The 72,089-nt window shown below is 38.3% G+C and overlaps 1 long non-coding RNA gene and 13 pseudogenes across 1 annotated transcript; 1 reads left to right on the top strand and 13 right to left on the bottom strand.

Moving 5' to 3' along the window:
• Window positions 1-2,496: 2,496 nt before the first annotated feature.
• LOC107612892 (uncharacterized) lies at window positions 2,497-4,771 on the bottom strand (annotated as a pseudogene).
• A 1,673-nt stretch (window positions 4,772-6,444) lies between these two features.
• Window positions 6,445-8,721, bottom strand: LOC107612900 (uncharacterized; annotated as a pseudogene).
• Window positions 8,722-12,955: 4,234 nt separating this feature from the next.
• On the bottom strand, window positions 12,956-15,264 carry LOC107612907 (uncharacterized; annotated as a pseudogene).
• Window positions 15,265-16,936: 1,672 nt separating this feature from the next.
• LOC148578631 (uncharacterized) lies at window positions 16,937-19,213 on the bottom strand (annotated as a pseudogene).
• A 5,658-nt stretch (window positions 19,214-24,871) lies between these two features.
• Window positions 24,872-27,977, top strand: LOC107636371 (uncharacterized). Its single transcript, XR_001619336.3, has 4 exons — window positions 24,872-25,474; window positions 25,555-25,658; window positions 25,746-25,890; window positions 27,785-27,977. It is a non-coding gene; the product is annotated as an uncharacterized LOC107636371 (long non-coding RNA).
• Window positions 27,978-33,026: 5,049 nt separating this feature from the next.
• On the bottom strand, window positions 33,027-35,321 carry LOC107612915 (uncharacterized; annotated as a pseudogene).
• Window positions 35,322-36,084: 763 nt separating this feature from the next.
• Window positions 36,085-38,380, bottom strand: LOC107612923 (uncharacterized; annotated as a pseudogene).
• A 766-nt stretch (window positions 38,381-39,146) lies between these two features.
• On the bottom strand, window positions 39,147-49,715 carry LOC107612932 (uncharacterized; annotated as a pseudogene).
• A 767-nt stretch (window positions 49,716-50,482) lies between these two features.
• LOC148578630 (uncharacterized) lies at window positions 50,483-52,778 on the bottom strand (annotated as a pseudogene).
• Window positions 52,779-53,543: 765 nt separating this feature from the next.
• Window positions 53,544-55,826, bottom strand: LOC148578629 (uncharacterized; annotated as a pseudogene).
• A 765-nt stretch (window positions 55,827-56,591) lies between these two features.
• LOC110262407 (uncharacterized) lies at window positions 56,592-58,885 on the bottom strand (annotated as a pseudogene).
• Window positions 58,886-59,651: 766 nt separating this feature from the next.
• LOC107612939 (uncharacterized) lies at window positions 59,652-61,945 on the bottom strand (annotated as a pseudogene).
• Window positions 61,946-62,710: 765 nt separating this feature from the next.
• LOC107612947 (uncharacterized) lies at window positions 62,711-64,898 on the bottom strand (annotated as a pseudogene).
• A 766-nt stretch (window positions 64,899-65,664) lies between these two features.
• LOC148578628 (uncharacterized) lies at window positions 65,665-67,958 on the bottom strand (annotated as a pseudogene).
• Between the last annotated feature and the right edge of the window lie 4,131 nt (window positions 67,959-72,089).

Below are 72,089 nucleotides of genomic sequence, written 5' to 3'. Positions count from 1 at the left end.
ATAAGAGGCCCAAAAATACAATTATTATTTACTGAGGCATGGTCCTAAAGATCATAAAAAACAAAAGATATAACCCTTTTTTCCATATGAATGCTGACGGGATTGTCCTATAGTTTGGTCCATGCACTCAAATAGGTCCTTGTCCTAGTTTGGACTAGATCCTAATTCATTTATAAAATATGTTAGACACCAAGGTGACCACTTTTTACAAAGCGTCAAAGCCTTTTTTAGGCTTTTGCATGCCAACTTGTATAACTAAATAATGCATATTATATTAGTATTCTTATACTCATATATAATGTATTATTTATTTGATTTAGAAAGTTAAATATTGAAATTGTAAATTTGTTTGAAGGTCCTATATCTTTTAATAGACTTTTCGGTCAATACCTGATCATAAAAATGATTACTCTAGGCTTTAAAAAAGGCCCTATATTAAGCATATAGGCAAGGCCTAAGCCATCTATTTGAAATCAAGAGGCCTGTTTAAGACAACCTAGCTTATTTTCACCCCTTGGATAGAATTCTTTTTTTTTTTTGGATTCGGTAATAAAAAGTGAGGTGGAAACAAAAAAAGAGAGAAAACTATAAGAAAGATTGAAGATAAAAGGATGCAACTTTTTAACAACACATTTACTTTTGCAGGAGAGACCTTGATTTCATAAACACTGAAAAGAAAAAGCCATATGAAAGATGGAGAAAGACAATGCATCTCTTTAACCATACATAACACATTACTTTTGGAGGAAGGACCAAATTTTGATATCCTCGTATCAGAGACTCAGAGTATACTTGAAAAAAAAAACGAAAGTGATTGAGTATGACTTTTTTCACCTACCCCCAACCCCCCAGCCACTACTGAAGAAGGAAAAAAACACAAATGATGTCTGGTTCTAATGACCAAGCAATAAGCGGGAAAAAAAAATCATGAGAACTAACCCGACAGATGTTGATGGAGTTGTCTACAGTATTGCATAAAAGCCATGCAGATTCATTGTAGGCAACCCAAACCTGTTATCCTACGAATAAATGAAATAATTAGGATACTCGAATAAAAAATACACTTTAACATGCTTATTCCCTAATTAAGTAATGAAGAGGGTTTTTTTGAGTTTCTTTTCCCTTAAACATTTTGTCTTTAATTATCTTAAGATCACTTAATAGCATGAATCCAAACAGATCATTTTCAAAACTTCTGACACTAACAATGCTATAGTTCCTGGCATGGTTAAAACTTAGGAAGTCTATTAGCCAGAGATCCAATATGTAATTGTGAAGGCAAATTTATCTTATATTTTTATTTTTAGAAGCTTCACATTTTAATTTGGAGAGGAGGAAAAGGGGGAGGGGGGATATAATCTTCTTATTGTATTGAGAATCAGTGAGAAAGTCTCGAATAAGACACCCTTTTTCCTCCTAAATCTAATTCCACTATCACATTTCTCTCCAAAACTCTGAACTATCTTCCAATAAACAGTTCAGGGTATTAATACATTTGAACAAATCTCTCTCTTTTCTGTTCTGTTACAAATTCATACACAATCTGCCAATTAGAGTGCCACCATTAGTCCACAAAGAAGGAAGTTGGCCCTAATTTAGACATCTGGTAATTCCAGTTGTACTGGTGCAACCACAACATCGATGTAGGAATCAAGTAGTGTATCTTTTTCAGAGCTCATGACAATCACAGAGAAGACAAATAGGATGATATTCTAAGAATGAGAAAGTTCACGGTAAAATAATTACTTTTGCTCAAATTAGAGGCAACCTAAATCCTACCACAAGGAGAAGCAAGATTTAACGAAAAAACAAAAAGTAAAACTTTGACAGACGCGATGTTAAAAATAGGAAAATTAAGTCAACCACATAGAAGACAGCAAAAATAAAATGATCCAGTCAAACATGAAAAGCGGAATGCAGTATTTTTGTGGCTACACAAAATAAAATCAGACGGACTGACGATTATATTTATGAACAAATAAGGTGAAACTCAGTACACGGACCATGCTGGGTAGGCAACAGATTGGATAAGAACCAAGGACCTTCTGATCCTTCAAGAAATTTCACTAAAACAGAATGCACCTTATTCCAAATGGTAGTTTGCTCTTATTATCATTTAAAACAATAAAAAACAAGTGGACTCTGTTCAGATCCCCTAACATGTCTGTTGCACAATGGATTGCAGTGTGAGAATAGATCTATAATTTCTATTAAAGCAACACTCTGTTTGTGCAGATAATAAAGCATATAAAACATCTCTTGAGGACATGAATAACTTTTTCTAACCTTTAACTATGGATACCATCCATAATAATTACCAGGGAAGAAAATATTGATTACACAGTCACAGTTTACAAATGCCACAAAATCTAATATAATGTTGGAAAATTGGATACTTACATGAAATAATGGATCGTCATCACAGCAAAACCACCAATAAAATGGGTTTAACATGATGAACATCAGGAATCTAAATGCCAATTTGAATTTATTGTGTCAATCTGATAAGGAGGCCTTCGATATGCTTTTTCGCCTCTTCAATAGCCCATCCATTAACTTGAAATACACAGATTTATGCAAACTAACTCCTTTTTGCTCTAATTCCTGAAATAGTTTCATTGCCTCTTTGTACTTCCCTTGAGTACAAAAATTAGTTATCTGTTCTGAGTAATCCATGTCGCCTGATTTAAGTATTTGTGAAGTGTCTTCACTTATCATATTTGGACTTGTCTATAGGAGTTTTGACATGAATTTCTTTGCTTCCTCAGTTCTCCTAGTATGAGTGAGTGCACCAATGATAGAAGTATAAGTATATCGGTCCGGCCCCAATTTTTTCTTCTCCATCTCAGTCTTGAGGTCAAATGCTTAATCAAGTTTTCCTTCTTTGCAAAGGATGAAAATCAACGTGTTGTACGTAACTGCATCAACGGGCTTACCTTTAATGATCCATGTGTTAAATAAATTAAAGGCCTTCTCGAACATACCATGTTTGCAAAGCCCTCGAAGAAGAATGTTACATGTAATAACATCAGGCTTGAATGAGTTCTCAACCATTCTGTTATAGAACAAGAATGCTTTCTCCAATGCTCCCTCCCAACAAAAATCATTAATAATTATGTTACACGTAGCTTCATCGGGGGCCAAACCTTTATCTAAAAGCTCATTCAATTTATCTACAGCCTGATCAGTTTTTAAAGAATGGCACAACCCCCCAATTATAGTATTATAAGTGACAACACTAGGAATGATCCCCTTCTCCTTCATCTCATCCCAAAGCTTCAGAGCTTTGTTTGTTTGATCATTTTTAAAGTATCCTATGATTAGAGTTCCATAGGTTACCTCATCGAGAATATAACCTCGCTTTGCGGCCTTCACAGTTAACTCGTATGCCTCTTTGAGCAGCTTCTCCATGCACAATTTGTGCACTATAGTGTTCAGAGTAAAAGTATCCATCTTTAAACCTTTCCTCCCCATTTCATCAATCATCTTAAAAGCTTCTCCCAGATTTCCTGCTTTACAATAACCATTGATCATAGTATTATAAGTAAAACAGTCCAGTGAAAACCCAGTCTCTACCATCTTCACCACGACATAGCCAGCTTCATCCTTCTTACCTTCCTTACAGTACCACTTCACCATTATATTGTGAGTCACCGTGTTCGGCTTGACTCCCTTTCCCTTCATTTCCTCAACCAACTTGAATGCCTCCACACTCCCCCACCACTGAAAACACCCGTCAATCAGAGTATTGTAGGTAACCTCATCCGGCATTACCCTTAGGCTCTCCATATCATCCCTAAGGCTAATCGTCTCCTTGACCTTCCCCTTGTCGCACAAACCTGTCATGATTGTATTATAAGTCCAAATATCCGGTACCATGTCGTTTGCTCTCATCAACTCGACAACCTCGGCAGCCTCCTTCAACCACCTCAACTTACAAGAGCCATGAGCCAAGATATTATAGGTGTTCCTATTTAGGGAAATCCCGCTACCTTTCATCTCTAGCAAAACCTCCCTAACCTTACTCAATTGGCCCTTATGCATCAAGAATAGTATTGTAAGTGATATTATCAGGAGAACAAGTAAAATCAGTCATTTGGTTCATGAAGCTAAGAGCATTATTAGAATTATTATCAAGACAAAAATCATGGATCAAGATGTTGAAGGTGGTCGTGTTTGGGGTTATACCGAGCTTAAAAGAATCATTAAAGACTTGTTTGGAGAGGTGAATGGAGTGGGAGGAATGAAGGTGGCGGCAGACGAGGGAGGAGAGGAGGGAGTGGCAGGTGAGGAGGTTAGGTTTAATGCGGAGGCGCTTCATCTTGTTGAAGAGCTGAAAGGCGAGGTTGGGGTGGTCGGAGAGGGCGTAGGCAGAGAGGGAGGTGTCGAGGAGTGGCTGCGGGAGACGGAGGCGGCGGAGGAGGAGCTAGTGGAGGGAGTAGCGGGGGTGGTCGGAGGAGATGAAGTTGAGGAGGAGGGAGCGGGCGGAGGAGTAGTGGCGGTGGACGAGGAGGCCGGGGAGGAGGGGCTCAGGGGAGGAGGAGAGAGAAGGGTGGGGAGAGTGGCAGAAGATGTCGAAGAAGGAGAGGAGGGTGGCGGAGTGGGTGCGGTGGAGTTGGGTGGAGGAGAGGACGGCAAGCACCGTGGGGAGGGTAAGATTTTGGATTAAGAGTTTGAGCGCGGAGTGCGGGTCACGGTGGCTTGTGAGGATGGTGATCACCGTTTTCAGCAGCTGAACTTCCGATGAGGCTGCGTCGGTGGTGGTGGTCATTTTTATCGCATTAAGGTTTAGGGTGGTAATCAGCTAAATGGGGAAGGAAAAAAATACAAATGATGTCTGGTTCTAATAACCAAGCAATAAGCGGGAAAAAAAATCATGAGAACTAACCCGACAGATGTTGATGGAGTTGTCCACAGTATTGCATAAAAGCCATGCAGATTCATTGTAGGCAACCCAAACCTGTTATCCTACAAATAAATGAAATAATTAGGATACTCGAATAAGAAATACAGTTTGACATGCTTATTCCCTAATTAAGTAATGAAGAGGGTTTTTTTGAGTTTTTTTTTCCTTAAACATTTTGTCTTTAATCATCTTAAGATCACTTAATGGCATGAATCCAAACAGATCATTTTCAAAACTTCTGACACTAACAATGCTATAGTTCCTGACATGGTTAAAACTTAGGAAGTCTATTAGCCAGAGATCCAATATTAAATTGTGAAGGCAAATTTATTTTATTTTTTTATTTTTAGAAGCTTCACATTTTAATTTGGAGAGGAGGAAAAGGGGGAGGGAGATATAATCTTCTTATTGTATTGAGAATCAGTGAGAAAATCTCGAATAAGACACCCTTTTTCCTCCTAAATCTAATTCCACTCTCACATTTCTCTCCAAAACTCTGAACTATCTTCCAATAAACAGTTCAGGGTATTAATACATTTGAACAAATCTCTCTCTTTTCTGTTCTGTTACAAATTCATACACAATCTGCCGATTAGAGTGCCACCATTAGTCCACAAAGAAGGAAGTTGGCCCTAATTTAGACATCTGGTAAATCCAGTCGTACTGGTGCAACCACAACATCGATGTAGGAATCAGGTAATGTATTTTTTTCAGAGCTCATGACAATCACAGAGAAGACAAATAGGATGATATTCTAAGAATGAGAAAGTTCACGGTAAAATAATTACTTTCGCTCAAATTAGAGGCACCCTAAATCTTACCAAAAGGAGATGCAAGATTTAACGAAAAAATAAAAAATAAAACTTTGACAGACGCGATGTTAAAAATAGAAAAATTAAGTCAGCCATATAGAAGACAGTTAAAATAAAATGATCTGGTCAAACATGAAAAGCGGAATGCAGTATTTTTGTGGCTACACAAAATAAACTCAGACGGATTGACGATTGTATTTATGAACAAATAAGGTGAAATTCAGTACACGGACCATGCTGGGTAGGCAACAGATTGGATAAGAACCAAGGACCTTCTGATCCTTCAAGAAATCCCGCTAAAACAGAATGCACCTTATTCGAAATGGTAGTTTGCCCTTATTATCATTTAAAACAATAAAAAATAAGTGGACTCTGTTCAGATCCCCTAACATGTCTGTTGCACAATGGATTGCAGTGTGAGAATAGATCTATAATTTCTATTAAAGCAACACTCTGTTTGTGCAGATAATAAAGCATATAAAATATCTCTTGAGGACATGAATAACTTTCTCTAACCTTTAACTATGGATACCATCCATAAAAATTACCAGGGAAGAAAATATTGATTACACAGTCACACTTTACAAACGCCACAAAATCTAATATAATGTTGGAAAATTGGATACTTACATGAAATAATGGATCGCCATCACAGCAAAACTACCAATAAAATGGCTTCAACATGATGAACATCGGGAATCAAAATGCCAATTTGAATTTATTGTGTCAATCTGATAAGGAGGCCTTCGATATGCTTTTTTGCCTCTTCAATAGCCCATCCATTAACTTGAAATACGCGGATTTATGCAAACTAACTCCTTTCTGCTCTGATTCTTGAAATAGTTTCATTGCCTCTTTGTATTTCCCTTGAGTACAAAAATTAGTTATCTGTTCTGAGTAATCCATGTCGCCTGAACTAAGTATTTGTGAAGTGTCTTCACTTATCATATTTGGACTTGTCTCTAGGAGTTTTGACATGAATTTCTTTGCTTCCTCAGTTCTCCCAGCATGAGTAAGTGCACTAATGATGGCAGTATAAGTATATCGGTCCGGCCCCAATTTTTTCTTCTCCATCTCAGTCATGAGGTCAAATGCTTCATCAAGTTTCCCTTCTTTTCAAAGGACGGAAATCAACGTGTTGTACGTAACTACATCAACGGGCTTACCTTTAATGATCCATGTATTAAATAAATTAAAGGCCTTCTCGAACATACCATGTTTGCAAAGCCCTCAAAGAAGAATGTTACATGTAATAACATCAGGCTTGAATGAGTTCTCAACCATTCTGTTATAGAACAAGAATGCTTTCTCCAATGCTCCCTCCCAACAGAAACCATGAATAATTATGTTACACATAGCTTCATCGGGTGCCAAACCTTTATCTAAAAGCTCATTCAATTTATCTACAGCCTGATCAGTTTTTAAAGAATGGCACAACCTCCTAATTATAGTATTATAAGTAACAACACTAGGAATGATCCCCTTCTCCTTCATCTCATCCCAAAGCTTCATAGCTTTGTTTGTTTGATCATTTTTAAAGTATCCCATGATTAGAGTTCCGTAGGTTACCTCATCGATAATATAACCACGCTTTGTGGTCTTCACAGTCAACTCGTATGCCTCTTTGAGCAGCTTCTCCACGCACAATTTGTGCACTATAGTGTTCAGAGTAAAAGTATCCATCTTTAAACCTTTCCTCCCCATCTCATCCATCATCTTAAAAGCTTCTCCCAGATTTTCTGCTTTACAATAACCATTGATCATAGTATTATAAGTAAAACAGTCTGGTGAAAACCCACTCTCTACTATCTTTGCCACAATACAGTCGGCTTCTTCGATCTTACCTTCCTTATAGTACCACTTTACCATTATATTGTGAGTCACCGCGTTTGGCTTGACTCCCTTTCCCTTCATTTCCTCAACCAACTTGAATGCCTCCACACTCCCCCACCACTGAAAACACCCGTCAATCAGAGTATTGTAGGTAACCTCATCTGGCATCACCCTCAGACTCTCCAAATCATCCTTAAGGCTAATCGCCTCCTTGACCTTCCCTCGTCGCACAAACCCCTCATGATTGTATTATGAGTCCAAATATCCGGTACCATGTCGTTTGCTCTTATCAACTCGACAACCTCGGCAGCCTCCTTCAACTACCTCAACTTACAATAGCCATGAACCAAGATATTATAGGTGTTCCTATTTGGGAAAATCCTGCTACCTTTCATCTCTAGCAAAACCTCCCTAACCTTACTCAATTGGCCCTTATGCATCAAGAATAGTATTGTAAGTGATATTATCAGGAGAACAAGTAAAACCAATCATTTGGTTCATGAAGCTAAGAGCATTATTAAAATTATTATCAAGACAAGAACTATGGATCAAGATGTTGAAGGTGGTGGTGTTTGGGGTTATACCGAGCTTAAGGGAATCGTTAAAGACTTGTTTGGAGAGGTGAATGGAGTAGGGGGAATGAGGGTGGCGGCGGACGAGGGAGGAGAGGAGGGAGTGGCAGGTGAGGAGGTTGGGTTTAATGCGGAGGCGCTTCATCTTGTTGAAGAGCTGGAAGGCGAGGTCGGGGTGGTCGGAGAGGGCGTAGGCAGAGAGGGAGGTGTCGAGGAGTGGCTGCGGGAGATGGGGGCGGCGGAGAAGGAGATGGAGGAGGGAGTGACGGGGGTGGTCGGAGGAGATGAAGTTGAGGAGGAGGGAGCGGGCGGTGGACGAGGAGGCAGGGAAGGAAGGTGAGGAGGGGCTCAGGCGGGAAGAGAGAGAAGGGTGGGGAGAGTGGCAGAAGATGTGGAAGAAGGAGAAGAGGGTGGCAGAGTGGGTGCGGTGGAGTTGGGTGGAGGAGAGGACGGCAAGCACCGTGGGGAGGGTAAGATTTTGGATTAAAAGTTTGTGCGCGGATTGCGAGTTAGGGTGGCTGGTGAGGATGGTGGTCACCATTTTCAGCAGCTGAACTTCCGATGAGGCTGCGGCGGCTGCGTCGGTGGTGGTGGTCATTTTTATCGTATTAGGGTTTAGGGTGGTAATCAGCTAAACGGGGAAGGAAAAAAACACAAATGATGTCTGGTTCTAATGAGCAAGCAATAAGCGGGAAAAAAAATCATGAGAACTAACCCGACAGATGTTGATGGAGTTGTCCACAGTATTGCATAAAAGCCATGCAGATTCATTGTAGGCAACCCAAACCTGTTATCCTACAAATAAATGAAATAATTAGGATACTCGAATAAAAAATACACTTTAACATGCTTATTCCCTAATTAAGTAATGAAGGGGGTATTTTTGAGTTTTTTTTCCCTTAGACATTTTGTCTTTAATCATCTTAAGATCACTTAATGGCATGAATCCATACAGATCATTTTCAAAACTTCTGACACTAACAATGCTATAGTTCCTGACATGGTTAAAACTTAGGAAGTCTATTAGCCAGAGATCCAATATTAAATTGTGAAGGCAAATTTATTTTATTTTTTTATTTTTAGAAGCTTCACATTTTAATTTGGAGAGGAGGAAAAGGGGGAGGGGGATATAATCTTCTTATTGTATTGAGAATCAGTGAGAAAATCTCGAATAAGACACCCATTTTCCTCCTAAATCTAATTCCACTCTCACATTTCTCTCCAAAACTCTGAACTATCTTCCAATAAACAGTTCAGGGTATTAATACATTTGAACAAATCTCTCTCTTTTCTGTTCTGTTACAAATTCATACACAATCTGCCGATTAGAGTGCCACCATTAGTCCACAAAGAAGGAAGTTGGCCCTAATTTAGACATCTGGTAAATCCAGTCGTACTGGTGCAACCACAATATCGATGTAGGAATCAAGTAGTGTATTTTTTTCAGAGCTCATGACAATCACAGAGAAGACAAATAGGATGATATTCTAAGAATGAGAAATTTCATGGTAAAATAATTACTTTCGGTCAAATTAGAGGCACCTTAAATCTTACCACAAGGAGAAGCAAGATTTAACGAAAAAACAAAAAGTAAAACTTTGACAGACGCGATGTTAAAAATAGAAAAATTAAGTCAGCCATATATAAGACAGCTAAAATAAAATGATCCAGTCAAACATGAAAAGCGGAATGCAGTATTTTTATGGCTACACAAAATAAAATCAGACGGACTAACGATTGTATTTATGAAAAAACAAGGTGAATTTCAATACACGGACCATGCTGGGTAGGCAACAGATTGGATAAGAACCAAGGACCTTCTAATCCTTCAAGAAATCTCGCTAAAACAGAATGCACCTTATTCCAAATGGTTGTTTGCTCTTATTATCATTTAAAACAATAAAAAACAACTGGACTCTGTTCAGATCCCCTAACATGTCTGTTGCACAAAGGATTGCAGTGTGAGAATAGATCTATAATTTCTATTAAAGCAACACTCTATTTGTGCAGATAATAAAGCATATAAAACATCTCTTGAGGACATGAATAACTTTCTCTAACCTTTAACTATGGATACCATCCATAATAATTAACAGGGAAGAAAATATTGATTACACAGTCACAGTTTACAAACGCCACAAAATCTAATATAATGTTGGAAAAATGGATACTTACATGAAATAATGGATCGTCATCACAGCAAAACCACCAATAAAATGGGTTCAACATGATGAACATCAGGAATCTAAATGCTAGTTTGAATTTATTGTGTCAATCTATGCCAGGGCATCTTGGCTAGTTTTACTAGCCATTTTTTGTATGCTTTAGGTTGGTCTCATGCATTTTCTTAGGAAATAAGCCAGTATTTGGTTTAAAATGCATTCACTCCATGATTCAAGCAAACATTGTGAATTTTGAATGATTTCATGAGAATTATGGATGAATTGAATGATAAAATGGATGATGCATGATCCCATGATTAAGAGCAAGACTTTGATGCACTTTGTTTGATTAATTTCAGGTAACAAGAAGCAGAGAAGAGCCACGTTAGTGGCTACGTTAGTGCCACTAATGTGGCCATTAACGTTGAAGAAAAGAGAAGCCCCAATGTTAATGAGAACGTTAATGGCATTAACTTTGAAGAAGAAGAGCATGGAACGTTAGTGGTAAAAGTAAACACCACTAACGTTAGCGAAGGGCAAGAAGACCCACATTAGCTTCCACGTTAGTTACATTAACGTGGGAACTAACGTGGAAGGAAAGAAAAACGCCAACGTTAGTGGAAAAAGTGAACGCCAATAACGTTTGCGAAGCCAAGAAGACCCACGTTAGCTTCCACGTTAGTTACATTAACGTGGGAACTAACGTGGAAGGAAAGGGAAACGCCAACGTTAGTGAAAAAGGTGAACGCCACTAACGTTTGTGAAGCAAAGGAAGACCCACGTTAGTGGCCACGTTAGTTACACTAATGTGGACACTAACGTGGGCAAAAGTCCCATCTGGCAGCCCGACCATGCCATCTTCAAACAAGAATAACTTGAGCCACAAAGCTCCAAATGAGGTGATTCCAATGGCATTGGAAAGTAGAATTCCAGATCTTGCCAGGCATATATGGCACTACATGGTGGACACTAAATTTGAGGGAGAAATCCCGCCCCGAAAATGCAAAGATGAACATGGTATCAACCTGTAGTAAGGCCAGCTGACCTCTTCACCTTCCAAGAAGTGTAACTCGAGCTGTAAAGCTCGAAATGATGCGCTTTTAAAGGCGTTGGAAAGTAGACATCCAGGGCTTTCCAACAATATATAATAGTATGGGGTAAACATTAATTTTGAGCTCCAAAACCTGGCAATATTAAGCCCCTGATCGCTAACGTTATTGTGACTCGCTTTTTCTAGTAACGCTAGCGACTATGCCAACGACCCTGTCCCCTTCAAAGGAGCATAACTTGAGTTACAGAGATTCAATTAAGGTAATTCTAGTTGCTTTAGAAAGCTGACATTCAGAGCTTTCCAACGATATATAATACTTTATAGTGGGCATGAAATTGGAGTACAAACAAGAGGCATCTTTTAAGCCCCAAAAGCACCAACTGGGTAGCAAGTGTGACGTTAGCCACACTAACTTCAGCACTAACGCCACACTTGTAGCATTAGTGTGGCTAACGGAAGCAATAAAGCCAAGTCACCCTGGACCTCAATTTGATTCACTTCTCTTTCAAGGACCACCCAACCTCAAGGAAGCAAGCCCACAAGTGTTAACCAATTAAGGCCACAAGAAGCATCTAGAATAGAAATTTTCATTTAATTGTAATTTGCTTTTAATTTCATTTCATTTTGTACTTTAGGAGAGCCTATATAAAGGCCTTAGTTTTTACATTCAAGATTCACTGAATCCGGGGGGATTGAAGAAGGGTCTTCGGACTCCCTCCCCTCACACACTTTTCCTTCTCTTTCTTTTCTTTGTACTTTTCATTTATGAATTTTGAAGTTTTAATTTTAGTTTTAATCTTCATCTTTACTTTTCTGCACTTTTTTTCTTTTCTATTTTGGTAGAGCAATGATCAACTAACTCTTTTCATTGGGTTAGAGAGCTCTATTGTGATTCAATGGATCAATTGTAGTTCTTATTCTTCTTCTTCTTTCTTTTCTCTTGATTTTACTAGAGAGCTTTCGATCTTCATCCAATTGGGTAATTGTCTCGGAAGAGAAATTGCTCATACTTGGATTTCCTCTGAACCTTGGAAGAAGAATGAGGAAATCATGCTAGAAATGCTCTCTCACATTGGATTAGGTTCGGGGTTGGATGGATATTGTGACATTTAATCCTACCAATACTTTGATCTATGAATGTGTGTGGTATAATCAGTGACCAAACTTCATCTCTTCTCATGAGAAATTAAATCAAGGAATTGGGAAATTGTTCAAGCTTAGAGAGATTGGATTGCCAAGGAATTGGGATCCAATCACTTAAGATTGCCAAGGAGATCAATGAATGCAATGATTGAGGAAGAGATGAGAATAAACTTGATCCAGAGGATTGCAATATCTCTTGATCCCAATATTCATTTTCTTTTTAGTTCTTACATTTACTTTTCTTGCCATTTTACTTTTCTACACTTTATTGCTTTCTTTACTTTTATGCCATTTATATTTCCTTGTTACTTATCACTCCAATATGATCCGTCTAACTAGGATAATCAATTTACTATTGATTGCTTAATCCGTTAATCCCTGTGGATACGATCCCACTCCATTGTGGGTTATTACTTGACGACAATTCGGTATACTTGCCGAGGAAAATTTGTTGAGAGACAAGTTTCCGTGCATCATCAATCTGATAAGGAGGCCTTCGATATGCTTTTTCGCCTCTTCAATAGCCCATCCATTAACTTGAAACACGCAGATTTATGCAAACTAACTCCTTTCTGCTCTGATTCTTGAAATAGTTTCATTGCCTCTTTGTACTTCCCTTGAGTACAAAAATTAGTTACCTGTTCTGAGTAATCCATGTCGCCTGAAATAAGTATTTGTGAAGTGTCTTCACTTATCATATTTGGACTTGTCTCTAGGAGTTTTGACATGAATTTCTTTGCTTCCTCAGTTCTCCCAGCATGAGTAAGTGCACCAATGATGGCAATATAAGTATATCGGTCCGGCCCCAATTTTTTCTTCTCCATCTCAGTCATGAGGTCAAATGCTTCATCAAGTTTCCCTTCTTTGCAAAGGACAGGAATCAACGTGTTGTACGTAACTGCATCAACGGGCTTACCTTTGATGATCCATGTGTTAAATAAATTAAAGGCCTTCTCGAACATACCATGTTTGCAAAGCCGTCAAAGAAGAATGTTACATGTAATAACATCAGGCTTGAATGAGTTCTCAACCATTCTGTTATAGAACAAGAATGCTTTCTCCAATGCTCCCTCCCAACAGAAACCATGAATAATTATGTTACACGTAGCTTCATCGGGGCCAAACCTTTATCCAAAAGCTCATTCAATTTATCTACAGTCTGATCAGTTTTTAAAGAATGGCACAACCCCCCAATTATAGTATTGTAAGTGACAACACTAGAAATGATCCCCTTCTTCTTCATCTCATCCCAAAGCTTCAGAGCTTTGTTTGTTTGATCATTTTTAAAGTATCCCATGATTAGAGTTCCATAGGTTACCTCATCGAGAATATAACCTCACTTTGTGGTCTTCACAGTCAACTCGTATGCCTCTTTGAGCAGCTTCTCCACGCACAATTTGTGCACTATAGTGTTCAGAGTCAAAGTATCCATCTTTAAACCTTTCCTCCCCATTTCATCCATCATCTTAAAAGCTTCTCCCAGATTTCCTGCTTTACAATAACCATTGATCATAGTATTATAAGTAAAACAGTCCGGTGAAAACCCACTCTCTACCATCTTTGCCACGACACAGCTGACTTCATCGATCTTACCTTCCTTACAGTACCACTTCACCATTATATTGTGAGTCACCGCGTTTGGCTTGACTCCCTTTCCCTTCATTTCCTCAACCAACTTAAATGCCTCCACACTCCCCCCCCCCCGCCCCCCGCGCCCCCACTGAAAACACCCGTCAATCAGAGTATTGTAGGTAACCTCATCCGGCATCACCCTCAGGCTCTCCATATCATCCCTAAGCCTAATCGCCACCTTAACCTTTCCCTCGTTGCACAAACTCCTCATGATTGTATTATAAGTCCAAATATCTGGTACCATGTCGTTTGCTCTCATCAACTCGACAACCTCGGCAGCCTCCTTCAACCACCTCAACTTACAATAGCCATGAACCAAGATATTATAGGTGTTCCTATTTGGGGAAACCCCGCTACCTTTCATCTCTAGCAAAACCTCCCTAACCTTACTCAATTGGCCCTTATGCATCAAGAATAGTATTGTAAGTGATATTATTAGGAGAACAAGTAAAATCAGTCATTTGGTTCATGAAGCTAAGAGCATTATTAAAATTATTATCAAGACAAGAACCATGGATCAAGATGTTGAAGGCGGTGGTGTTTGGGGTTATACCGAGCTTAAGGGAATCGTTAAAGACTTGTTTGGAAAGGTGAATAGTGTGGGAGGAATGAGGGTGGCGGCGGACGAGGGAGGAGATGAGGGAGTGGCAGGTGAGGAGGTTGGGTTTAATGCGGAGGCGCTTCATCTTGTTGAAGAGCTGGAAGGCGAGGTCGGGGTGGTCGGAGAGGGCATAGGCAGAGAGGGAGGTGTCGAGGAGTGGTTGCGGGAGACGGGGGCGGCGGAGGAGGAGCTGGTGGAGGGAGTGGCGGGGGTGGTCGGAGGAGATGAAGTTGAGGAGGAGGGAGTGGGCGGAGGAGTAGCGGCGGTGGACGAGGAAGCTGGGGAGGAGGGCGAGGAGGGGCTCAGGGGGGAGGAGAGAGAAGGGTGGGGAGAGTGGCGGAAGATGTGGAAGAAGGAGAGGAGGGTGGCCGAGTGGGTGCGGTGGAGTTGGGTGGAGGAGAGGACGGAAAGCACCGTGGGGTGGGTGAGATTTTGTATTAAGAGTTTGAGCGCGGAGTGGGGGTCAGGGTGGCTGGTGAGGATGGTGGTCACCGTTTTCAGCAGCTGAGCTTCTGATGAGGCTGCGGCAGCTGCGTCGGTGGTGGTGGTCATTTTTATCGCATTAGGGTTTAGGGTGGTAATCAGCTAAATGGGGAAAGAAAAAAAACACAAATGATGTCTGGTTCTAATGACCAAGCAATAAGCGGGAAAAAAAATCATGAGAACTAACCCGACAGATGTTGATGGAGTTGTCCACAGTATTGCATAAAAGCCATGCAGATTCATTGTAGGCAACCCAAACCTGTTATCCTACAAATAAATGAAATAATTAGGATACTCGAATAAAAAATACACTTTAACATGCTTATTCCCTAATTAAGTAACGAAGGGGGTATTTTTGAGTTTTTTTCCCTTAGACATTTTGTCTTTAATCATCTTAAGATCACTTAATGGCATGAATGCAAACAGATTATTTTCAAAACTTCTGACACTAACAATGCTATAGTTTCTGACATGGTTAAAACTTAGGAAGTCTATTAGCTAGAGATCCAATATGTAATTGTGAAGGCAAATTTATCTTATATTTTTATTTTTAGAAGCTTCACATTTTAATTTGGAGCGGAGGAAAAGGGGAAGGGGGATATAATCTTCTTATTGTATTGAGAATCAGTGAAAAAGTCTCGAATAAGACACCCTTTTTCCTCCTAAATCTAAATCTACTATCACATTTCTCTCCAAAACTCTAAACTGTCTTCCAATAAACAGTTCAGGGTATTAATACATTTGAACAAATCTCTCTCTTTTCTATTCTGTTACAAATTTATACACAATCTGCCGATTAGAGTGCTACATTAGTCCACAAAGAAGGAAGTTGGCCCTAATTTAGACATCTAGTAAATCCTGTCGTACTGGTGCAACCACAACATTGATATAGGAATCAAATAGTGTATTTTTTTCAGAGCTCATGACAATCACAGAGAAGACAAATAGGATGATATTCTAAGAATGAGAAAGTTCACAGTAAAAGAATTAATTTCGCTCAAATTAGAGGCACCCTAAATCCTACCACAAGGAGAAGCAAGATTTAATGAAAAAACAAAAAGTAAAACTTTTGATAGACGCGATGTTAAAAATAGAAAAATTAATTCAACCATATAGAAGACAGCTAAAATAAAATGATCCAGTCAAACATGAAAAGCAGAATACAGTATTTTTGTGGCTACACAAAATAAAATCAGACAGAGTGACGATTGTATTTATGAACAAACAAGGTGAAATTCAGTACACAAACCATGCTGGGTAGGCAACAGATTGGATAAGAACCTAGGACCTTCTGATCCTTCAAGAAACCCTGCTAAAACAGAACGCACCTTATTCCCAATGGTAGTTTGCTATTATTATCATTTAAAACATTAAAAAACAAGTGGACTCTATTCAGACCCCTAACATGTCTGTTGCATAATGGATTGCAGTGTGAGAATAGATCTATAATTTCTATTAAAGCGACACACTGTTCGTGCAGATAATAAAGCATATAAAACATCTCTTGAGGACATGAATAACTTTCTCTAACCTTTAACTATGGATACCATCCATAATAATTACCAGGGAAAAAAATATTGATTACACAGTCACAGTTTACAAACGCCATAAAATCTAATATAATATTGGAAAATTGGATACATACATGAAATAATGGATCGTCATCACAGCAAAACCACCAATAAAATGGGTTCAACATCATGAATATCAGGAATCCAAATGCCAATTTGAATTTATTGTATCAATCTGATAAGGACTCCTTCGATATGCTTTTTCGTCTCTTCAATAGCACATCCATTAACATGAAATACGCAGATATATTCAAACTAACTCCTTTCTGCTCTGATTCTTGAAATAGTTTCATTGCCTCTTTGTACTTCCCTTGAGTACAAAAATTACTTATCTGTTCTGAGTAATCCATGTCGCCTGAACCAAGCATTTGTGAAGTGTCTTCACTTATCATATTTGGACATGACTCTAGGAGTTTTGACATGAATTTGTTTGCTTCCTCAGTTCTCCCAGCATGAGTAAGTGCACCAACGATGGCAGTATAAGTATATCGGTCCCGCTCCAATTTTTTCTTCTCCATCTCAATTATGAGGTCAAATGCTTCATCAAGTTTTCCTTCTTTGCAAAGGACGGAAATCAACGTGTTGTACGTAACTGCATCAACGGGCTTACATTTGATGATCCATGTGTTAAATAAATTAAAGGCCTTCTCGAACATACCATGTTTGCAAAGCCCTCGAAGAAGAATGTTACATGTAATAACATCAGACTTGAATGAGTTCTCAACCATTCTATTATAGAACAAGAATGAATTCTCCACTGCTCCCTCCCAGCAGAAACCATGAATAATTATGTTACACGTAGCTTCATCAGGGGCCAAACCTTTATCTAAAAGCTCATTCAATTTATCTACAGCCTGATCAGTTTTTAAAAAATGTAACAACCCCCCAATTATAGTATTATACGTGACAACACTAGGAATGATCCCCTTCTCCTTCATCTCATCCCAAAGCTTCAGAGCTTTGTTTGTTTGATCATTTTTAAAGTATCCCATGATTAGAGTTCCATAGGTTACCTCATCGAGAATATAACCTCGCTTTGCGGCCTTCACAGTCAACTCGTATGCCTCTTTGAGCAGCTTCTCCACGCACAATTTGTGCACTATAGTGTTCACAGTAAAAGTATCCATCTTTATACCTTTCCTCCCCATTTCATCCTTCATCATAAAAGCTTCTCCCAGATTTCCTGCTTTACAATAACCATTGATCATAGTATTATAAGTAAAACAGTCCGGTAAAAACCCACTCTCTACCATCTTTGCCACGACATAGCCGGCTTCATCCATCTTACCTTCCTTACAGTACCACTTCACCATTATATTGTGAGTCACCGCGTTCGGCTTGACTCTCTTTCCCTTCATTTTCTCAACCAACTTGAATGCCTCCACACTCCCCCGCCACTGAAAACACCCGTCAATCAGAGTATTGTAGGTAACCTCATCCGGCATCACCCTCAGGCTCTCCATATCATCCCTAAGGCTAATCGCCTCCTTGACCTTCCCCTCTTCGCACAAACCCCTCATGATTGTAGTATAAGTCCAAATATCCGGTACCATGTCGTTTGCTTTAATCAACTCGACAACCTCGGCAGCCTCCTTCAACCACCTCAACTTACAATAGCCATGAACCAAGATATTATAGGTGTTCCTATTTGGGGAAACCCCGTTATCTTTCATCTCTAGCAAAATCTCCCTAACCTTACTCAATTGGCCCTTATGCATCAAGAATAGTATTGTAAGTGATATTATCAGGAGAACAAGCAAAATCAGTCATTTGGTTTATGAAGCTAAGAGCATCATTAAAATTATTATCAAGACAAGAACCATGGATCAAGATGTTGAAGGTGGTGGTGTTTGGGGTTATACCGAGCTTAAGGGAATCGTTAAAGACTTGTTTGGAGAGGTGAATGGAGTGGGAGGAATGAGGGTGGCAGCAGACGAGGGAGGAGAGGAGGGAGTGGCAGGTGAGGAGGTTGGGTTTAATACGGAGGCGCTTCCTCCTGTTGAAGAGCCGGAAGGCGATATCGGGGTGGTCGGAGAGGGCATAGGCGGAGAGGGAGGTGTTGAGGAGTGGCTGCGGGAGACGGGGGCGGCGGAGGGAGTGGCAGAGGTGGTCGGAGGAGATGAAGTTGAGGAGGAGGGAGCGGGCGGAGGAGTAGCGGAGGTGGACGAGGAGGCCTGGGAGGAAGGCGAGGAGGGGCTCCGGGGAGGAAGAGAGAGAAGGGTGGGGAGAGTGGCGGAGGATGTGGAAGAAGGAGAGGGGGGTGGCGGAGTGGGTGCGGTGGAGTTGGGTGGAGGAGAGGACGGAAAGCACCGTGGGGAGGGCGAAATTTTGGATTAAGGGTTTGAGCGCGGAGTGGGGTCAGGGTGGCTGGTGAGGATGGTGGTCACCGTTTTCAGCAACTGAGCTTCCGATGAGGCTGCGGCGGCTGCTGCGTCGGTGGTGGTCATTTTTATCGCATTAGGATTTAGGGTGGTAATCAGCTAAACGGGGAAGGAGCTGCTTCCCTTATTTTATTTATTCAATTTAATTATTTTTTATTTTATTACTTTATATCTTAAATAAATATAGTGTAATTTACCATCTACATTTTATCAAGATTTAATTATTCAATCAATTGTTCACCCAAAAAAATTATTAAATTAATTTATAATTTCTATTTAATTAGGCATTAATTTTTTAGCTTAATTTTGATATAAAATTGTCTCGTCATGTTTGTTATTATTTCTTAAATAATCATGCCAGTAATATAATATAAAATATGATTATTTTTGTTAACGTAATATTACATAATTAAATATATCATATATATGTCAAACTATTTTATACTAATAATATATTAAAATTATTTTATTTTCATGTTAAATTTTAATAAAAGATTAGCAGTAATATTCCAACTCAAATTTCAAATATTATTTAGTTGGACAACCTAGTATTCTAACAAATTTTAGTTGTCAAATTAATTTTTAACATTTTATTTTGTTATATATATTAATTTCAAATCAAATTTTGATAAAATGATAAATAAATCCATCTTTATTATTATTCTTATTTAATAAACACATAAAATTCTAAAATTTTAAAATTTATTTTTAGAGTAAAATTTTATATAGATCTTTGAGATTCAAATCATTACTCAGTGTGGTCTTTGAGATTTTAAATTTATCATTATAGTTTTTCATATATAACTCCGGACAATATAATAATCTTTGAGCAACTTTTTGATAATGTTTCAATAACTCCAGACACTACAATTGTCTTTGAGCATTTTTTGGATAAGGTGTTTGCTACGGTACGATGATAAATTCATACGTACCGATACATTTAAAATATGAAAAAATAATAACAAGCCACGTGGAATTTATTTTTCACATCAAAATTTAATTTTTATTTTTTTAAATATATATTATATCACCATTTTTATTAATACACCCATTTAATTAAATAAAAATAAAAAATATTTTTTATTTAATTTTATAAAAAGTCTTAAACATCCTTTTTTTATTTGATTAGACAAAAATATTCTTTTAAATTAACGAAATTTTAGAATTCAATTAATCCTAATTTTATAGTTTCAAATAATTTAAATAACAAAACAAAAACATATTAAAAAAATAAAAAATCAAAATTTCTTCATCTTCTCCAATTTCTTTAATCATTTGTGTTCCTTCTAAGCAAAACATATCAAAGAAACAATAAATCGATGGTTCTTTATCTTCTCCAATTACTTTGGCCCTCTAAAACAAAGTAGTAAAAATCTCAAATCAAAACCTTAGGTTCTTCGCTACGTTAATGTCTTTATTGACTTCAAGACCATGAAGTGAAAAGGTTGGACTACTTGAGAGTTAATAATTGAGATTGCATGCATTGTATCATCTTTAATTAATTCGTTCTGTTTCTATTATTTTCTATTTCCTTGTTATTTTTAATATAGTTATATATATAAACTTTATAGGAAAATAATTCAAATTTTGAATTTTAAATTTTTTCTTTTACAAAAGTTTACAAAATAATAATTCAATAAATAAGGCAGAAACCAAACAAGGATTTTATTAGATGTTGATATATATACTTTGAGAAACGGACAAATCGATTCTTAATTTTTTAGTCTGCACTTCTGTGGACATTTAAGTCTCTAAGGTTTTAAGAATACATTTAAGTTTTTTATTTTTTCAAAATTTGGACACATCGATCCCTAAGGCTAATTTGTTTTATTTTAAAAATTCTCCTACATGTATATTCATATCGACCAGGTCAGTACAACGAGAATTACGTTTAATTTTTCTATTAGATCTGACAGATCCAAGTGAACATAAGAGATCGATATATCCAAATTTAAAAAAAGTCAGTAACTTAAATATATTTTCAAATTTTAATATATTTAAATGTCCATATATCAAAATATCAAGGATCTATTTCTCCTTTTCTCTTATTCTTTTGATGGTCATCGTGTATGTCAAACCATGTCATGATTCCATTCCTAGAATCAACACGATCTAATAAAGGGAGAAAAATTATAAAGTAATAAAATAAAAAGTTAATCACTTGTAATTTTTATTATGTATGAGTTTTATTATTTTAATTTAAAGGTAACTAAATTTTTATTTTTTTACTTTAAAAAAGAGTGTGATTTATATATTATTATATAGAGATATTTCAATTTAGTTTAATTTTCGTGCATATATAGTAGTTTTCAATTACAACTGTGATATGTTCCCAAAATGTCAACATATAATGACTTTTGAATCCTTCACAAGACAATATTAAAGACTCACGACCGCGTCCATGTCTAACACAATATATTCTAAATATCTAGCTAAAACCATATATAAACAAGGTATTTAATTTCTAGAATATCTCTAGATATTAATTATTAATTCATTTACATAATAATAATAATAATAATAATAATAATAATAATAATAATAATAATATGTATATATAAAAGATTAATAATTAAATCAGTTATTATATATTATTTAATTTATTTTTAATATATATTTTATATTTAAATATGTATTTTTATTTTTAGTGTATACGCAACATATATTTGTAATAATGGATTTATAGTTGATGAACATGTTGATTGTATAATTTAGGATGCTATTGATTGTTAATTACAAACCTAAATATAATTCACGAGTCATGCATACTTTAATGGGCCGGGTAATATACTAATATATATACCCCAAGCAAGTATATATAGATATATAGTGGAGATGTAACTAACTATACATACATAATAAATCTGAATGTTTTGGTGGCCATTGATAACATGCCACTAATACATACCAACTATAGGGTATAGGGGGAGTCACATTCTTCAGCATATAGAATCATTGCCATTCTGAAAACTATAACAAATTCAAGAAATTCACACAAAGATCCCATTATACATATGGATACATCTATCAAGACTAAGATTAACTGCTCCGCTAGGAAAATAATAAAAAATCTAAATAATGTAAATAATGGATTTTAAATTTAGTCCAACATAAAAAAAAATAAGAAATTTTTTAAAAAAAATTCATCAACACACCCTCTTTTTCTTCAAATCGTCTGCTATCCCACTCTCATTAATTATCCCATTTCTTTGGTGTTAGAAGCTCTCTCATCGGTCATCATCGTTTATCTCTGTAGCCCTTTTTCCCATCATCGTCGTGGAATCGTCATCAAACAACTATTCATATAGTTATTAAAATAATCATCCGACTACCTAGTAAAATGATTATCCAACATTTGTTAATTGTATATACTTAAACTGAATCGAATAAAATAACCATCCAATTAAGAATTAAAATACCATCTGCATACCTAGTAAATTGAACATCCAGCACATTTGCGGAGTGAAAAGAGTCGACAGCGATGCATAGAGGCAGGGGAGGAGATCCGGCGACGGAGCAGCCACGCAACGACAACTTCGGTTAGACGAGGTTGCGAATCTGCTCCGTGGACTTCGAACCCAAACGCGCAGCGGTCAGAGATGGAAGAGGAGGAGGAGTCGAATCAGTGGGAAGAAGAGTGGCGTCGATGAGGTGCAGCACAACAACAACAACGGCGCATTGGGGAGGACAGATGACGAGGATAATGTGCGTCTCGAATAGCGCAACAGGAGGCAGCGACCTGCGGTGGGACCTACACGGTCGGCGACATGTGGGCAGCGGTAATAAGGACGCACGGGCCTGCTGCGGCCCCGTTGCTACGGTGCGTAAGCGAAACGCGGAGAGGCTAGGCGTTGTCGGCTGGGCGGTGTCGGATCGGACAGCACAGAAGTGCAGCGGCGCCGAGGTGACTCTACGGACCAGAGATCGCAAATGGAGAATGAGAGGTTAGCATAATATTAGGAGTAACTGTGCCAATTATAATTTGGTTTAATTACAAATTCTTATTTTTAAAATTTTAAAATTTAAAATTTAAAATAATTAATTAATAATCTGATTTATGATTTTAAAATTAATTTCTTTTTTTATTCCATTATTCATATTTTTATTATTCTTCTATACTTTTTCTGAGACTAAAAAGTAAGTCATGTATGTGAGGCTGCAAATAACATAGAAAATTATAAGAAAGAAGCTAACAAGGCATTACTTTTTGTTGCACGCAGTCAATGTAAAAGTTCATTTTCAGTTTCAAGAGTACTACTATAATTATTCCATCAGGACTTAGAAATAATAATCAACTAATTAATTTCGAGTGACGTTAGGATTTCAACTAAAATGCCGTACTAAGGGGGAAGCATCACTTGACTAGTGTGTATATATATATATATATATATATATATATATATATATATAGCTTAGTGGATGAACTTGGAAAAAAATAAAATAAAATAAAATCAGGTAGTACGAGAATTGAATGATTAAAACAAGACAAAATATTTTTAGAAATGTTTAGCAAGAGTACATAGATTGCGTAAATGGATTGTGTCACGAAATTAGCTAAAAGTTAAGGAACACTTTAATTTGTCGAGTCTATCTGAGTTGATACAAGAAATATACCTATGTGAGAAATGTTTTGTTTTTGTATACTGATGCGAACTGAAATACAAACACTTCAATCCATGTAGATTTTAAAGTTTATTATTAATGAGTTAATTTGTTCATTTTGAACGAAAAAAAGAGAACTATTATTTGAATGTTTTAAAAGTTTCTAGACAAAAGAGCACATAACATAGTGTAAAATTGAAGGATGTAAATTAACTTAAAAAATATATTTATTTTATTCAAATATAATATTTAATCTTTTTATATTTTATAATATCAAATATTATTTATATATTATTAACAAATTGAATTTATATTTCAATGATACTAAATATTTGGGCGGATGTATATATATTATACGAATATTCATATTAAAAATTAAGAGTGTTAGTTGGACAGATAAAATTATCCTATCACTAAATTTGATGTTATTCTGTATGTAGGTTGAATTGCTAATCTATAGCGACTGAAATACAGCGAGTTGGATATCCACAGATGTAAATAGTGCTATCAGCTCCTTATCGATGCATTATTTTTTTTTTGTTGTAGGTGGTGAATGTATGTGTTTATTTTTAAGTGCTTTACTATTTACTTGAAATCATAAGCTTGGAGAATCTTTGAGATGGCTGGATTAATTTAATTTGCACATTGAAAAGTTAGCAGAGGATAGTGTAAGACTCCTAATTTTAAAAAGTTATTAATTAATTATTTATGATCTATTATATTTGTTTAAGATTATATTTTTAGAAATTTTTATACACAAATTGAATAAATTCTTATTTACTATTTAGAGTCTTTATAATTGAAAAAAAAAATAACGAATATTTTATATACTTTAATTTTAAATATTTAGATTTCTAACCTTACTTTATAAATAAAAAAAAATTAATTTACTTAACTCCAATTTTTGTTAAATTAACATTTAAATGAAAATAATTTAAAAATTGTATTTAGAAGGTATTTTTGAGATAAATACTCTATATTTAATTTGGTTTTCAATTATTATTCTATTTTTATTTATTTTATAAAATTACATTATTATCCCTATTTTTATTTAAATTTCCTAATCTACCCCCACACCACCCCAAACCCTAACACTACACTCACCTCACCCCACTCACCCCCACTCACCGTCACAGACTAACGCGCACACACACGCTTTGGAAAAGAAAGAAAGAAAGGAAAGAAAGAAAGAAAAGAAGAAAGAGAGAGGGAAACGAGGAACCGAGAGGGAGGGGGCGCCGAGGATGAAGGAACGCTAGGAGAGGTGGAGCTCGCCGCCACCATCGCATCAGCGCCTCGCCGCCGTCATACTCGCAGGCATGGAAGAAGCCCTTCACTGCCGCTGCTGCTCGTGAAGCCGACGCCGTCGCGGGTTAGAACTGGGGCGAGAGAGAAGGTCGCGAAGGAGGAGAGAACCGCGCCGTCCAGTCGCCGTCTGTGAAGCCTGGGTCGCCGTCCACGCTCGCCGCCGCCGTTTGTCCTCCCCACTGCCAGACGCCGTCGCCGTTTGTGAAGAAGAGAGGGAGCTCACCTTGCCTTCAGGTCCGCCACCAGATCCGCCGTTGGAGTCCCGAACAGAGGACGAGAGAGAGAACCGTCGCGGAGCTGCCGTCGCCGCCGTGTTGCTGGCTCCGCCATCATTATGCTCGCGCTCTGCTGTGTCGCCGGAGCTCCACGCCGCCGTTGCTGCCGCTAAGAACCGCCACTGAAGTCCTTTTTCCCTGGGTAAGCCTTATCGTCTCTGAACCTTCGAAATCAGTTTTCCGTCATAGCCTATTAGAGTAACTGAGATGATGGTAATGTAGGGCCGAGTTGTGGTTCTTGCATGCTGAGTTCAGTACCCGTGCATGCGACATCAAGTTGCTGCGTCGTCAACGGAGTCGCCGCCGTTCCGTTTTTCCGGATACTCGTAGGTTCAGTAAGCCTTTCCCTGTTCCGATTTTTAGTCACTATTCTGTGATATATGTTTAAGGTCCTTGCAACGTTAATGTTTTAGGTTGAGTTCGGTTCTTACGTGCCGTGGTTAAAGTTGCTGTGTTTGCTGTGAAAGAGATTAGGGCTGAGGTCTAAGTTGTCGTTGATTTTGGGCTGAGCAAAAAGAGTTCAGTTGACACGTGTGGGTTATGGTTTTGCTTATCGAGGTAGGGGCTTTTTTTCAAAGAACTTAATTTCATGATTTGGAGATGTTATAAATGGATATTAATGTGATAAATGTACTTTTAGTGGTTGTATAAGCCTTATGTATTGCTGGGCTGTTTTGGGATGAACGTGTTTGTGGTTTGATTGGATTGTGGTTTGATTTGGTTATATAGTTGGTTGCTGAAATATTTTCTTACAATTTTGGAAAAGGAGTTTGGTTCATTGAAAATGGATTGAGTCTGGATTTGATTTCTTGAATTATGAAAAGGATATGAATTTTCGAAATTAGTCTGGTTTTAAACTGATTTGGTTTTGAACCTGTGGAAGGGGTTGTATAATGGTTTGGTTGGGACCCGAAATGGGTGGCAAAGTCCAAGTTTTAGGGGAGATACTGCCGAATTTTTATAAAAAATTTAGATTCTGTTTTAAAATGTGATTTAGAAAAGGATTGGGATTTGAGAGGTTCTACGAATTGGTTCTTAATTTATTAAGAAATTGGTGTTTCGAGTTTAAGCTGTTTAATAAAAATTTATGTTTCCCGATTGATTTAAATATGAAGGGGCCTATGTTTTGAAGTTTGATTAAAGAAGTACTTTTGGAAGAGTTTTAGTGGATTTTAAAAGAAGTTGAACTTTGATTAATTATGTTTGTTTTGCTTTTGAAGTATTCTTTAAATTTTGACTTAACAAGACTAAACAACTCCGAGCTTTGGAAAGGTTTCCGATTTACAAACGAAATGAAACTGGCTTTGAAGCATAAATAAGTTGGTTTTGAAAGTGGCTCGGAACTTTTGGCCTACATGCCTTGGTTTTGGTTTTAAGTCTCCATTTTAAATGATTTCAATTTGAGTAATTATGATTCTGAGGATTTCTAAAGAGTTTGAGAAGTGAGGCAGGTTATTCTTCCCTAAAGTCTTGTGTCTTCTCAAAGAAAGTTCCATTTTAAGGTGATGATTGAAATTCTCTTGGAAGTTTTGTAAAATGTTATATTAAGCGATTACGATTTGAAAAGGAATTGATTTTGAGGGAAGTTGAATTATGAGTTTGAAGAGATTTGAGAAATAAAAAGTGACTTATGGCTTGAATAATGATTGGTTTGATATGAATTGCTAATGAAATGCGGAAATGATGATGGATGAATGATTATGAATAAACATATGTGGCTTTCGCACGTTTATCTGAGATACGAGTTCCCTGGGTAAAGAACCGTGGTTTGCCACCACGTGTTCCAGGTTGGGTCTCGATACTCTGTTGACCCTACGTCGTAAGGGTGACCGGGCACGTATAAATTCCCGGGTATGGATAGCTCCCAGTGAGTGATTTGAATGATATATGAATGTAAAATCTATGTATAGACTTATGGGGATGCGCGACAGGGGACGGTCTAAGGACAATTCAGACTTGTCGGGTTGGTTGGATAACTGACAGATGAGCCTCATTAGCCATAGGACAGGCATGCATCATATGCATTTGTATGCTTTGTTTGGGTTTGCACTTGTTTGGGTTTGCCTAATTGCTAAACTGTTCTTAACTGCTACTTGAACTATTTGCTGTAATTGCTACCTACTTGTGCTTTCCTTGTCTGTCTTGCCTGTGTTTGTCCTGATGTGCTACATTTGAGAATGAACTTTGGTGCTGAATTAATGATTGTGTTGTTGATTGCGTGATTGGTTTCTGATTGAGATTTTCTATTAAGAAAGGAACGGTTTCGGATTTCTGAAAGATTAAACGTTGTTTCTTTGAAGAAGTTTTGAACGTTTACTTATTGGTTTTTAAAAGATTCATAAGGCAATGATAATCACTGAGCTTGAAAATAGTTTTCTTATTAAATATCTTCTTATGACAACTTTGAAACTCTGTGGTGAGACCGTGTGGTTAGGTTCTCACCCCTCTACAGCTTTACCTTTTCAGGAACCGGAAGAAGAAGCATTAAGAGGAGTTATACTGCGTTTGGTTTATATGTTGTTGAATTAATTAGATTATTCTCTTCCCTCGTCTTTGTTATTACAATTTTGTAAGAGGGATAGGAGTTGTATGTTTTATGTATATTATATTATATGATATTATGTAAGAAGTCTTGTATTTGAATCTATGTGTTTGTTTTTTTAAGATAAATTTTTATTTTCGGTTTTAAAAGTAATCAGCGATACGGTTTGTAATATTTCTTGCTATTAGAGTGGCGCAGCCGGAAGCGTGACTTTCTGGTAGTGAGAGTGTTACAGATAGCATACGTTTCAATAATATTTTTTTTTGACAATGTAAAGAGGTAGCATTCGTTCATGAATAGGGCGCATAATATCTGAATAGGCCAAATTACATATAAACGGAAGTGCATCTTCCATCCACACTGTATTTGAATTAGTAAGAGTCATTTGAGTCAATTCATAATTTTTGCAAAAGAATTTAAGATGAGTTAATTTGTCTAGATAGCAAGAGAATTTAGTATAGTAAAAGAGAAAGGGGTTAAAGATGAGATGAGAAAAGAAGCAAAGATATACAAAAATCATTGAATGAGGGAGCAACTTGGAGGGAGAGTATAACAGAGACACTCCAAGAAAACTAACTTGTTGCATAATTTCTACTCACTCAATTAACTAGGTTTAGTTGCTCTAATCTCTATATACAAAGAAGTGAAGTCGTAATTAACTCAGTAATTAGCTTGCTAAGTTTGGCAACTTGGCTGATCAGTAACATGCCCCCTCAAGCTAGAATGTCTTGGCATGTAAAAGTCAAGAATTCGAAGCTTGGAAGTGCACGAGCGAAAGGGAGCTGGAGCTAAGGGCTTGGTGAGGAAGTTAGCGACTTGTTCAGCCGACGAGACAGATAGCAAATGGATTACACCTTCAAGAAGCTTGTCACGGATGATGTGGCAATTGATTTTAATATTTTTGTCCGCTCATGAAAGATTAAGTTAGCTGCAATGTGTCTGGAAGATTGGCTATCACTGTAGACTGGGGTTGTTTGTGGGTGAGGGATCTTTATATTGGTGAGTAAATTTCGTAGCCATTGAACTTCTCTTGTGGCTTTGGCTAAGGCTCTATATTCTGCTTTTGAGGAGGAGTTGGAGACTGTTTGTTGCTTCTTGCTTTTTCAGCTGATCAAAGCGGTTCCAACGAAGAAGCAGAAATCTGTGATTGATCTTCTTGAGTCTGGACACTATGCCCAATCAGCATTTGAGTAGCTAGTTAGGGTAAGATCTGAATTTGCAATTGGGAAGAACAGGCCATTGTCTGGTGCCATCTTCAGATATTATTATTATTATTGAGTTACTATATATATATATATCTAATGAATAAATTTATCATTACTTTTGTCCAACAAATTATGGTACAATATGATTGTGCAATTAATAATAAGAATAATAATTTTATTTTACTTTTTTTTGGACGAAAGACTGTTATGTCTAATGGAGAAAAATGTTAGAAATTGATCTGTATATTAATTTTTTTTGGAGACTAAAATATCTGTTTTTAAAATTCTTGGAGACTAATATAAGTAATTATTCTGCCAAAAAATGAACTAAAAACTAATTTGTCTGTCAGAATAAAATTATGAAGATGTTTTTGTGTAAATTTTTTGGGAGACTAAAATATCTGCTTTTAAAATTGGGAATCGATTTGGATAATTACTCCAACTTTTTTAATATCAATCTTAGTAGATCCTCAGTTCCCCTTTCTTATTAAGGGGTCTCAGGTTCGAGTCTCATGTAGTACAAGCTTGACCCAAAAAAAAAGGATATAGTGTGTGTGGGTGTAGTGTGTGTGAGTGTGTAACCTAGGATTTGGGGGTTGTCCAATCCATTGACCCAAAAAAAAAAGTCATCAATGGTTTCTGGTTCTTCCTGCCAGCATTGGTTTTCATTGCTCAACCAAAACTTAATGCTCTTAATTGAGCATGTGTAACAAGAATGAAGTACAGATCATGATGCATAAATTACAAAGATAGAATTCTTTGATCTTTCACATAATCATGTATAACCTCTTCATTCTATGTTCTTGTGCTTTACCCTATGAATATCAATGGAAGTAAATACGAGAATCTATGGACATATTTTCAAGGACAAAACAAGATGGACCTTACTTGCCTTTTAGCTCATAACCACCATTGCTATGTCACCTCATAAAGACAAACAAGGGCCCTTAATTTGCTTTCTGGCCTGCTGTTCAAAATTACTAAAGTTCTAAGCAAACTATGATCTGTAAAGTGGTAGTATAACATTGGATAAGATGACCCTTGATACTTCTGCTAACTCTTATGGCAAAGTGATCGGTGGGCAGTGGCGGCGATAAAATTATCTGCTGCTGTACCATATCCAACTAACTTCTCAACAAAAAGTATTCTCCTAAAAAAATCAAACTTCAAAATATACAAGTTGTATACACTTCCTTGTCACATGTTAAACAAGGTAGCTAGACAGAGGACCTTGGCTGAGATATCCGGAACAGCTGCCAAGCGATGTAGGACCAAGCGGTAGCACTGATTCAAACAGTAAATTACTGTCATTCGCCAGAGTAAATTGCCAGAATTGTTAGTTATACATTATTATGCAACTCAAGGTTGGAGCAGTCTCAACTTTTAGTTCACAACTTAGATACATAATTGCCAGAAAGAACTAAAAGAAAATGAAGATCTTCAACTATAAAAGGTTTTTACTGATCAAATTATTATAAGAGGCCCAAAAATACAATTATTATTTACTGAGGCATGATCCTAAAGATCATAAAAAACAAAAGATATAACCCTTTTTCCATATGAATGCTGACAGGATTGTCCTATAGTTTGGTCCATGCACTCAAATAGGTCCTTGTCCTAGTTTGGACTAGATCCTAATTCATTTATAAAACATGTTAGACACCCAGGTTACCACTTTTTACAAAGCGTCAAAGCCTTTTTTAGGCTTTTGCATACCAACTTGTATAACTAAACAATGCATACTATATTAGTGTTCTTATACTCATATATAATGCATTATTTATTTGATTTAGAAAGTTAAATGTTGAAATTGTAAATTTGTTTGAAGGTCCTAGATCTTTTAATAGAATTTTAGGTCAATACCTGATCTTAAAAATGATCACCCTAGGCTTTAAAAAAGGACCTATATTAAGCATATAGGCAAGGCCTAAGCCATCTATTTGAAATCAAGAGGCCTGTTTAAGACAACCTAGCTTATTTTCACCCCTTGGATAGAATTCTTTTTTTTTTTTTTTGGGTTCGATAATAAAAAGTGAGGTGAAAAAAAGAGAGAAAACTATAAGAAAGATTGAAGATAAAAGGATGCAACCTTTTAAAAACACATTTACTTTTGCAGGAAAGACCTTGATTTCATAAACACTGAAAAGAAAAAGCCAAATAAAAGATGGAGAGAGACAATGCATTTCTTTAACCATACATAATACATTACTTTTGGAGGAAGGACCAAATTTTGATATCCTCATATTAGAGACTCAGAGTATAATTGAAAAAAAAAACGAAAGTGATTGAGTGTGAATTTTTTCCCCTACCCCCCAGCCCCCAACCCCTACCGAAGAAGGAAAAAAACACAAATGATGTCTGGTTCTAATCACCAAGCAATAAGCGGGAAAAGAAAATCATGAGAACTAATCCGACAGATGTTTGCATAAAAGCCATGCAGATTCATTGTAGGCAACCCAAACCTGTTATCCTACAAATAAATGAAATAATTAGGATACTCGAATAAAAAATAAACTTTAACATGCTTATTCCCTAATTAAGTAATGAAGAGGGTTTTTTTGAGTTTTTTTTCCCTTAAACATTTTGTCTTTAATCATCTTAAGATCACTTAATGGCATGAATCCAAACAGATCATTTTCAAAACTTCTGACACTAACAATGCTATAGTTCCTGACATGGTTAAAACTTAGGAAGTCTATTAGCCAGAGATCCAATATGTAATTGTGAAGGCAAATTTATCTTATATTTTTATTTTTAGAAGCTTCACATTTTAATTTGGAGAGGCGGAAAAGGGGGAGGGGGGATATAATCTTCTTATTGTATTGAGAATCAGTGAGAAAGTCTCGAATAAGACACCCTTTTTCCTCCTAAATCTAATTCCACTATCACATTTCTCTCCAAAACTCTAAACTATCTTCCAATAAAGAGTTCAGGGTATTAATACATTTGAACAAATCTCTCTCTTTTCTGTTTTGTTACAAATTCAGACACAACTCTGCCGATTAGAGTGCCACCATTAGTCCACAAAGAAGGAAGTTGGCCCTAATTTAGACATCTGGTAAATCCAGTCGTACTGGTGCAACCACAACATCGATGTAGGAATCAAGTAGTGTATTTTTTCAGAGCTCATGATAATCACAGAGAAGATAAATAGGATGATATTCTAAGAATGAAAAGGTTCACGGTAAAATAATTACTTTCGCTCAAATTAGAGGCACCCTAAATCTTACCACAAGGAGAAGCAAGATTTAACGAAAAAATAAAAAGTAAAACTTTGATAGACGCGATGTTAAAAATAGAAAAATTAAGTCAACCATATAGAAGACAGCTAAAATAAAATGATCCAGTCAAACATGAAAAGCGGAATGCAGTATTTTTGTGGCTACACAAAATAAAATCAGACGGACTGACGATTGTATTTATGAACAAATTAGGTGAAACTCAGTACACGGACCAGGCTGGGTAGGCAACAGATTGGATAAGAACCAAGGACCTTCTGATCCTTCAAGAAATCCCGCTAAAACAGAATGCACCTTATTCCAAATGGTAGTTTGCTCTTATTATCATTTAAAACAATAAAAAATAAGTGGACTCTGTTCAGATCCCCTAACATGTCGGTTGCACAATAGATTGCAGTGTGAGAATAGATCTATAATTTCTATTAAAGAACCACTCTGTTTGTGCAGATAATAAAGCATATAAAACATCTCTTGAGGACATAAATAACTTTCTCTAACCTTTAACTATGGATACCATCCATAATAATTACCAGGGAAGAAAATATTGATTATACAGTCACAGTTTACAAACGCCACAAAATCTAATATAATGTTGGAAAATTGGATACTTACATGGAATAATGGATCGTCATCACAGCAAAACCACCAATAAAATGGGTTCAACATGGTGAACATCAGGAATCTAAATGCCAATTTGAATTAATTGTGTCAATCTGATAAGGAGGTCTTCGATATGATTTTTCGCTTCTTCAATAGCCCATCCATTAACTTGAAATATGCAGATTTATGCAAACTAACTCCTTTCTGCTCTGATTCTTGAAATAGTTTCATTGCCTCTTTGTACTTCCCTTGAGTACAAAAGTCAGTTATCTGTTCTGAGTAATTCATGTCGCCTGAACCAAGCATTTGTGAAGTGTCTTCACTTATCATATTTGGACTTGTCTCTAGGAGTTTTGACATGAATTTCTTTGCTTCCTCAGTTCTCCTAGCATTAGTAAGTGCACCAATGATGACAGTATAAGTATATTGGTCCGGCCCTAATTTTTTCTTCTCCATCTCAGTCATGAGGTCAAATACTTCATCAAGTTTCCCTTCTTTGCAAAGGACGAAAATCAACGTGTTGTACGTAACTGCATCAACGGGCTTACCTTTAATGATCCATGTGTTAAACAAATTAAAGGCATTCTCGAACATACCATGTTTGCAAAGCCCTCGAAGAAGAATGTTACATGTAATAACATCAGGCTTGAATGAGTTCTCAACCATTCTGTTATAGAACAAGAATGCTTTCTCCAATGCTCCCTCCCAACAGAAATCATGAATAATTATGTTACACGTAGCTTCATCGGGGGTCAAACCTTTATATAAAATCTCATTCAATTTATCTACAGCCTGATCAGTTTTTAAAGAATGACACAACCCCTCAATTATAGTATTATAAGTGACAACACTAGGAATGATCCCCTTCTCCTTCATCTCATCCCAAAGCTTCAGAGCTTTGTTTGTTTGATCATTTTTAAAGTATCCCATGATTAGAGTTCCATAGGTTACCTCATCGAGAATATAACCTCGCTTTGCGGCCTTCACAGTCAACTCGTATGCCTCTTTGAGCAGCTTCTCCACGCACAATTTGTTCACTATAGTGTTCAGAGTAAAAGTATCCATCTTTAAACCTTTCCTCCCCATTTCATCCATCATCTTAAAAGCTTCTCCTAGATTTCCTGCTTTACAATAACCATTGATCATAGTATTATAAGTAAAACAGTCCGGTGAAAACCCACTCTCTACCATCTTTGCCACGACATAGCCAGCTTCATCCATCTTACCTTCCTTACAGTACCACTTCACTATTATATTGTGAGTCACCGCATTTGGCTTGACTCCCTTTCCCTTCATTTCCTCAACTAACTTGAATGCCTCCACACTCCCCCGCCACTGAAAACACCGGTCAATCAGAGTATTGTAGGTAACCTCATCCGGCATCACCCTCAAGCACTCCATATCATCCCTATGGCTAATCGCCTTCTTTACCTTCCCCTCGTCGCACAAACCCCTCATGATTGTATTATAAGTCCAAATATCCGGTACCATGTCATTTGCTCTTATCAACTTGATAACCTCGGTAGCCTCCTTCAACCACCTCAACTTACAATAGCCATGAACCAAGATATTATAGGTGTTCCTATTTGGAGAAACCCCGCTACCTTTCATCTCTAGCAAAATCTCCCTAACCTTACTCAATTGGCCCTTATGCATCAAGAATATTATTGTAAGTGATATTATCAGAAGAACAAGCAAAATCAGTCATTTGGTTCAAGAAGCTAGAGCATCATTAAAATTATTATCAAGACAAGAACCATGCATCAAGATGTTGAAGGTGGTGGTGTTTGGGGTTATACCGAGCTTAAGGGAATCGTTAAAGACTTGTTTGGAGAGGTGAATGGAGTGGGAGGAATGAGGGTGGCGGCGGACAAGGGAGGAGAGGAGGGAGTGGCAGGTGAGGAGGTTGGGTTTAATATGGAGGAGCTTCATCTTGTTGAAGAGCTGGAAGGCGAGGTCGGGGTGGTCGGAGAGGGCGTAGGCAGAGAGGGAGGTGTCGAGGAGTGGCTGCGGGAGACGCGGGCGGCGGAGGGGGAGCTGGTGGAGGGAGTGGCGGGGGTTGTTGGAGGAGATGAAGTTGAGGAGGAGGGAGTGGGCGGAGGAGTAGCGGCGGTGGACGAGGAGGCCGGGGAGGAGGGCAAGGAGGGGCTCAGGGGAGGAGGAGAGAGAAGGGTGGGGAGAGTGGGGGAGGATGTGGAAGAAGGAGAGGAGGGGGGCGGAGTGGGTGCGGTGGAGTTGGGTGGAGGAGAGGACGGAAAGCACCGTGGGGAGGGTGAGATTTTGGATTAAGGGTTTGAGCGCGGAGTGGGGGTCAGGGTGGCTGGTGAGGATGGAGGTTACCGTTTTCAGCAACTGAGCTTTCGATAAGGCTGCGGTGGTTGCTGCGTCGGTGGTGGTGGTCATTTTTATCGCATTAGGGTTTAGGGTGGTAATCAGTTAAACGGGAAAGGAGCTGCTTCCCTTATTTTATTTTTTCAATTTAATTTTTTTTATTTTATTACTTTATATCTTAAAAATAGAAAAATTAAGTCAACCATATAGAAGACAGCTAGAATAAAATGATCCAGTCAAACATGAAAAGCAGAATACAGTAGTTTTATCGCTACAAAAAATAAAATCAGACGGACTGATGATTGTATTTATGAACAAACAAGGTGAAATTCAATATACGGACCATGCTGGGTAGGCAACAGATTGAATAAGAACCAAGGGCCTTCTGATCCTTCAAGAAATCCTGCTAAAACAGAATGCACCTTATTCCAAATGGTAGTTTGCTCTTATTATCATTTAAAACAATAAAAAACAACTGGACTCTGTTCAGATCCCCTAACATATCTGTTGCACAAAGGATTGCAGCGTGAGAATAGATCTATAATTTCTATTAAAGCAACACTCTGTTTGTGCATATAATAAAGCATATAAAACATCTCTTGAGGACATCAATAACTTTCTCTAACTTTTAACTATGGATACCATCCATAATAATTACTAGGGAAAAAATATTGATTACCCAGTCACAGTTTACAAACGCCACAAAATCTAATATAATGTTGGAAAATTGGATACTTACATGAAATAATAGATCGTCATCACAGCAAAACCACCAATAAAATGGGTTCAACATGGTGAACATCAGGAATTTAAATGCCAATTTAAATTTATTGTGTCAATCTGATAAGGAGGCCTTCGATATGCTTTTTCGCCTCTTCAATAGCCCATCCATTAACTTGAAATATGCAGATTTATGCAAACTAACTCCTTTTTACTCTGATTCTTGAAATAGTTTCATTGCCTCTTTGTACTTCCTTTGAGTACAAAATTAGTTATCTGTGCTGAGTAATCCATGTCGCCTGAACCAAGCATTTCTGAAGTGTCTTCACTTATCATATTTGGACTTGTCTCTAGGAGTTTTGACATGAATTTCTTTGCTTCCTCAATTCTCCCAGCATGAGTAAGTGCACCAATGATGGCAGTATAAGTATATCGGTCCGGCACCAATTTTTTTCTTCTCCATTTCATTCATGAGGTCAAATGCTTCATCAAGTTTCCCTTCTTTGCAAAGGACAGAAATCAACGTGTTGTACGTAACTACATCAGTGGGCTTACCTTTAATGATCCATGTGTTAAATAAATTAAAGGCCTTCTCGAACATACCATGTTTGCAAAGCCCTCGAAGAAGAATGTTACATGTAATAACATCAGGCTTGAATGAGTTCTCAACTATTCTGTTATAGAACAAGAATGCTTTCTCCACTGCTCCCTCCCAGCAAAAGCCAGGAATAATTATGTTACACGTAGCTTCATCGGTGGACAAACCTTTATCTAAAAGCTCATTCAATTTATCTACAGCCTAATCAAATTTTAAAGAATGGCACAACCCCCTAATTATAGTATTATAAGTGACAACACTAGGAATGATCCCCTTCAACTTCATCTCATCCCAAAGCTTCAGAGCTTTGTTTGTTTGATCATTTTTAAAGTATCCCATGATTAGAGTTCCATAGGTTACCTCATCGAGAATATAACCTCGCTTTGCGGCCTTCACAGTCAACTCGTATGCCTCCTTGAGTAGCTTCTCCACGCACAATTTGTGCACTATAGTGTTCAGAGTAAAAGTATCTATCTTTAAACCTTTCCTCCCCATTTCATCCATCATCTTAAAAGCTTCTCCCAGATTTCCTGCTTTACAATAACCATTGATCATAGTATTATAAGTAAAACAGTCCGGTGAAAACCCACTCTTTACCATCTTTGCCAAGACACAGCCGGCTTCATCCATCTTACCTTCCTTACAGTACCACTTCACCATTATATTGTGAGTCACCGCGTTCGGCTTGACTCCCTTTCCCTTCATTTCCTCAACCAACTTGAATGCCTCCACACTCCCCCGCCGCTGAAAACACCCGTCAATCAGAGTATTGTAGGTAACCTCATCCGGCATCACCCTCAGGCTCACCATATCATCCCTAAGGCTAATCGCCTCCTTGACCTTCCCCTCGTCGCACAAACCCCTCATGATTGTATTATAAGTCCAAATATCTGGTACCACGTCGTTTGCACTCATCAACTCGACAACCTCGGCAGCCTCCTTCAACCACCTTAACTTACAATAGCCATGAACCAAGATATTATAGGTGTTCCTCTTTGGGGAAACCCCGCTACCTTTCATCTCTAGAAAAACCTCCCTAACCTTACTCAATTGACCCTTATGCATCAAGAATAGTATTGTAAGTGATATTATCAGGAGAACAAGCAAAATCAGTCATTTGGTTCATGATGCTAAGAGCATCATTAAAATTATTATCAAGACAAGAAGCATGGATCAAGATGTTGAAGGTGGTGGTGTTTGGGGTTATACCGAGCTTAAGGGAATTGTTAAAGTCTTGTTTGGAGAGGTGAATGGAGTGGGAGGAATGAGGGTGGCGGCGGACAAGGGAGGAGAGCAGGGAGTGGCAGGTGAGGAGGTTGGGTTTAATACGGAGGCGCTTCATCTTGTTGAAGAGCTGGAAGGCGAGGTCGGGGTGGTCGGAGAAGGCGTAGGTAGATAGGGAGGTGTCGAGGAGTGGCTGCGGGAGACGGGGGCCGCGGAGGGGGAGCTGGTGGAGGGAGTGGCGGGGGTAGTCGGAGGAGATGAAGTTGAGGATGAGGGAGCGGGCGGAGGACTAGCGGCGGTGGACGAGAAGGCTGGGGAGGAGGGCGAGGAGGGGCTCAGGGGAGGAGGAGAGAGAAGGGTGGGGAGAGTGGTGAAGGATGTGGAAGAAGGAGAGGAGGGTGGCGGAGTGGGTGCGGTGGAGCTGGGTGGAGAAGAGGACGGAAAGCTCCGTGGGGAGGGTGAGATTTTGTATTAAGGGTTTGTGCGCGGAGTTAGAGTCAGGGTAGCTGGTGAGGATGGTGGTCACCGTTTTCAGCAGCTGAGCTTCCGATGAGGCTGCGGCGGCTGCTGCGTCGGTGGTGGTGGTCATTTTTATCGCATTAGGGTTTAGGGTGGTAATCAGCTAAACGGAGAAGGAGCTGCTTCCCTTATTTTATTTTTTCAATTTAATTGTTTTTTATTTTATTACTTTATATCTTAAAAATTGAAAAAATTAAGTCAACCATATAGAAGACAGCTAAAATAAAATGAACCAGTCAAACATGAAAAGCAGAATACAATATTTTTATGGCTACACAAAATAAAATCAGACGGACTGACGATTGTATTTATGAACAAACAAGGTGAAATTCAATACACAGACCATGCTGGGTAGGCAACAGATTGGATAAGAACCAAGGACCTTCTGATCCTTCAAGAATTCCCGCTAAAATAGAATGCACCTTATTCCAAATGGTAGTTTGCTCTTATTATCATTTAAAACAATAAAAAACAAGTGGACTCTGTTCAGATCTCCTAACATGTCTGTTGCACAAAGGATTACAGTGTGATAATAGATCTATAATTTCTATTAAAGCAACACACTGTTTGTGCAGATAATAAAGCATATAAAACATCTCTTGAGGACATGAATAACTTTCTCTAACCTTTAACTATCGATACCATCCATAATAGTTACCAGGGAAAAAAATATTGATTACACAGTCACAGTTTACAAACGCCACAAAATCTAATATAATGTTGGAAAATTGGATACTTACATGAAATAATAGATCATCATCACAGCAAAACCACCAATAAAATGGGTTCAACATGATGAACATCAGAAATTTAAATGCCAATTTAAATTTATTGTGTCAATCTGATAAGGAGGCCTTCGATATGCTTTTTCGCCTCTTCAATAGCCCATCCATTAACTTGAAATATGCAAATTTATGCAAACTAACTCCTTTTTACTCTGATTCTTGAAATAGTTTCATTGCCTCTTTGTACTTCCCTTGAGTACAAAAATTAGTTATCTGTTCTGTGTAATCCATGTCGTCTGAACCAAGCATTTGTGAAGTGTCTTCACTTACTATATTTGGACTTGTCTCTAGGAGTTTTGACATGAATTTCTTTGCTTCCTCAATTCTCCCAGCATGAGTAAGTGCACCAATGATGGCAGTATAAGTATATCGGTCCGGCCCCAATTTTTCTTCTCCATCTCAGTCATGAGGTCAAATGCTTCATCAAGTTTGCCTTCTTTGCAAAGGACAGAAATCAACGTGTTGTACGTAACTGCATCAATGGACTTACCTTTAATCATCCATGTGTTAAATAAATTAAAGGCCTTCTCGAACATACCATGTTTGCAAAGCCCTCGAAGAAGAATGTTACATGTAATAACATCAGGCTTGAATGAGTTCTCAACCATTCTGTTATAGAACAAGAATGCTTTCTCCACTGCTCCCTCCTAGCAGAAACCATGAATAATTATGTTACACGTAGCTTCGTCGGTGGCCAAACCTTTATCTAAAAGCTCATTCAATTTATCTACAGCCTGATCAGTTTTTAAAGAATGGCACAACCCCCTAATTATAGTATTATAAGTGACAACACTAGGAATGATCTCCTTCTCCTTCATCTCATCCCAAAGCTTCAGAGCTTTGTTTGTTTGATCATTTTTAAAGTATCCCATGATTAGAGTTCCATAGGTTACCTCATCGAGAATATAACCTCGCTTTGTGGCCTTCACAGGCAACTCGTATGCCTCCTTGAGTAGCTTCTCCACGCACAATTTGTGCACTATAGTGTTCAGAGTAAAAGTATCTATCTTTAAACCTTTCCTCCCCATTTCATCCATCATCTTAAAAGCTTCTCCCAGATTTCCTGCTTTACAATAACCATTGATCATAGTATTATAAGTAAAACAGTCCGGTGAAAACCCACTCTTTACCATCTTTGCCAAGACACAGCCGGCTTCATCCATCTTACCTTCCTTACAGTACCACTTCACCATTATATTGTGAGTCACCGCGTTCGGCTTGACTCCCTTTCCCTTCATTTCCTCAACCAACTTGAATGCCTCCACACTCCCCCGCCGCTGAAAACACCCGTCAATCAGAGTATTGTAGGTAACCTCATCCGGCATCACCCTCAGGCTCTCCATATCATCTGTAACATCCCGCATTTTTGAAAAACCTAAATGTAAATAAATTGTGATTTTATCTTGTTTAGTTTAAATTTTGTAATTTTAGAAATTATTTTGTTAGAAATAATTAAATAGATTCGGAAATAGTTTTATTTTAAATCAATTAATATTTTTAAGTAATCTTATTATAATAGAATATTTTGTATAATTTTAGTAATTGAAAAATAAGAAAAAAATTGTATAATTTAATTCAAGTAACTTTTATTCTGAAAAGGTTACGATTTATTTTATTAATTTGATATCTTATTTTATAAATTAATCAATTAAGAGTAATTAAATTAGTTTTATTAATATTTAGAGTTAAGTTAATTAATATTTTTGTGTAAATTCTTATAATTGGTTATTTTATATATTTTGAAAATTATATAATTTAATTTAAATAATTTCTATTATGGATAAATTATGGTTTATTGTATTAGTTTGAGCTCCTAGAGATTAATTTATTAGAAATGATTAAATGGATTTTTATAAATACTTAAAGTTTAAGTAATTTTATTATAATTAGATATTTTGTAAATTGAAATTAAAATTCCAGTGATAGAAAAATAATAAAAAGTTATATCATTTAATTTGAATAATTAGTATTGAGTTTAAACTATATTTTATAAAAATGTGATTAATATGCTTATTTTATAATTTAAATTAGAAATAATTAATTCAACTTAGCAATATGTTGATAAATGATGTTCCTAAATATTTTAAGAGAGTATATTTGGTTTTAAAATTACTCTACCTTCCAATTTTATCAAAATATCTATTCATATCTATCCATATCTTTTTATAAAATCCTAATTTTAACCCTAATATCACAAATTCCTAATTTATAACCTAAATCCCTAAATCTACAATCAGAAAGGGGGGCACGGATTCGGTACGCGCTCCCTCTTAGCGCACTGAAACGCCAAAAATGTGTTTGGCGTACCCGTAAGCTAAAAAATGTCAAAATAACAATATTTACTTTTTGGGGTTCTTTTTGCAATTGCACATAAAATAAAGGGTTATTTTTTTATTTTTTAAATGAATACCCATATTTAATTATCTATTATTGGCTTACTGCCATTAACATTCTTCTCCAAGTTTTCTTCTTCCCCTTTCTCTGCTGTCGTAAGCGCACGGCCTCCTCCATTATCTCCAACGCCAACAACGACTGAATCCCCAAGACCTCTTCTACTCGCTTCTTCGTCACGCTACCAACTCCTTCTCCTCCCCCGTTCAGTCATGGTGGTTTCGGCAGCTTTTTATTGGGCACGTCTGAAGTCCATTGCCCACATTCTACCGAAAATTTCAGTGACTCATATCGTCCATCCCTTTAGAAGTGCCCACATCCTCATGCTCAACAGTGAGATTCACTCTCATAGCATAGAAATTGGTGAAGCTATTGACTAAATTTGGAGTCTTTGTGAATCGTTGTTGAAAAGCATCGCTGAGATTATGAGTTGGGTCGGTGGAGATTATGAGAACAGAGTCACGAACAGTGGCGAGAAGAATGAAATGAGAGTATTGAGCTGCATGTAGTTTTGCCAACGCCATCTTTGCCACCAACGAAGACCCATTTGAGAGTTTCTTGTTCTAGAATATTCCTGTTTCTCTCAACTGGGGTTTCGAATAATCCGTCAAAGCCTAAAATCAGATTCGGCATTTTTAAACCATGAATTATCATTTATACAAATACAATTATATCTTTTAATAAATAAATTATTAAGTAGTTTAATGGAATTAATTTTGAGTATTATTTTTTATTTTTATAATAACTAAAATAACTTAAAATTAAAAATTAAAAATTAAAAATTAAAATTTGTATTAGATATTATCTTTAAAATGATACTGATATCATATTAAAATATACGTGGACATAAATATTAAAATATTATAAGCACATCTAAATATTCTAAAATTAATCTCTTATTTCGTATTAGTTTATGTACAAAGATATGTTTTATATATCTAAATATTACTCTTATCGACAATGAGTTATGACTCAAATGTCCCTGTACTCATTTAGGAGATCGGGTTTGAATTTTCTTATTTTTAATAAAAAAAATATTACTCTTATCTTATATATGCAAATATCACTTTTATTATTTTTTTTTGTCTTTCTTTTATTAGATTTTGTGAAAAACAAAATAATTTTTAGAAAATATTACAAAAATTTTAATTGATAAATTTATTTTCTATATCATTTAACCATAATTAATAAAATTAATGTAATAAAATTATTAATTTTCAATATATATAAAATTAATTAAACTACTCTTAAAATTACTAATTTAGAATTTATTGTTCAAGGTTGATGAGGTTTTTATTTGTGTAACAAAAAATATTTATCTTTTCTTTTTAAAAAACACAAAACACTAATTACGAGAGTTTGGGAGTTAAAGGTTAGGGGTTAGAGTTGAAGGTTTGGAGTTATTGACTTAACTACTAGATGACTAGACTAGTCTAACTTAGTTAAAATATATTTATCTTATTTATTAATTTTTATAGCATCTTACTATAATTCATACTCTATATAATTAATCATCTTCGATGACATATTTTTACAATTAATAAAATTAATTTGACATAATAATTAATTTCTCATATCATATTAACATAATTAATAAGATTATTTTAAAAAAATTTTAATTTCTTAAATCATATTACTATAATTAATAAAATTATTAAAAAATTTATTTTTTTATGTATTTTCTATCCTCTCTTTGTACTCTTTATTTTTACTAATTTTTATAGTATTTTACTATGATTAATATTCTATATAATTAATAATTTTTCATGACATATTACTATAGTTAATAAAATTAATTTAACATAATTATTAATTTCTCATCATATTAATATAATTAATAAAATTACTTTGAAAATTTACTAATTTCTCATATCATATTTCTATAATTTATAAAATTACTAAAAAAATAACTAACTTTTTAAATTATATTATTATAATCTATACAATTATTCTAAAAAAGTACTAATTTTATATGATATCTTACTATAGTTAATAAAATTATTTTCGATATCATATAACTATAATTAATAAAATTAATTGAACCAAATGACTTAGCTTATAATAATTGGTTTAGAATATAAAATTAATTTAAAATATAAATTCATTTATAATTTTTTTTTATAAAGTGTTCCATTCTTATCAAAACTTCAAAAATTAATGATCAGTAGACGAATATGACCAACCTTATTTTTGACTTTGTTTGACAAAAAATTCAAAATGGTAATCATCCAACAAATTGTACACTACTATTCATTAGAATTCCAAATGATTAATTAACGCGCTGAGTATTGAAAATATCAATGTGGTCAATGCAAGTATGATCCGAATCTTAAATTAGTTCCAAAATAAATTTAAGATCAAATTTAAAACTATTTGAAAATCGAAATTTAATATTTAATTGAATTTAAATCTATAATAAAAGCCAAAGGTTAATCAATGTAAATATACATAAATTCAAATTCAAAACATGGTGAGAATTAACGTGTCTAACAGGTTTTCTATATATATTAAACGACAGAGGTCCTCCGTAACGTGTGTCCGTGGTCTCGCCAGTTACCGGTACCCATCAGTTTACAGCAATCTTTGCTTTGCTGGCCACCAAGCTACACTTGCCACGACACGCGACTGTTTACTTCCCATTGTTATCCGATGGTGATCTTTTCCAGATCCGGCGAGGACACTATGCAGATCTTCATCCTCCGAACCAACGAGTCGCAACAGATGCGCCATTCGAAGAGTAGGCAGCTTTGCAGTGTGATTCAACGAGGGAAACTTCCTGCAACTCCATTGATGGTCAGTGACGAAAACGTAAACTTCCGCACGATTCTAGTATACGTCAAATGACATCAGCGGTGAAACTCCTTCCTTTCCAGCCCAACCCCATCGTCTCTGATTAACCGTAACCCAGAATCATTAACTTCAAATAATTCCATCTTAAAAATTGTTAACTAATTCTACATAAACCTAGATAGTTTTCAGATCTAATAAAACTAACCAGTAACAAAATAAATTTGTAAAATAATCCCTCTGACACAAGATATCCATTAACCAATCAAAGGAGGGAAGAGAAAAGGTAATCTCTACCATTAGATTAAAAGAACAAGATAGATCCGACGAACATCATTTAAAAACGCACCGATCGGCCAAAAATAAGTGCTATGCGCACAGGTGTGCCAAAGATCTTCGGCACATGGAATCCGTGTCCCAGAAATAGAAGGGAAGAAAGAAGGAAACGGAGAGCAGAGGAAGAGGGTGACGGAACAGAGAAGAAGAGGGAAAAGTGGATCGTCATCGGGGGAGGAGGAGACTGCCGCCGTCGTGAGCCATCACTGCGCGCTGCCATCGAGTACACGGACCAGAGGGAGACGCGAGCAGTGACCGAGAGGAAGCTCCGTCCTCGTCGCCGTTCCATAGTCACTGTTGAAGCCAACCTCGTTGTCATTGGAGAAGCTGCGCGTTTAGCCGAATCGTCGCTGCTGAACCGCTGCTGTGCCGCCATCAAGTCTGAGTTAAGGAAAGGAGACGTGGAGTCGGCGTCGCCCAGAGAGAAACGCGAATGGAGAGGAGAAGCAGAACGCATGGTGGGGAGGCTTTTCTTGTCACTGCCACCGCCGGAATCATGAACCAAGGTGGAGGAGAAGGCCGTCTTCCCCGTTGCTGCTATAATCGTCCGTGCTGCTGCCGGTGCTTCTTTGTTCTGTTATTCCTTTCTCATTCTTGTAAGACATTCTTGTTCTGAACCTCCACTTGACGTTCTTGTTTATTCCGCTGCCATTTTATTAGCCTTACTCTTGTTCCAATTTAATTTAGCCCCTGTTCCACCCTTGAATTTCTAGAATTATTATTCTACCCAATATGAATTCATTGTTTTGCTCACTGTCGTGGCCAACTCGCGTTGCTGCTGCCCTGTCAAAGCTGCTGTGAGTGTTACTAACATTAGCGGATAAGGGATGAAGGAGCTACTGCATTTTGGGTGCAGCCCAACCAGTCATCACGCCACAATTCCGCCGTCGGTTTCTGTGAAATTTGACATCGAAGTAGGGGGTTTAAAACGATTTCAATTTAAGAATGCCTACAAGGTTTATTGAGTAACTGCAAATAGATTTAATACCGGTGAGTAATTGATTGATTATGTGAATATTGAATTGTGGCTGAAATTGTGATTGGAATGGTTGAGATTGTAATTTGAAATTGTTGATTAGTGATATTGATTGATTATGTGGATTGGGAATTGTTTGATGACCAATTGTTGTGAATTTCTGAATTTTAATGGGTTATATCAGATTGGTTGCCGTTGAGCTGTTATTTGATATATTGTAAAGTTAATGAACTTGCTTGGTGGTTGATTTGGAATTGATTTTGAGGGATATTGAAGGGTTGGATCTTGAACCTAAATGATTTGCTGAAAATCAGGTTCTCTTGAAATAAAACGGAAACTTTGAAAGTGATTTAGTAACTCTATAGTGACTGAAATTATAAGAATTTAAATGTTAAGTAAATTTTAAGTGTAATTGTGAAAATTCAATTTTTAAGGTTTCGTATCAACTAGAGAATTAGTTATGATTTTTCAAAGTTGAACTCTAAGATCTGATTTTCTGCATAATTTTAAACGAAGTCAGAAACTTTGAAAAGCTATAACTACTTACGTAATGATCAGAATTGCATGAGACCAAGCCTGGATTAAACTTAGGGATATAAGGAACTAAACTGGTAAATTTGAGACTTTTTCATTAAGTTTATGATTTATGGTGAATTTTTGAATTGGGGATGTCAAATTTGGTTTTTCTGTAGAACGTTTAACACAGCAGCAACTTGATTCCTTTATTGGAAATTTTTCAGTTTGAATTTTGAAATGGAACCAAATTTAAATGAAACTTTAGTCCTATTATTTTTATGTCGTAAAATTTCAGAACGGTTGAACTTGCGGTTTAAAAGATACGAATTTTTGAAATACGATGCATTATGCAGTAAAGGCCAGATTCTGTTTTCTTAACTCAGTAAATTTGGAAGTTTATAACTTTTGAACCTGGTTGGATATCAAGGTGAAACCAATTGGAAGTGAAAATTAAGTATGTTTAGCATATGTGACTTAAATTTCAAGGCTATCCATATTTTGATGAGTAAGTTATAGGACTTGGAAGAAGATAAGTTTATTAAGTTTTAAAACAGAATTCTGCAGAAAATTAGTCAACTTCTAGGTTATATTACTTCTTCATTAAAAATGATACTGACCTGAAACCAATTGGAAAAGAAACTTGTATGAGTGAAGTTTAACTATATCAATTTTTAAAGTCATTGAATTTAACTTGGATTTTATATTGAATTTTGAATATCACATGCTGCTGCTGTTTTTCTGGTTTTACGTACTACAGAGCAGTCACGGTTTTTCCTCTATTTCTAAGGCTAGAGAAACCAGAAAATTATGATCTATGGTTTGTTAGAAAGCTTATTTCAAGATGAACGCCTGGACATAAAGTTTGTGCGATTCCGAGTTCATTTTCTATATTAAAAACAGAAAAGAAGATAGGGTGTTGAGAATGCCTGAGTGAGAGTTATGAGTTCATAAAATTAAAGATGAACCTTAGCGTTATATGGCTGATTCAATATTGGAACTTGTTTGATTCTGAATTGATTTGATATTGGAAAGGTTGAAAAGAGCTTGGTGAATTGTTTGGTTGGGACCCGTAAGGGTGGCTAAGTCCTATTTTTAAAGGAGATTATGTTGAAATTTTTCTAAAAGCATAAGGACTTAATCAAAATAAATATTTAAGGCTTATTTAATGATAATAACTTCAATGGTTCTTTTAAAAAAAGAATATTTGGTTTATGGGATTGTTGGCAGGGGCGTGGGTCTAGTCCCGCTTGCTCAGTGCGTAAACCATTGTGCAGGGATGGTGGTTTTATCCCGCCTGCAGTGAGGACGGTAGTTTTATCCCGCTCACGTATTGATAAATTGTTCAGCAAGGACGGTGGTGTGATCCCACTTGCATATTGTTTTATGTACACAATAAGGATGGTGGTTTAATCTCGCTTACTGTGGAGGCAAGGACGGTGGTTTAATCCCGCTTGCATGTTCTGGACAAGGATGGTGGTTTAATTTCCGCTTGTCTATGGAACCTACGGATAAGGATGGTGGTCTAATTCCGATTATCTGAGTCGGGTCTGGCAACATAATCGACGCGTGAGCTCATGGCCAGTAGGACAGGCATGCATCATATGCATCTATGTGACATTGTTTGGGTGTGTATATTGTAATTAGTTTGCCTAAATGAATAATCCTGTTTAACTACTAATTACTATACTTGATGTAATTGCTCTTGATTGTGTTTGAACCTCATTACCTGTGTTTGTAACTGATTGTTTGGATTGTGGTGATTGGATGTTGATTGAGTTGTTTGGGCCTGAGGCCGTGATTGGTACGTTTGAGGTCTAGTTTTGTATAAAGTATCTGACTGGTTCAGCATAGACTTAATGAACCTATGCTTGGAGCAGGATGATCATTTATACCGCGTAGGTAACTTTTTTTATGTTATGGTCTAGGAAAATATGAAAAATCAAACTGGTTCAGCATAGACTTAATGAACCTATGCTTGGAACAGGTTGGTCATTCATACAGTTTAGAAAACTTTTAAGAGTTTTATAAAGAAAATATGGGTCTAGGATTTTAAATAATTAACTAATCTTTTTAAAGGAGGTTAATTTTCTTTTAGATGTCTCTGAATGAAATTAACTATTTGTGCTTTATTCTTTACTTTCACGGCATTCTCGACCTCTACTGAGAACATGTGGTTTGGTTCTCACCCCCAAATTTTTTACCCTTTCAGTGACATAGGTTTGAAGACGCAATTTGAAGCTGTGAGCGATTAGTGGGTTTTCTTTATGGTTTTAATTGGTCTGGTAGAGTCCCCTCGCTGATTGTCCCTTGAGATTTTATTTCATATAGAGGGGTAGGTTTGGTATATTGTATTTGAGTTTTATTTGGTTTCTTTTGTATAAGAATTATTATCAATAATATTTATGTGATTATTATTATTTGTAAATGTTTGAATTATGACTTTAATGAATAAAAAACAAAATTTTCTGGAATTTTCTTAAAACTGAAACGCGAACTCGATACAAAGGCTCGATAATTAAGTAGTTAATACTAGAAAAGGTTACGTAACGTTCTTTCTAGTAGAAATACCCTGACTTAAGCAAGGTATTTTGCTGGAAGGGATGTTACATCATCCCTAAGGCTAATCGCCTCCTTGACCTTCCCCTCGTCACACAAACCCCTCATGATTGTATTATAAGTCCAAATATCTGGTACCACATCGTTTGCACTCATCAACTCGACAACCTCGGCAGCCTCCTTCAACCACCTCAACTTACAATAGCCATGAACCAAGATATTATAGGTGTTCCTATTTGGAAAAACCCTGCTACCTTTCATCTCTAGCAAAACCTCCCTAACCTTACTCAATTGGCCCTTATGCTTCAAGAATAGTATTGTAAGTGACATTATCAGGAGAACAAGCAAAATCAGTCATTTGGTTCATGAAGCTAAGAGCATCATTAAAATTATTATCAAGACAAGAACCATGGATCAAGATGTTGAAGGTGGTGGTGTTTGGGGTTATACCGAGCTTAAGGGAATCGTTAAAGACTTGTTTGGAGAGGTGAATGGAGTGGGAGGAATGAGGGTGGCGGCGGACAAGGGAGGAGAGCAGGGAGTGGCAGGTGAGGAGGTTGGGTTTAATACGGAGGCACTTCATCTTGTTGAAGAGCTGAAAGGCGAGGTCGGGGTGGTCGGAGAGGACGTAGGCAGAGAAGGAGGTGTCGAGGAGTGGCTGCGGGAGACGGGGACGGCGGAGGGGGAGCTGGTGGAGGGAGTAGCGGGGGTAGTCGGAGGAGATGAAGTTGAGGAGGAGGGAGCGGGCGGAGGACTAACGGCGGTGGACGAGGAGGCCGGGGAGGAGGGCAAGGAAGGGCTCAGGGGAGGAGGAGAGAGAAGGGTGGGGAGAGTGGCGAAGGATGTGGAAGAAGGAGAGGAGGGTGGCGGAGTGGCCGGGTGCGGTGGAGTTGGGTGGAGGAGTGGACGGAAAGCACCGTGGGGAGGGTAAGATTTTGGATTAAGGGTTTGAGCGTGAAGTGGGGGTCAGGGTGGCTGGTGAGGATGGTGGTCACCGTTTTCAGCAGCTGAGCTTCCGATGAGGCTGCGGCCGCTGCTGCGTTGGTGGTGGTGGTCATTTTTATCGCATTAGGATTTAGGGTGGTAATCAGCTAAACGGGGAAGGTGCTGCTTCCCTTATTTTATTTTTTCAATTTAATTATTTTTTTATTTTATTACTTTATATCTTAAAAAAAGAAAAATTAAGTCAACCATATAGAAGATAGCTAAAATAAAATGATACAGTCAAACATGAAAAGCAGAATACAGTATTTTTATGGCTACACAAAATAAAATCAAACGGACTGACGATTGTATTTATGAACAAACAAGGTGAAATTCAATACACGGACCATGCTAGGTAGGCAACAGATTGGATAAGAACCAAGGACCTTCTGATCCTTCAAGAAATCCCGCTAAAACAGAATGCACCTTATTCCAAATGGTAGTTTGCTCTTATTATCATTTATAATAATAAAAAAATAAGTGGACTCTGTTCAGATCCCCTAACATGTCTGTTGCACAAAGGATTGCAGTGTGAGAATAGATCTATAATTTCTATTAAAGTAACACTCTGTTTGTGCAAATAATAAAGCATATAAAACATCTCTTGAGGACATAAATAACTTTCTCTAACCTTTAACTATGGATATCATCCATAATAATTACCAGGAAAAAAAATATTGATTACACAGTCACAGTTTACAAATGCCACAAAATCTAATATAATGTTGGAAAATTAGATACTTATATGAAATAATGGATCGTCATCACAGCAAAAGCACCAATAAAATGGGTTCAACATGATGAACATCAGGAATTTAAATGCCAATTTAAATTTATTGTGTCAATCTGATAAGGAGGCCTTCGATATGATTTTTCGACTCTTCAATAGCCCATCCATTAACTTGAAATATGTAGATTTTTGCAAACTAACTCCTTTTTACTCTGATTCTTGAAATAGTTTCATTGCCTCTTTGTACTTCCCTTGAGTACAAAAATTAGTTATCTGTTCTGAGTAATCCATGTCGCCTGAACCAAGCATTTGTGAAGTGTCTTCACTTATCATATTTGGACTTGTCTCTAGGAGTTTTGACATGAATTTCTTTGCTTTCCCAATTCTCCCAGCATGAGTAAGTGCACCAATGATGGCGGTATAAGTATATCGGTCCGGCCCCAATTTTTTCTTCTCCATCTCAGTCATGAGGTCAAATGCTTCATCAAGTTTCCCTTCTTTGCAAAGGACAGAAATCAACGTGTTGTACGTAACTGTATCAATGGACCTACCTTTAATGATCCATGTGTTAAATAAATTAAAGGCCTTCTCGAACATACCATGTTTGCAAAGCCCTCGAAGAAGAATGTTACATGTAATAACATCAGGCTTGAATGAGTTCTCAACCATTCTGTTATAGAACAAGAATGCTTTCTCCACTGCTCCCTCCCAGCAGAAACCATGAATAATTATGTTACACGTAGCTTCATCGGTGGCCAAACCTTTATCTAAAAGCTCATTTAGTTTTTCTACATCCTGATCAGTTTTTAAAGAATGGCACAACCCCCTAATTATAGTATTATAAGTGACAACATTAGGAATGATCCCCTTCTCCTTCATCTCATCCCAAAGCTTCAGAGCTTTGTTTGTTTGATAATTTTTAAAGTATCCCATGATTAGAGTTCCATAGGTTACCTCATCGAGAATATTACCTCGCTTTGCGGCCTTCACAGTCAACTCGTATGCCTCTTTGAGTAGCTTCTTCACGCACAATTTGTGCACTATAGTGTTCAGAGTAAAAGTATCCATCTTTAAACCTTTCCTCCCCATTTCATCCATCATCTTAAAAGCTTCTCCTAGATTTCCTGCTATACAATAACCATTGATCATTGTATTATAAGTAAAACAGTCCGGTGAAAACCCACTCTCTACCATCTTTGCCACGACACAGCCGGCTTCATCCATCTTACCTTCCTTACAGTACCACTTCACCATTATATTGTGAGTCACCGCGTTCGGCTTGACTCTCTTTCCCTTTATTTCCTCAACCAACTTGAATGCCTCCACACTCCCCCGCCACTGAAAACACCCGTCAATCAGAGTATTGTAGGTAACCTCATCCGGCATCACCCTCAGGCTCTCCATATCATCCCTAAGGCTAATCGCCTCCTTGACCTTCCCCTCGTCACACAAACCCCTCATGATTGTATTATAAGTCCAAATATCTGGTACCACGTCGTTTGCACTCATCAACTCGACAACCTCGGCAGCCTCCTTCAACCACCTCAACTTACAATAGCCTTGAACCAAGATATTATAGGTGTTCCTATTTGGGGAAATCCCGCTACCTTTCATCTCTAGCAAAACCTTCCTAAACTTACTCAATTGGCCCTTATGCATCAAGAATAGTATTGTAAGTGATATTATCAGGAGAACAAGCAAAATCAGTAATTTGGTTCATTAAGCTAAGAGCATCATTAAAATTATTATCAAGACAAGAACCATGGATCAAGATGTTGAAGGTGGTGGTGTTTAGGGTTATACCGAGCTTAAGCGAATCGTCAAAGACTTGTTTGGAGAGATGAATGGAGTGGGAGGAATGAGGGTGGCGGCGGACAAGGGAGGAGAGGAGGGAGTGGCAGGTGAGGAGGTTGGGTTTAATACGGAGGCGCTTCATCTTGTTGAAGAGCTGGAAGGTGAGGTCGGGGTGGTCGGAGAGAGCGTAGGCAGAGAGGGAGGTGTCGAGGAGTGGATGTGGGAGACGAGGGCGGCGGAGGGGGAGCTGGTGGAGGGAGTGGCGGGGGTGGTCGGAGGAGATGAAGTTGAGGAGGAGGGTGCAGGCGGAGGACTAGCGGCGGTGGACGAGGAGGGCCGGGAGGAGGGCGAGGAGGGGCTCAGGGGAGGAGGAGAGAGAAGGGTGGGGAGAGTGGCGAAGGATGTGGAACAAGGAGAGGAGGGTAGCGGAGTTGGTGCGGTGGAGTTGGGTGGAGGAGAAGACGGAAAGCACCGTGGGGAGGGTGAGATTTTGGATTAAGGGTTTGAGCGCGGAGTAGGGGTCAGGGTGGCTGGTGAGGATGGTGGTCACCGTTTTCAGCAGCTGAGCTTCCGATAAGGCTGCAGCGGCTGCTGCGTCGTTGGTGGTGGTCATTTTTATCGCATTAGGGTTTAGGGTAGTAATCAGCTAAACGGGGAAGGAGCTGCTTCCCTTATTTTATTTTTTCAATTTAAATGTTTTTTATTTTATTACCTTATATCTTAAAAATAGAAAAATTAAGTCAATCAAATAGAAGACAGCTAAAATAAAATGATCCAGTCAAACAAGAAAAGCAGAATACAGTATTTTTATAGCTACACAAAATAAAATCAGACGGACTGACGATTGTATTTATGAACAAACAAGGTAAAATTCAATACACGGACCATGCTGGGTAGGCAACAGATTGGATAAGAACCAAGCACCTTCTGATCCTTCAAGAAATCCCGCTAAAATAGAATGCACCTTATTCTAAATGGTAGTTTGCTCTTATTATCATTTAAAACAATAAAAAACAAGTGGACTCTGTTCAGATCCCCTAACATGTCTATTGCACAAAGGATTGCAGTGTGAGAATAGATCTATAATTTCTATTAAAGCAACACTCTGTTTGTGCAGATAATAAAGCATATAAAACATCTCTTGAGGACATGAATAACTTTCTCTAACCTTTAAGTATGGATACCATCCATAATAATTACCAGGGAAAAAAATATTGATTACACAGTCACAGTTTACAAATGCCACAAAATCTAATATAATGTTGGAAAATTGGATACTTACATGAAATAATGGATCGTCATCACAGCAAAACCACCAATAAAATGGGTTCAACATGATGAACATTAGGAATTTAAATGCCAATTTAAATTTATTGTGTCAATCTGATAAGGAGGCCTTCGATATGATTTTTCGCCTCTTCAATAGCCCATCCATTAACTTGATATATGCAGATTTATGCAAACTAACTCCTTTTTACTCTGATTCTTGAAATAGTTTCATTGCCGCTTTGTACTTCCCTTGAGTACAAAAATTAGTTATCTGTTCTAAGTAATCCATGTCGCCTGAACCAAGCATTTGTGAAGTGTCTTCACTTATCATATTTGGGCTTGTCTCTAGGAGTTTTGACATGAATTTCTTTGCTTTCTCAATTCTCCCAACATGAGTAAGTGCACCAATGATGGCCGTATAAGTATATCGGTCTGGCCCCAATTTTTTCTTCTCCATCTCAGTCATGAGGTCAAATGCTTCATCAAGTTTCCCTTCTTTACAAAGGACAGAAATCAACGTGTTGTACGTAACTGCATCAATGGGCTTACCTTTAATGATCCATGTCTTAAATAAATTAAAGGCCTTCTCGAACATACCATGTTTGCAAAGCCCTCGAAGAAGAATGTTACATGTAATAACATCAGGCTTGAATGAGTTCTCAACCATTCTGTTATAGAACAAGAATGCTTTCTCCACTGCTCCCTCCCAGCAGAAACTATGAATAATTATGTTACATGTAGCTTCATCGGTGGCCAAACCATTATCTAAAAGCTCATTCAATTTATCTATAGCCTGATCAGTTTTTAAAGAATGACACAACCCCCTAATTATAGTATTATAAGTGACAACACTAGAAATGATCCCCTTCTCCTTCATCTCATCCCAAAGCTTCAGAGCGTTGTTTGTTTGATCATTTTTAAAGTATCCCATGATTAGAGTTCCATAGGTTACCTCATCGAGAATATAACCTCGCTTTGTGGCTTTTACAGTAAACTCGTATGCCTCTTTGAGTAGCTTCTCCACGCACAATTTGTGCACTACAGTGTTCAGAGTAAAAGTATCCATATTTAAACCTTTCCTCCCCATTTCATCCATCATCTTAAAAGCTTCTCCCAGATTTCCTGCTTTACATTAACCATTTATCATAGAATTATAAGTAAAACAGTCCGGTGAAAACCCACTCTCTACCATCTTTGCCACGACACAGCCGACTTCATCCATCTTACCTTCCTTACAGTACCACTTCATCATTATATTGTGAGTCACCGCGTTCGGCTTGACTCCTTTTCCCTTCATTTCCTCAACCAACTAAAATGCCTCCACACTCCCCCGCCACTGAAAACACTCGTCAATCAGAGTGTTGTAGGTAACCTCATCCAGCATCACCCTCAAGCTCTCCATATCATCCCTAAGGCTAATCGCCTCCTTGACCTTCCCCTCGTCACACAAACCCCTCATGATTGTATTATAAGTCCAAATATCTGGTACCACGTCGTTTGCACTCATCAACTCGACAACCTCGGCAGCCTCCTTCAACCACCTCAACTTACAATAGCCTTGAACCAAGATATTATAGGTGTTCCTATTTGGGGAAATCCCGCTACCTTTCATCTCTAGCAAAACCTCCCTAAACTTACTCAATTGGCCCTTATGCATCAAGAATAGTATTGTAAGTGATATTATCAGGAGAACAAGCAAAATCAGTAATTTGGTTCATTAAGCTAAGAGCATCATTAAAATTATTATCAAGACAAGAACCATGGATCAAGATGTTGAAGGTGGTGGTGTTTAGGGTTATACCCAGCTTAAGCGAATCGTCAAAGACTTGTTTGGAGAGATGAATGGAGTGGGAGGAATGAGGGTGGCGGCGGACAAGGGAGGAGAGGAGGGAGTGGCAGGTGAGGAGGTTGGGTTTAATACGGAGGCGCTTCATCTTGTTGAAGAGCTGGAAGGTGAGGTCGGGGTGGTCGGAGAGAGCGTAGGCAGAGAGGGAGGTGTCGAGGAGTGGCTGCGAGAGACGGGGGCGGCGGAAGGGGAGTGGCGGGGGTGGTCGGAGGAGATGAAGTTGAAGAGGAGGGAGCTGGTGGAGGACTAGTGGCGGTGGACGAGGAGGCCGGGGAGGAGGGCGAGGAGGGGCTCAGGGGAGGAGGAGAGAGAATGGTGGGGAGAGTGGCGAAGGATGTGGAAGAAGGAGGGGAGGGTGGCGGAGTGGGTGCGGTGGAGTTGGATGGAGGAGAGGACGGAAAGCACCGTGGGAAGGGTGAGATTTTGGATTACGGGTTTGAGCACGGAGTTGGGGTCAGGGTGGCTGGTGAGGATGGTGGTCACCGTTTTCAGCAGCTGAGCTTCCGATGAGGCTGCGGCGGGTGCTGCGTCGGTGATGGTGGTCATTTTTATCGCATTAGGGTTTAAGGTGGTAATCAGCTAAACGGGGAAGGAGTTGCTTCCCTTATTTTATTTTTTCAATTTAATTATTTTTTATTTTATTACTTTATATCTTAAAAATAGAAAAATTAAGTCAACCATATAGAAGACAGCTAAAATAAAATGATCCAATCAAACATGAAAAGCATAATACAGTATTTTTATGGCTACACAAAATAAAATCAGACGGACTGACGATTGTATTTATGAACAAACAAGGTGAAATTCAATACACGGACCATGCTGGGTAGGCAACAGAATGGATAAGAACCAAGGACCTTCTGATCCTTCAAGAAATCCCGCTAAAACAGAATGCACCTTATTCTAAATGGTAGTTTGCTCTTATTATCATTTAAAACAATAAAAAAATAAGTGGACTCTGTTCAGATCCCCTAACATGTTTGTTGCACAAAGGATTTCATTGTGAGAATAGATCTATAATTTCTATTAAAGTAACACTCTGTTTGTGCAGATAATAAAGCATATAAAACATCTCTTGAGGACATGAATAACTTTCTCTAACCTTTAAGTATGGATACCATCCATAATAATTACCAGGGAAAAAATATTGATTACACAGTCACAGTTTACAAACGCCACAAAATCTAATATAATGTTGGAAAATTGGATACTTACATGAAATAATGGATCGTCATCACAGCAAAACCACCAATAAAATGGGTTCAACATGATGAACATCAGGAATTTAAATGCCAATTTAAATTTATTGTGTCAATCTGATAAGGAGGCCTTCGATATGCTTTTTTGCCTCTTCAATAGCCCATCCATTAACTTGATATATGCAGATTTATGCAAACTAACTCCTTTTTACTCTGATTCTTGAAATAGTTTCATTGCCGCTTTGTACTTCCCTTGAGTACAAAAATTAGTTATCTGTTCTGAGTAATCCATGTCGCCTGAACCAAGCATTTGTGAAGTGTCTTCACTTATCATATTTGGACTTGTCTATAGGAGTTTTGACATGAATTTCTTTGCTTTCTCAATTCTCCCAGCATGAGTAAGTGCACCAATGATGGCAGTATAAGTATATCGGTCTGGCCCCAATTTTTTCTTCTCCATCTCAGTCATGAGGTCAAATGCTTCATCAAGTTTCCCTTCTTTGCAAAGGACAGAAATCAACGTGTTGTACGTAACTGCATCAATGGGCTTACCTTTAATGATCCATGTGTTAAATAAATTAAAGGCCTTCTCGAACATACCATGTTTGCAAAGCCCTCGAAGAAGAATGTTACATGTAATAACATCAGGCTTGAATGAGTTCTCAACCATTCTGTTATAGAACAAGAATGCTTTCTCCGCTGCTCCCTCCCAGCAGAAACCATGAATAATTATGTTACACGTAGCTTCATCGGTGGCCAAACCTTTATCTAAAAGCTCATTCAATTTATCTATAGCCTGATCAGTTTTTAAAGAATGACACAACCCCCTAATTATAGTATTATATGACAACACTAGAAATTATCCCCTTCTCCTTCATCTCATCCCAAAGCTTCAGAGCGTTGTTTGTTTGATCATTTTTAAAGTATCCCATGATTAGAGTTCCATAGGTTACCTCATCGAGAATATAACCTCGCCTTGCGGCCTTCACAGTCAACTCGTATGCCTCTTTTAGTAGCTTCTCCACGCACAATTTGTGCACTATAGTGTTCAGAGTAAAAGTATCCATCTTTAAACCTTTCCTCCCCATTTCATCCATCATCTTAAAAGCTTCTCCTAGATTTCCTGCTATACAATAACCATTGATCATTGTATTATAAGTAAAACAGTCTGGTGAAAACCCACTCTCTACCATCTTTGCCACGACACAGCCGGCTTCATCCATCCTACCTTACTTACAGTACCACTTCACCATTATATTGTGAGTCACCGCGTTCGGCTTGACTCTCTTTCCCTTTATTTCCTCAACCAACTTGAATTCCTCCACACTCCCCCGCCACTGAAAACACCCGTCAATCAGAGTATTGTAGGTAACCTCATCCGGCATCACCCTCAGGCTCTCCATATCATCCCTAAGGCTAATCGCCTCCTTGACCTTCCCCTCGTCACACAAACCCCTCATGATTGTATTATAAGTCCAAATATCTGGTACCACGTCGTTTGCACTCATCAACTCGACAACCTCGGCAGCCTCCTTCAACCACCTCAACTTACAATAGCCATGAACCAAGATTTTATAGGTGTTCTTATTTGGGGAAACCCCGCTACCTTTCATCTCTAGCAAAACCTCCCTAACCTTACTCAATTGGCCCTTATGCATCAAGAATAGTATTGTAAGTGATATTATCAGGAGAACAAGCAAAATCAGACATTTGGTTCATTAAGCTAAGAGCATCATTAAAATTATTATCAAGACAAGAATCATGGATCAAGATGTTGAAGGTGGTGGTGTTTGGGGTTATACCGAGCTTAAGGGAATCGTTAAAGACTTGTTTGGAGAGGTGAATGGAGTGGGAGGAATGAGGGTGGCGGCAGACAAGGGAAGAGAGGAGGGAGTGGCAGGTGAGGAGGTTGGGTTTAATACGGAGGCGCTTCATCTTGTTGAAGAGCTGGAAGGCGAGGTCAGAATGGTCGGAGAGGGCGTAGGCAGAGAGGGAGGTGTCGAGGAGTGGATGTGGGAGACGGGGGCGGCGGAGGGGGAGCTGGTGGAGGGAGTGGCGGGGGTGGTCGGAGGAGATGAAGTTGAGGAGGAGGGTGCAGGCGGAGGACTAGCGGCGGTGGACGAGGAGGGCCGGAAGGAGGGCGAGGAGGGGCTCAGGGGAGGAGGAGAGAGAAGGGTGGGGAGAGTGGCGAAGGATGTGGAACAAGGAGAGGAGGGTGGCGGAGTTGGTGCGGTGGAGTTGGGTGGAGGAGAGGACGGAAAGCACCGTGGGGAGGGTGAGATTATTGATTAAGGGTTTGAGCGCGGAGTAGGGGTCAGGGTGGCTGGTGAGGAAGGTGGTCACCGTTTTCAGCAGCTGAGCTTCCGATGAGGCTGCAGTGGCTGCTGCGTCGTTGGTGGTGGTCATTTTTATCGCATTAGGGTTTAGGGTAGTAATCAGCTAAACGGGGAAGGAGCTGCTTCCCTTATTTTATTTTTTCAATTTAATTGTTTTTTATTTTATTACTTTATATCTTAAAAATAGAAAAATTAAGTCAACCATATAGAAGACAGCTAAAATAAAATGATCCAATCAAACATGAAAAGCGTAATACAGTATTTTTATGGCTACACAAAATAAAATCAGACGGACTGACGATTGTATTTATGAACAAACAAGGTGAAATTCAATACACGGACCATGCTGGGTAGGCAACTGATTGGATAAGAACCAAGGACCTTCTGATCCTTCAAGAAATCCCGCTAAAACAGAATGCACCTTATTCTAAATGGTAGTTTGCTCTTATTATCATTTAAAACAATAAAAAAATAAGTGGACTCTGTTCAGATCCCCTAACATGTTTGTTGCACAAAGGATTTCATTGTGAGAATAGATCTATAATTTCTATTAAAGTAACACTCTGTTTGTGTAGATAATAAAGCATATAAAACATCTCTTGAGGACATGAATAACTTTCTCTAACCTTTAAGTATGGATACCATCCATAATAATTACCAGGGAAAAAAATATTGATTACACAGTCACAGTTTACAAACGCCACAAAATCTAATATAATGTTGGAAAATTGGATACTTACATGAAATAATGGATCGTCATCACAGCAAAACCACCAATAAAATGGTTTCAACATGATGAACATCAGGAATTTAAATGCCAATTTAAATTTATTGTGTCAATCTGATAAGGAGGCCTTCGATATGCTTTTTCGCCTCTTCAATAGCCCATCCATTAACTTGATATATGCAGATTTATGCAAACTAACTCCTTTTTACTCTGATTCTTGAAATAGTTTCATTGCCGCTTTGTACTTCCCTTGAGTACAAAAATTAGTTATCTGTTCTGAGTAATCCATGTCGCCTGAACCAAGCATTTGTGAAGTGTCTTCACTTATCATATTTGGACTTGTCTATAGGAGTTTTGACATGAATTTCTTTGCTTTCTCAATTCTCCCAGCATGAGTAAGTGCACCAATGATGGCAGTATAAGTATATCGGTCTGGCCCCAATTTTTTCTTCTCCATCTCAGTCATGAGGTCAAATGCTTCATCAAGTTTCCCTTCTTTGCAAAGGACAGAAATCAACGTGTTGTACGTAACTGCATCAATGGGCTTACCTTTAATGATCCATGTGTTAAATAAATTAAAGGCCTTCTCGAACATACCACGTTTGCAAAGCCCTCGAAGAAGAATGTTACATGTAATAATATCAGGCTTGAATGAGTTCTCAACCATTCTGTTATAGAACAAGAATGCTTTCTCCACTGCTCCCTCCCAGCAGAAACCATGAATAATTATGTTACACGTAGCTTCATCGGTGGCCAAACCTTTATCTAAAAGCTCATTCAATTTATCTATAGCCTGATCAGTTTTTAAAGAATGACACAACCCCCTAATTATAGTATTATATGACAACACTAGAAATGATCCCCTTCTCCTTCATCTCATCCCAAAGCTTCAGAGCGTTGTTTGTTTGATCATTTTTAAAGTATCCCATTATTAGAGTTCCATAGGTTACCTCATCGAGAATATAACCTCGCTTTGCGGCCTTCACAGTCAACTCATATGCCTCTTTGAGTAGCTTCTCCACGCACAATTTGTGCACTATAGTGTTCAGAGTAAAAGTATCCATCTTTAAACCTTTCCTCCCCATTTCATCCATCATCTTAAAAGCTTCTCCTAGATTTCCTGCTATACAATAACCATTGATCATTGTATTATAAGTAAAACAGTCCGGTGAAAACCCACTATCTACCATCTTTGCCACAACACAGCCGGCTTCATCCATCTTACCTTACTTACAGTACCACTTCACCATTATATTGTGAGTCACCGCGTTCGGCTTGACTCTCTTTCCCTTTATTTCCTCAACCAACTTGAATTCCTCCACATTCCCCCGCCACTGAAAACACCCGTCAATCAGAGTATTGTAGGTAACCTCATCCGGCATCACCCTCAGGCTCTCCATATCATCCCTAAGGCTAATCGCCTCCTTGACCTTCCCCTCGTCACACAAACCCCTCATGATTGTATTATAAGTCCAAATATCTGGTACCACGTCGTTTGCACTCATCAACTCGACAACCTCGGCAGCCTCCTTCAACCACCTCAACTTACAATAGCCATGAACCAAGATTTTATAGGTGTTCTTATTTGGGGAAACCCCGCTACCTTTCATCTCTAGCAAAACCTCCCTAACCTTACTCAATTGGCCCTTATGCATCAAGAATAGTATTGTAAGTGATATTATCAGGAGAACAAGCAAAATCAGTCATTTGGTTCATTAAGCTAAGAGCATCATTAAAATTATTATCAGGACAAGAACCATGGATCAAGATGTTGAAGGTGGTGGTGTTTGGGGTTATACCGAGCTTAAGGGAATCGTTAAAGACTAGTTTGGAGAGGTGAATGGAGTGGGAGGAATGAGGGTGGCGGCGGACAAGGGAAGAGAGGAGGGAGTGGCAGGTGAGGAGGTTGGCTTTAATACGGAGGCGCTTCATCTTGTTGAAGAGCTGGAAGGCGAGGTCAGAGTGGTCGGAGAGGGCGTAGGCAGAGAGGGAGGTGTCGAGGAGTGGATGTGGGAGACGTGGGCGGCGGAGGGGGAGCTGGTGGAGGGAGTGCCGGGGGTGGTCGGAGGAGATGAAGTTGAGGAGGAGGGTGCAGGCGGAGGACTAGCGGTGGTGGACGAGGAGGGCCGGGAGGATGGCGAGGAGGGGCTCAGGGGAGGAGGAGAGAGAAGGGTGGGGAGAGTGGCGAAGGATGTGGAACAAGGAGAGGAGGGTGGCGGAGTTGGTGCGGTGGAGTTGGGTGGAGGAGAGGACGGAAAGCACCGTGGGGAGGGTGAGATTTTGGATTAAGGGTTTGAGCGCGGAGTAGGGGTCAGGGTGGCTGGTGAGGATGGTGATCACCGTTTTCAGCAGCTGAGCTTCCGATGAGGCTGCAGCGGCTGCTGCGTCGTTGGTGGTGGTCATTTTTATCGCATTAGGGTTTAGGGTAGTAATCAGCTAAACGGGGAAGGAGCTGCTTCCCTTATTTTATTTTTTCAATTTAATTGTTTTTTATTTTATTACTTTATATCTTAAAAATAAAAAAATTAAGTCAACCATATAGAAGACATCTAAAATAAAATGATCCAGTCAAACATGAAAAGCAGAATACAGTATTTTTATTGCTACACAAAATAAAATCAGACGGACTGACGATTGTATTTATGAACAAACAAGGTGAAATTCAATACACGGACCATGCTGGGTAGGCAACAGATTGGATAAGAACCAATGACCTTTTGATCCTTCAAGAAATATCGCTAAAACAGAATGCACCTTATTCTAAATGGTAGTTTGCTCTTATTATCATTTAAAACAATAAAAAACAAGTGGACTCTGTTCAGATCCCCTAACATGTCTATTGCACAAAGGATTGCAGTGTGAGAATAGATCTATAATTTCTATTAAAGCAACACTCTGTTTGTACAGATAATAAAGCATATAAAACATCTCTTGAGGACATGAATAACTTTCTCTAACCTTTAACTATGGATACCATCCATAATAATTACCAGGGAAAAAAATATTGATTACACAGTCACAGTTTACAAACGCCTCAAAATCTAATATAATGTTAGAAAATTGGATACTTACATGAAATAATGGATCGTCATCACAGCAAAACCACCAATAAAATGGGTTCAACATGATGAACATCAGGAATTTAAATGCCAATTTAAATTTATTGTGTCAATCTGATAAGGAGGCCTTCGATATGCTTTTTCGCCTCTTCAATAGCTCATCCATTAACTTGATATATGCAGATTTATGCAAACTAACTCCTTTTTACTCTGATTCTTGAAATAGTTTCATTGCCGCTTTCTACTTCCCTTGAGTACAAAAATTAGTTATCTGTTCTAAGTAATCCATGTCGCCTGAACCAAGCATTTGTGAAGTGTCTTCACTTATCATATTTGGACTTGTCTCTAGGAGTTTTGACATGAATTTCTTTGCTTTCTCAATTTTCCCAGCATGAGTAAGTGCACCAATGATGGCCGTATAAGTATATCGGTCTGGCCCCAATTTTTTCTTCTCCATCTCAGTCATGAGGTCAAATGCTTCATCAAGTTTCCCTTCTTTGCAAAGGACAGAAATCAACGTGTTGTACGTAACTGCATCAATGGGCTTACCTTTAATGATCCATGTCTTAAATAAATTAAAGGCCTTCTCGAACATACCATGTTTGCAAATCCCTCGAAGAAGAATGTTACATGTAATAACATCAGGCTTGAATGAGTTCTCAACCATTCTGTTATAGAACAAGAATGCTTTCTCCACTGCTCCCTCCCAGCAGAAACCATGAATAATTATGTTACACGTAGCTTCATCGGTGGCCAAACCATTATCTAAAAGCTCATTCAATTTATCTACAGCCTGATCAGTTTTTAAAGAATGACACAACCCCCTAATTATAGTATTATAAGTGACAACACTAGAAATGATCCCCTTCTCCTTCATCTCATCCCAAAGCTTCAGAGCGTTGTTTGTTTGATCATTTTTAAAGTATCCCATGATTAGAGTTCCATAGGTTACCTCATCGAGAATATAACCTCGCTTTGCGGCTTTCACAGTCAACTCGTATGCCTCTTTGAGTAGCTTCTCCACGCACAATTTGTGCACTATAGTGTTCAGAGTAAAAGTATCCATCTTTAAACCTTTCCTCCCCATTTCATCCATCATCTTAAAAGCTTCTCCCAGATTTCCTTCTTTACATTAACCATTTATCATAGTATTATAAGTAAAATAGTCCGGTGAAAACCCACTCTCTACCATCTTTGCCACGACACAGCCGGCTTCATCCATCTTACCTTCCTTACAGTACCACTTCACCATTATATTGTGAGTCACCGCGTTCGGCTTGACTCCCTTTCCCTTCATTTCCTCAACCAACTAAAATGCCTCCACACTCCCCCGCCACTGAAAACACTCGTCAATCAGAGTATTGTAGGTAACCTCATCCGGCATCACCCTCAAGCTCTCCATATCATCCCTAAGGCTAATCGCCTCCTTCAGCCTCCTTCAACCACCTCAACTTACAATAGCCATGAACCAAGCTATTATAGGTGTTCCTATTTGGGGAAATCCCGCTACCTTTCATCTCTAGCAAAACCTCCCTAACCATACTCAATTGGCCCTTATGCATCAAGAATAGTAGTGTAAGTGATATTATCAGGAGAACAAGCAAAATCAGTAATTTGGTTAATTAAGCTAAGAGCATCATTAAAATTATTATCAAGACAAGAACCATGGATCAAGATGTTGAAGGTGGTGGTGTTTGGGGTTATACCGAGCTTAAGAGAATCATCAAAGACTTGTTTGGAGAGGTGAATGGAGTGGGAGGAATGAGGGTGGCGGCGGACAAGGGAGGAGAGGAGGGAGTGGCAGGTGAGGAGGTTGGGTTTAATACGGAGGCGCTTCATCTTGTTGAAGAGCTGGAAGGTGAGGTCGGGGTGGTCGGAAAGGGCGTAGGCAGAGAGGGAGGTGTCGAAGATTGGCTGCGGGAGACGGGGGCGGCAGAGGGGGAGTGGCGGGGGTGGTCGGAGGAGATTAAGTTGAGGAGGAGGGAGCTGGTGGAGGAGTAGTGGCGGTGGACGAGGAAGCCGGCGAGGAGGGCGAGGAGGGGCTCAGGGGAGGAGGAGAGAGAAGGGTAGGGAGAGTGGCGAAGGATGTGGAAGAAGGAGAGGAGGGTGGCGAAGTGGGTGCGGTGGAGTTGGGTGGAGGAGAGGACGGAAAGCACCGTGGGGAGGGTGAGATTTTGGATTAAGGGTTTGAGCGCGGAGTGGGGGTCAAGGTGGCTGGTGAGGATGGTGGTCACCGTTTTCAGCAGCTGAGCTTCCGATGATGCTGCGGCGGCTGCTGCGTCGGTGGTGGTGGTCATTTTTATCGCATTAGGGTTTAAGGTGGTAATCAGCTAAACGGGGAAGGAGTTGCTTCCCTTATTTTATTTTTTCAATTTAATTATTTTTTATTTTATTACTTTATATCTTAAAAATAGAAAAATTAAGTCAACCATATAGAAGACAGCTAAAATAAAATGATCCAATCAAACATGAAAAGCATAATACAGTATTTTTATGGCTACACAAAATAAAATCAGACGGACTGACGATTGTATTTATGAACAAACAAGGTGAAATTCAATACACGGACCATGCTGGGTAGGCAACAGATTGGATAAGAACCAAGGACCTTCTGATCCTTCAAGAAATCCCGCTAAAACAGAATGCACCTTATTCTAAATGGTAGTTTGCTCTTATTATCATTTAAAACAATAAAAAAATAAGTGGACTCTGTTCAGATCCCCTAACATGTTTGTTGCACAAAGGATTTCATTGTGAGAATAGATCTATAATTTCTATTAAAGTAACACTCTGTTTGTGCAGATAATAAAGCATATAAAACATCTCTTGAGGACATGAATAACTTTCTCTAACCTTTAAGTATGGATACCATCCATAATAATTACCAGGGAAAAAAATATTGATTACACAGTCACAGTTCACAAACGCCACAAAATCTAATATAATGTTGGAAAATTGGATACTTACATGAAATAATGGATCGTCATCACAGCAAAACCACCAATAAAATGGGTTCAACATGATGAACATCAGGAATTTAAATGCCAATTTAAATTTATTGTGTCAATCTGATAAAGAGGCCTTCGACATGCTTTTTCTCCTCTTCAATAGCCCATCCATTAACTTGATATATGCAGATTTATGCAAACTAACTCCTTTTTACTCTGATTCTTGAAATAGTTTCATTGCCGCTTTGTACTTCCCTTGAGTACAAAAATTAGTTATCTGTTCTGAGTAATCCATGTCGCCTGAACCAAGCATTTGTGAAGTGTCTTCACTTATCATATTTGGACTTGTCTATAGGAGTTTTGACATGAATTTCTTTGCTTTCTCAATTCTCCCAGCATGAGTAAGTGCACCAATGATGGCAGCATAAGTATATCGGTCTGGCCCCAATTTTTTCTTCTCCATCTCAGTCATGAGGTCAAATGCTTCATCAAGTTTCCCTTCTTTGCAAAGGACAGAAATCAACGTGTTGTACGTAACTGCATCAATGGGCTTACCTTTAATGATCCTTGTGTTAAATAAATTAAAGGCCTTCTCGAACATACCATGTTTGCAAAGCCCTCGAAGAAGAATGTTACATGTAATAACATCAGGCTTGAATGAGTTCTCAACCATTCTGTTATAGAACAAGAATGCTTTCTCCGCTGCTCCCTCCCAGCAGAAACCATGAATAATTATGTTACACGTAGCTTCATCGGTGGCCAAACCTTTATCTAAAAGCTCATTCAATTTATCTATAGCCTGATCAGTTTTTAATGAATGACACAACCCCCTAATTATAGTATTATATGACAACACTAGAAATGATCCCCTTCTCCTTCATCTCATCCCAAAGCTTCAGAGCGTTGTTTGTTTGATCATTTTTAAAGTATCCCATGATTAGAGTTCCATAGGTTACCTCATCGAGAATATAACCTCGCTTTGCGGCCTTCACAGTCAACTCGTATGCCTCTTTGAGTAGCTTCTCCACGCACAATTTGTGCACTATAGTGTTCAGAGTAAAAGTATCCATCTTTAAACCTTTCCTCCCCATTTCATCCATCATCTTAAAAGCTTCTCCTAGATTTCCTGCTATACAATAACCATTGATCATTGTATTATAAGTAAAACAGTCCGGTGAAAACCCAATCTCTACCATCTTTGCCACGACACAGCCGGCTTCATACATCTTACCTTCCTTACAGTACCACTTCACCATTATATTGTGAGTCACCGCGTTCGGCTTGACTCTCTTTCCCTTTATTTCCTCAACCAACTTGAATTCCTCCACACTCCCCCGCCACTGAAAACACCCGTCAATCAGAGTATTGTAGGTAACCTCATCCGGCATCACCCTCAGGCTCTCCATATCATCCCTAAGGCTAATCGCCTCCTTGACCTTCCCCTCGTCACACAAACCCCTCATGATTGTATTATAAGTCCAAATATCTGGTACCACGTCGTTTGCACTCATCAACTCGACAACCTCGGCAGCCTCCTTCAACCACCTCAACTTACAATAGCCATGAACCAAGATTTTGTAGGTGTTCTTATTTGGGGAAACCCCGCTACCTTTCATCTCTAGCAAAATCTCCCTAACCTTACTCAATTGGCCCTTATGCATCAAGAATAGTATTGTAAGTGATATTATCAGGAGAACAAGCAAAATCAGTCATTTGGTTCATTAAGCTAAGAGCATCATTAAAATTATTATCAAGACAAGAACCATGGATCAAGATGTTGAAGGTGGTGGTGTTTGGGGTTATACCGAGCTTAATGGAATTGTTAAAGACTTGTTTGGAGAGGTGAATGGAGTGGGAGGAATGAGGGTGGCGGCGGACAAGGGAAGAGAGGAGGGAGTGGCAGGTGAGGAGGTTGGGTTTAATACGGAGGCGCTTCATCTTGTTGAAGAGCTGGAAGGCGAGGTCAGAGTGGTCGGAGAGGGCGTAGGCAGAGAGGGAGGTGTCGAGGAGTGGATGTGGGAGACGGGGCCGGCGGAGGGGGAGCTGGTGGAGGGAGTGGCGGGGGTGGTCGGAGGAGATGAAGTTGAGGAGGAGGGTGCAGGCGGAGGACTAGCGGCGGTGGACGAGGAGGGCCGGGAGGAGGGCGAGGAGGGGCTCAGGGGAGGAGGAGAGAGAAGGGTGGGGAGAGTGGCGAAGGATGTGGAACAAGGAGAGGAGGGTGGCGGAGTTGGTGCGGTGGAGTTGGGTGGAGGAGAGGACGGAAAGCACCGTGGGGAGGGTGAGATTTTGGATTAAGGGTTTGAGCGCGGAGTAGGGGTCAGGGTGGCTGGTGAGGATGGTGGTCACCGTTTTCAGCAGCTGAGCTTCCGATGAGGCTGCAGCGGCTGCTGCGTCATTGGTGGTGGTCATTTTTATCGCGTTAGGGTTTAGGGTAGTAATCAGCTAAACGGGGAAGGAGCTGCTTTCCTTATTTTATTTTTTCAATTTAATTGTTTTTTATTTTATTACTTTATATCTTAAAAATAGAAAAATTAAGTCAACCATATAGAAGACAGCTAAAATAAAATGATCCAGTCAAACATGAAAAGCAGAATACAGTATTTTTATGGCTACACAAAATAAAATCAGACGGACTGACGATTGTATTTATGAACAAACAAGGTGAAATTCAATACACGGACCATGCTGGGTAGGCAACAGATTGGATAAGAACCAAGGACCTTCTGATCCTTCAAGAAATCCCGCTAAAACAGAATGCACCTTATTTTAAATGGTAGTTTGCTCTTATTATCATTTAAAACAATAAAAAAATAAGTGGACTCTGTTCAGATCCCCTAACATGTTTGTTGCACAAAGGATTTCATTGTGAGAATAGATCTATAATTTCTATTAAAGTAACACTCTGTTTGTGCAGATAATAAAGCATATAAAACATCTCTTGAGGACATGAATAACTTTCTCTAACCTTTAACTATGGATACCATCCATAATAATTACCAGGGAAAAAAATATTGATTACACAGTCACAGTTTACAAACGCCACAAAATCTAATATAATGTTGGAAAATTGGATACTTACATGAAATAATGGATCGTCATCACAGCAAAACCACCAATAAAATGGGTTCAACATGATGAACATCAGGAATTTAAATGCCAATTTAAATTTATTGTGTCAATCTGATAAGGAGGCCTTCGATATGCTTTTTCGCCTCTTCAATAGCCCATCCATTAACTTGATATATGCAGATTTATGCAAACTAACTCCTTTTTACTTTGATTCTTGAAATAGTTTCATTGCCGCTTTGTACTTCCCTTGAGTACAAAAATTAGTTATCTGTTCTGAGTAATCCATGTCGCCTGAACCAAGAATTTGTGAAGTGTCTTCACTTATCATATTTGGACTTGTCTATAGGAGTTTTGACATGAATTTCTTTGCTTTCTCAATTCTCCCAGCATGAGTAAGTGCACCAATGATGGCAGTATAAGTATATCGGTCTGGCCCCAATTTTTTCTTCTCCATCTCAGTCATGAGGTCAAATGCTTCATCAAGTTTCCCTTCTTTGCAAAGGACAGAAATCAACGTGTTGTACGTAACTGCATCAATGGGCTTACCTTTAATGATCCATGTGTTAAATAAATTAAAGGCCTTCTCGAACATACCATGTTTGCAAAGCCCTCGAAGAAGAATGTTACATGTAATAACATCAGGCTTGAATGAGTTCTCAACCATTCTGTTATAGAACAAGAATGCTTTCTCCGCTGCTCCCTCCCAGCAGAAACCATGGATAATTATGTTACACGTAGCTTCATCGGTGGCCAAACCTTTATCTAAAAGCTCATTCAATTTATCTATAGCCTGATCAGTTTTTAAAGAATGACACAACCCCCTAATTATAGTATTATAAGTGACAACACTAGAAATGATCCCCTTCTCCTTCATCTCATCCCAAAGCTTCAGAGTGTTGTTTGTTTGATCATTTTTAAAGTATCCCATGATTAGAGTTTCATAGGTTACCTCATCGAGAATATAACCTCGCTTTGCGGCCTTCACAGTCAACTCGTATGCCTCTTTGAGTAGCTTCTCCATGCACAATTTGTTCACTATAGTGTTCAGAGTAAAAGTATCCATCTTTAAACCTTTCCTCCCCATTTCATCCATCATCTTAAAAGCTTCTCCCAGATTTCCTGCTTTACAATAACCATTGATCATAGTATTATAAGTAAAACAGTCCGGTGAAAACCCACTCTCTACTATCTTTGCCACGACACAGCCGGCTTCATCCATCTTACCTTCCTTACAGTACCACTTCACCATTATATTGTGAGTCACCGCGTTCGGCTTGACTCCCTTTCCCTTCATTTTCTCAACCAACTTGAATGCCTCCACACTCCCCCGCCACTGGAAACACCCGTCAATCAGAGTATTGTAGGTAACCTCATCCGGCATCACCCTCAGGCTCTCCATATCATCCCTAAGGCTAATCGCCTCCTTGACCTTCCCCTCATCGCACAAACCCCTCATGATTATATTATAAGTCCAAATATCTGGTACCATGCCGTTTGCACTCATCAACTCGACAACTGGTACGCGGAATCGTGATTACACTTTAATTTCGTAAAATTCATTGCTCTTTCTTTCCCTGGTAATGGCACCAAAAACATGATGCCAACACCATGGTTCACAACTCCGTGTAACTGACCAGCAAGTGCACTGAGTCGTCCAAGTAATACCTTACGTGAGTAAGGGTCGAATCCCACGGAGATTGTTGGTATGAAGCAAGCTATGGTCACCTTGCAAATCTCAGTTAGGCAGATATAAATTGATAATGGTGTTTTCGAATTATAATTAATAGAATAGGGATAGAAATACTTATGTAATTCATTGGTGAGAATTTCAGATAAGCGAATGGAGATGCTTTCGTTCCTCTGAACCTCTGCTTTCCTGCTATCTTCATCCAATCAGTCTTACTCCTTTCCATGGCTGGCTTTATGTGATACATCACCATTGTCAACGGCTACTTTCGGTCATCTCTCGGGAAAATGATCCAATGCCCTGTCACGGCACGGCTAATCGTCTGGAGGCATCACCCTTGTCAATGGCTTCATCCTATCCTCTCAGTGAAAATGATCAACGCACCCTGTCACGGCACGGCTATTCATCTGTCGGTTCTCGATCATGCTGGAATAGGATTTACTATCCTTTTGCGTCTGTCACTAACGCCCTGCAATCGCGAGTTTGGAGCTCGTCACAGTCATTCAATCATTGAATCCTACTCGGAATACCACAGACAAGGTTTAGACCTTCCGGATTCTCTTGAATGCCGCCATCATTCTAGCTTACGCCACGAAGATTCTGGTTAGGAGATCTAAGAGATACTCATTCAGTCTAATGTAGAACGGAAGTGGTTGTCAGGCACGCGTTCATAGGGAATGATGATGATTGTCACATTCATCACATTCAGATTAAAGTACAAATGAATATCTTAGAAGCGAAACAAGATGAATTGAATAGAAAACAGTAGTACTTTGCATTAATCTTTGAGGAACAGCAGAGCTCCACACCTTAATCTATGGAGTGCAGAAACTCTACCGTATGAAAATACATAAGTGAAAGGTCCAGGCATGGCCGAATGGCCAGCCCCCAAAACGAGATCACAGGATCAAAATACAATCCAGGATCCAGGATGTCTAATACAATAGTAAAAAGTCCTATTTATAATAAACTAGCTACTAGGGTTTACAGAAGTAAGTAATTGATGCATAAATCCACTTCCGGTGCCCACTTGGTGTGTGCTTGGACTGAGCTTTGAGTGTTACACGTGCAGAGATCATTTGTGGAGTTGAACGCCAGCTTTTGTGCCATTTCTGGCGTTCAACTCTGGTTTTAGCTCCTTTTCTGGCGCTGGATGCCAGATTTGGGCAGAGAGCTGGCGTTGAACGCCAGTTTGCGTCGTCTAAAATTAGCCAAAGTATGGACTATTATATATTGCTGGAAAGCCCTGGATGTCTACTTTCCAACGCAATTGGAAGCGCGCCATTTCGAGTTTTGTATCTCCAGAAAATCCACTTTGAGTGCAGGGAGGTCAGAATCCAACAGCATCAGCAGTCCTTCTTTAACCTCTGAATCTGATTTTTGCTCAAGTCCCTCAATTTCAGCCAGAAAATACCTGAAATCACAGAAAAAACACACAAACTCATAGTAAAGTCCAGAAATGTGAATTTAACATAAAAACTAATGAAAACATCCCTAAAAGCAACTAGATTCTACTAAAAACATACTAAAAACAATGCCGAAAAGCGTATAAATTATCCGCTCATCACAACACCAAACTTAAATTGTTGCTTGTCCCCAAGCAACTGAAAATTAAATAGGATAAAAAGAAGAGAATATACTATAAATTCCAAACTATCAATGAAACATAGCTCCAATCAGATGAGCGGGACTTATAGCTTTTTGCCTCTTGAATAGTTTTGGCATCTCACTTTATCCATTGAAGTTCAGAATGATTGCATCTATAGGAACTCAGAGTTCAGATA

The sequence above is a fragment of the Arachis ipaensis genome, chromosome B1 (genome assembly GCF_059453495.1).
Source record: "Arachis ipaensis isolate K30076 ecotype BB chromosome B1, ASM5945349v1, whole genome shotgun sequence".
Classification (NCBI taxonomy): domain Eukaryota; kingdom Viridiplantae; phylum Streptophyta; class Magnoliopsida; order Fabales; family Fabaceae; genus Arachis; species Arachis ipaensis.
The sequence above is the reverse complement of the archived record's forward strand: the minus strand, read 5'-3'. Positions and strand labels throughout refer to the sequence as shown.